At 43.8% G+C, this 69,541-nt stretch overlaps 1 protein-coding gene across 2 annotated transcripts; it reads left to right on the forward strand.

Moving 5' to 3' along the window:
* Window positions 1-3,682: 3,682 nt before the first annotated feature.
* Window positions 3,683-46,428, forward strand: LOC123999927 (NEDD4-like E3 ubiquitin-protein ligase WWP2). Of its 2 annotated transcripts, XM_046305970.1 has the most exons (24): window positions 3,683-3,782; window positions 10,670-10,751; window positions 11,515-11,668; window positions 11,901-12,022; window positions 12,350-12,487; window positions 21,496-21,577; window positions 22,675-22,820; window positions 22,942-23,179; window positions 23,580-23,669; window positions 26,470-26,644; window positions 32,530-32,587; window positions 37,904-37,985; window positions 38,835-38,963; window positions 40,023-40,101; window positions 40,251-40,322; window positions 40,520-40,608; window positions 43,319-43,478; window positions 44,253-44,386; window positions 44,525-44,665; window positions 44,843-44,963; window positions 45,131-45,235; window positions 45,345-45,441; window positions 45,528-45,600; window positions 45,761-46,428. In XM_046305970.1, the coding sequence occupies exons 2-24, from the start codon at window positions 10,682-10,684 to the stop codon at window positions 45,858-45,860; spliced, it is 2,655 nt and encodes an 884-aa protein (XP_046161926.1). In that variant the 5' UTR covers window positions 3,683-3,782; window positions 10,670-10,681; the 3' UTR covers window positions 45,861-46,428. The 2 variants fall into 2 exon arrangements, with proteins under 2 accessions (XP_046161926.1, XP_046161935.1); XM_046305979.1 differs by lacking the exon at window positions 38,835-38,963.
* The last annotated feature ends 23,113 nt before the right edge of the window (window positions 46,429-69,541 follow it).

Genomic DNA, 69,541 nt, shown 5'->3' on the forward strand with positions numbered 1-69,541 from the left:
AGGAAGGAGCAGAAGGAGCACTCACCCAACCACATCAACATGGCCGCAGTGGAGAAGGTGAAAATCTTCAAGTTCCTCTGGGTACACATCACTGACAATCTGAAATGGTCCACACAGATAGTGTAGTGAAGAAGGCGCAACAGCGCCTCTTCAACCTCAGGAGGCTGAGGAAATTCAGCTTGGCCCCTAAGACCCTCACAAACTTTTACAGATGCACCATGAAGAGCATCCTGTCAGGCAGTATCACTGCCTGATACGGCAACTGCTCCACCCAGAGGACTCTCCAGAGGGCTCTCCAGAGGATGGTGTCGTCTGCCCAACGCATCACCAGGGGCACACTGCCTGCTCTCCAGGACATCAACAGCATCCGATATCACAGGAAGGACAAAAAGATCATCAAGGATATCAACCAGCCGAGGCACGGCCTGTTCACCCCGCTATCATCCAGAAGGTGAGGTCAGTACAGGTGCATCAAAGCTGGGACCAAGAGACTGAAAAACAGCTTCTATCTCAAGGCCATCAGACTGTTAAATAGTAATCACTAGCCAGCCTCCACCCAGTACCCTGCCCTGAACTTAGACACGGTCACTAGCCGGCTACCACCTGGTTACTCAAACCTGCAACTTGAGGCTGCTGCCCTATGTACATAGACATAGAATCACTGGTCACTTTAATAATGGAACACTGGTCAGTGGTCACTAATAATGTTTACATATTGTTTTACTCATTTCATATGTATACTGTATTCAAGTCAATGTCATCCCTATTTAACTATTGCTGTATATACTATACTATCCTATGTATTCTACAGATATACTATATATTCTATCCACGTACTGTCCATAATGTCTTTAATGTCTATAAATTCCAGCATATATTTATATATTATACATTTTGTTTGTTTTGTTGTGCCAGTATCTCATTGCTCTGCCCTTGTACAACTGTCATCTAGGGATCTTCATCATGATGCTCTTTGAGGTGAGTTACACTGAACTACCATACAGTATAGGTCTATATGTGTTCATGCAGTGTGTGTTTGAACATGAACGTTAACGCCCCCTTCTCTTTCCCTGCCCCAGCTCCTGGTAGCTGTTTACCTTGGACACTATTTCAGGGGTAACTATGGCAGTGGGCTGGTGTGGCTGTGCTTGCTACTGGGTCCTTCTCTGGCTGTGATGATCTATTTCCATGACCACGACACGAGTCACCATGGCCAACGTCCTCCTGGACTGTCCGCTACTCACTGTTTGTCATGATCACTCACTTATGCTGACTTTGGATAGGCTTCAGCACTTTTTGATATCTTTGAAAGACTACTGTCCAGTTTAGGATTCGTCCATTTTTTGGGAGTTATCACAGCCTTAATATCTATTTTTATTTTTGTTGAAAGACCAACAAAATATACACCACAGCTATTCATAATTATTTTGAATTTGAATCTTTGGAGCCTGTGTCCTGTCATTATGTGACTCAATCACACATGAAAGATAGGGCTGCTTATTCACTGTTCACAAGTCACCCAACGTTTACTGTAGGTTTATGGATCATAGCCAACTTTTTTCAGACTACTGGTAACTAACTGCCTGGTGAAAACTATTGGGAAACCACACCATGTTGAGTTCAAGCACAAAATGAATTATACAGTATAGCTTCCAATTGAATTGTGCTGTTAATTCTTTACTGGCCAACCACACCATGTTGAATTCACACACAGTGTGAACGGAGTGAAATACAGTATATAGCTGAATTGTACTTGATACTTTGGCAAGCTTATAAAGCTATAAGAAATGTGATAGTTGTGATGTGCTTGCCCTCTTACTGAGATTTCATAAACTGTCAGAACATTCGAGGAAGATAATTTCTATTGTATTTACAGTGCCTTGCGAAAGTATTCGGCCCCCTTGAACTTTGCGACCTTTTGCCACATTTCAGGCTTCAAACATAAAGATATAAAACTGTATTTTTTTGTGAAGAATCAACAAGTGGGACACAATCATGAAGTGGAACGACATTTATTGGATATTTCAAACTTTTTTAACAAATCAAAAACTGAAAAATTGGGCGTGCAAAATTATTCAGCCCCTTTACTTTCAGTGCAGCAAACTCTCTCCAGAAGTTCAGTGAGGATCTCTGAATGATCCAATGTTGACCTAAATGACTAATGATGATAAATACAATCCACCTGTGTGTAATCAAGTCTCCGTATAAATGCACCTGCACTGTGATAGTCTCAGAGGTCCGTTAAAAGCGCAGAGAGCATCATGAAGAACAAGGAACACACCAGGCAGGTCTGAGATACTGGTGTGAAGAAGTTTAAAGCCGGATTTGGATACAAAAAGATTTTCCAAGCTTTAAACATCCCAAGGAGCACTGTGCAAGCGATAATATTGAAATGGGAGGAGTATCAGACCACTGCAAATCTACCAAGACCTGGCCGTCCCTCTAAACTTTCAGCTCATACAAGAAGAATGATCAGAGATGCAGCCAAGAGGACCATGATCACTCTGGATGAACTGCAGAGATCTACAGCTGAGGTGGAAGACTCTGTCCATAGGACAACAATCAGTCGTATATTGCACAAATCTGGCCTTTATGGAAGAGTGGCAAGAAGAAAGCCATTTCTTAAAGATATCCATAAAAAGTGTTGTTTAAAGTTTGCCACAAGCCACCTGGGAGACACTCCAATCATGTGGAAGAAGGTGCTCTGGTCAGATGAAACCAAAATTGAACTTTTTGGCAACAATGCAAAACGTTATGTTTGGCGTAAAAGCAACACAGCTCATCACCCTGAACACACCATCCCCACTGTCAAACATGGTAGTGGCAGCATCTTGTTTTGGGCCTGCTTTCCTTCAGCAGGGACAGGGAGGATGGTTAAAATTGATGGGAAGATGGATGGAGCCAAATACAGGACCATTCTGGAAGAAAACCTGATGGAGTCTGCAAAAGACCTGCGACTGGGACGGAGATTTGTCTTCCAACAAGACAATGATCCAAAACATAAAGCAAAATCTACAATGGAATGGTTCAAAAATAAACATATCCAGGTGTTAGAATGGCCAAGTCAAAGTCCAGACCTGAATCCAATCGAGAATCTGTGGAAAGAACTGAAAACTGCTGTTCACAAATGCTCTCCATCCAACCTCACTGAGCTCGAGCTGTTTTGCAAGGAGGAATGGGAAAAAAATTCAGTCTCTCGATGTGCAAAACTGATAGAGACATACCCCAAGCGACTTACAGCTGTAATCGCAGCAAAAGGTGGCGCTACAAAGTATTAACTTAAGGGGGCTGAATAATTTTGCACGCCCAATTTTTCAGTTTTTGATTTGCTAAAAAAGTTTGAAATATCCAATAAATGTCCACTTCATGATTGTGTCCCACTTGTTGTTGATTCTTCACAAAAAAATGCAGTTTTTTATCTTTATGTTTGAAGCCTGAAATGTGGCAAAAGGTCGCAAAGTTCAAGGGGGCCGAATACCTTCGCAAGGCACTGTATATATTGTTTTGATTTTATTTCAGATAGTTTGTGTATTTGTGATTATTTTTCCAGTACGTGTTCTCCTTTTTGTCACATAAAAAGGGGTGCAAATGTACTTTTAAATAAACATGCATTGTTATCTTTGGTTTATTAAAGCGGTCAAATTACTGTACCTGTATCTGCATGTTGTGAACCACAATTCATTGCGCTAGCCTTTTACTGTGAATCACGTGACCCCGTCATTGAGGTAGGCGGAAATGAAAGTTAACCAGCTAGCGGTACCAGAGGACCACAGCTGAAAAAGGTATTTATGAGAAAATAAACGAAATACGTTGCCAGGAATGTCAAGTAAATCAGGATTGTAGAAAACATTTCTTCAATAGTACACATTTATCTAACTACGTTTACGAGAAAAGGTGGCTGTCATGTCCTTATGCCCACACAAAGCTGTTGGCTAGCTAGGAGCTATAACGTTAGCTCACCATCTTCCGTGTTTTGTTTTTGTGGGCAGGGTATTTAAATATGGAGGCAATGAGCCACTTTGAGTTTTTGATGTGTACAGTTAATCGATGTACATTAAGCTAGTAGTTATCAGCAAATGCGATGTCTCACCCTGTGCATCTTACACGCAGTAAATGTTTAGGTTCCCTTTTGTTGGGATCACACCAAAGATGGTGGATAAATGAAGATCGTTACTCCGTTCGTTTACCATTAAAAAAAAATTGTCAACTAAATTTTCATTGGTCACATACACGTGTTTAGCAGATGTTATTGTGGGCTACGAAATGCTTGTGTTTCTAGCTCCAACAGTGCAGTAATACCTAACAACAATACACACAAATCTAAAGTAATGGAATTAAGAATATCTAAATATTTGGATGAGCAATGTTGGAGCGGCATAGACTAAAATACAGTAGAATACACTATATACATATGAGATTAGTTATGCAAACATTATTAAAGTGGCCAGTTTCAAGTCTATGTATATAGGGCAGCAGCCTCTAAGGTGCTAGTGATGGCTATTTAACAGTCTGGTGACCTTGAGATAGAAGCTGTTTTTGGGTCTCTCGGTCCCAGCTTTGATGCACCTTTTCTGACCTCGCCTTCTGGATGATAGCTGGGTGAACAGGCAGTGGCTCGGGTAATTGTTATCCTTTGATCTTTTTGGCCTTTGTGTGACATTGGGTGCTGTAGATGTCCTGTAGGGCAGGTAGTTTGCCGCCACCATCTGGAGCGCCCTGCGGTTGCGGGCGGTGCAGTTACCGTACCAGGTGGTGATACCCGACAGGATGCTCTTAATTGTGCATCTGTAAAAGTTTGTGAGTGTTTTAGGTGCCAAGCCAAATTTCTTCAGGCTGCTTCACCACACTGTCTGTGGGTGGACCATTTCAGTTTGTCAGTGATGTGTACGCGGAGGAGCAAGTGGGTCGGATCTGATGTCTAGTTAACGGTTTGTTTTTGGGGTAACATTTATGCTGGATCGAAAAGGTGTATTGTAGGACGTGATAACACCCAGATATGACTAAACTATTCAAGCTACGACTGTCTCCTATGACTATCTCATAGTGAAGGGGTTTCCTAACATTTTCACTCATGCCTCACGTGTGTTCATGACACAAACAGTTCACACCCCTCTTGTTGGCAGAGAGAAAATGTTTAAAGGTTTAAAGCCTGTTTCCTGCAATTCTGCACATTTTGTCATTGGGTGCAGAGCAAATGTTGCTGTTTCAAAGCTAATTTTATTGCAATTCATTAAATTTGCCATGTCTAATGTGTATTCATGTGATATTTAAGTGACTCAAACTTTACTACAAAATCTATGGGCTAATAAATCTAGTTAAAAACATCTGACACGGGCTAATTGATCTGGGCATTTCTGACAAGTTATAAATATCTCTCTAAAGTATGCAATGACTGACATGATGGGGAAAACTGATGACACACTACCCAATTTCGAAATTGCACCTTGTGCATTTTACTATTACTCAACAAAGTCAGACTGATAAGTGTTCAATTGGGTTGGGAGCTGGTGACTGAGACGGCCATGGCATATGTTTGACATAGTTTTCATGCTCATCAAACCATTCAGTGACCACTCGTGCCCTGTGGATGGAAACATTGTCATTCTATGGGGGCAAAGCCATGGTAGTAAACATGAAAAATGTTTATACATGACCCTAAGCATGATGGGATGTTAATTGCTTAATTAACTCTGGAGCCAAACCTGTGTGAAAGCACCCAGTTCAATGTAACATTGCTAGGTTTAGGCTACTACATGTAGAATGGCTCCCGAGAGGGTGGCTGACGTTTTACGTGCTCCTAACAAAATGTGTTATTTGTTTTGTTTTTTTGCATTGTTTGTAACTTATTTTAGAACTTATTTTGTACATAGAGTTGCTGCTACCATCTCTTATAACCGAAAATAACTTCTGGACATCAGAACAGCGATTACTCACCACAAACTGGTAGAAGCCTTTTCCTTTAAAGAGTCCAACGTGAAGGACATATTGCTTTCCCGGGAACAGGCCCAAATCCCTGTTATTTGTGTGAAGAGAAGATGGAGAAAAAGGAGGTGGAGGTCAGGCTGCCTTCTGAGAATCCATAGACGAGCGAGAACCCCCACTGCCATCTGTTCTTTTGGCAAACATGCAATCATTGGAAAATAAAATCAATGACCTACGAGCAAGATTAAACTACTAACAGGACATTAAAAACCGTAATATCTTAAGTTTCACCGAGTCGTGGCTGAACGACAACATGAACAACATACCGCTGGCGGGTTTTTACACTGTATTGGCAGGACAGAACAGCAGCCTCTGCTAAGACGAGGGGTAGCAGTCTATGTATATTTGTAAACAACAGCTGAAAGATATCTAAGGAAGTCTCAAGATTTTGCTCGCCTGAGGTAGAGTATCTCATGATAAGCTGTAGACCACACTAATCTACCTAGAGAGTTGTCATCTGTATTTTTCGTAGCTGTCTACATACCACCACAGACCAATGCTGGCACTAAGACCACACTCAATGAGCTGAATACGGCCATAAGCAAACAGGAAAACGCTCATCCAGAGGCGGTGCTCCTAGTAGCTGAGGACTTTAATGCAGGGAAACTTAAATCCATTTTGCCACATTTCCACCAGCATGTTAAATGTACAACCAAAGGGGGAAAAAACTCTAGACCACCTTTACTCCACACACAAAGATGCGTATAAAGCTCTCTTTCCATTTGGAAAATCCGACCATAATTCTATCCTCCTGATTCCTGCTTACAAGCTCAAATGAAATCAGGAAGCAACAGTGACTCGGTCAATGAAACAGTGATCAGATGAAGCAGATGCTAAATTGCAGAACTGTTTTGCTAGCACAGGCTGGAATATGTTCCGTGATTCTTCCGATGGCATTGAGGTGTACACCACCGGTCACTGGCATCATCAATCAGTGCATCGATGACGTCGTCCCCACAGTGACTGTAAGAACATACCCCAACCAGAAGTCATGGATTACAGGCAACATCTGCACTGAGCTAAAGGGTAGAGCTGCCTCTTTCAAGGAGCGGGACCTTATTAGAAATCCCGCTATGCACCAGCTGTTCCCGACAATAGTGTGATCACGCACTCCGCAGCCGATGTAAGACCTATAAACAGGTCAACATTCACAAGGCCGCAGGGCCAGACGGATTACCAGGACGTGTACTGCGAGCATGCGCTGACCAACTGGAAAGTGTCTTCACTGACATTTTCAACCTCCCCCTGCCCGAGTCTGAAATACCAACATGTTTTAAGAAGACCACCATAGTGCCTGTGCCCAAGAACGCTAAGATAACCTGCCTAAATGACTACCGACCCGTAGCACACCATGAAATGCTTTGAAAGGCTGGTCATGCCTCACATCAACACTATTATCACAGAAACCCTATACCCACTCCAATTTGCATACTGCCCTAAGAGATCCACAGATGATGCAATCTCTATTGCACTCCATACTGCCCTTTCCCACCTGGACAAAAGGAACACCTATGTGAGAATGATATTCATTGACTACATCTCAGCGTTCAACACCATAGTGCCCTCAAAGCTCATCACTAAGCTAAGGACCCTGGAACTAAACACCCCCCTCTGCAAATGGATCCTGAACTTCTTGACGGGCCGCCCCAGGTGGTAAGGGTAGGTAACAACACATCTGCCACGCTGCTCCTCAACACAGAAAGTTAACCTCGTTGGGCTAGAGGGCAGTATTTTCACGTCCGGATGAAAAACGTGCCCAGAGTAAACTACCTGCTACTCAGGCCCAGAAGCTAGGATATGCATATTATTAGTAGATTTGCATAGAAAACACTCTGACGTTTCTAAAACGGTTTGAATGATGTCTGTGAGTATAACATAACTCATATGGCAGGCAAAAACCTGAGAAAAATCCAACCATGAAGTGGGAAATCTGAGATTTGTATTTTTTTCCAAGTGATTGCCTTTCCATTATCTAGTGTAAATGGGGTCAGATTGCACTTCCCAAGGCTGCCACTAGATGTCAACAGTCTTTAGAAATTTGTTTCAGGCTTCTATTGTGAAAGGGGAAAGAATAAGACCACTCAAAGCAGGTGGCTCAGCTGAAAGCCATGAGTTGTTTATGGCGCGTGGCTGTGAGCTCCGTTCCCTTTCCTTTCTAATGACAACGGAATTGTCCGGTTGGAATATTATTTACGATTTATGATAAAAAACATCCTATAGATTGATTATATACATCGTTTGACATGTTTCTATGAACTTTTTAATTAATTAAAAAAAAACTTTCGTCTGGACTTAGTGCACACGCTTTGTGCATTTGGATTAATGAACTAAACGTGCGAACAAAAAGGAGGTATTTGGACATAAAGATTAACTTTATCAAACAAAACAAACATTTATTGTGGAACTGGGATTCCTGGGAGTGCATTCCGATGAAGATCATCAAAGGTAAGTGAATATTTATAAAGCTATTTCTGACTTTTGTTGACTCCACAACATGGCCGGTATCTGTATGGCTTGTTTTGGTGGCTGAGCGCTGTACTCAGATTATCGCATGGTGTTTCTTTCACCGTAAAGCTTTTTTGAAATCAGACACAGCGGTTGCATTAAGGAGAAGGTTATCTTTAAGCCGTTTTGCCACAACTTTGGAAGTATGCTTTGGGGTCATTGTCCATTTGGAAGACCCATTTGCGACCAAGCTTTAAGGACAACAAAGGCAAGGTATTGGAATGGCCGTCACAAAGCCCTGACCTCAATCCCATTGAAAATTTGTGGGCAGAACTGAAAAAGCGTGTGCGAGCAAGGAAACCTACAAACCTGACTCAGTTACACCAGCTCTGTCAGGTGGAATGGGCCAAAATTCACCCAACTTATTGTGGGAAGCTTGTGGAAGGCTACCAGAAACGTTTGACCCAAGTTAAACAATTTTAAGACAATGCTACGAAATACTAATGAGTATATGTAAACTTCTGACCCACTGTGAATGTTATGAAATGAATAAAAACTGAAATAAAGCACTCTCTCTACTATTATTCTGACATTTCACATTCTTCAAATAAAGTGGTGATTCTAACTGACCTAAGACAGGGAATTTTCACTAGGATTTAAATGTCAGGAATTGTGAAAAACTGAGTTTAAATGTAGTTGGCTAAGGTGTATGTAAATCATAAGTAGACATAGTTGCAAATGATTAAATCCTTCCAATAGAAATGTAAAAAACTATATAGTTACAAATTGAACTTTGTTTGGCCGGGGTAGGCCATCATTGTAAAATAAGAATTTGTTCTTAATGAACTGACTTGCCTAGTTAAATACATGCATTCAATACCACCGTGCACACTCTTGCCTGCATCTAGCTGATATAGGGTGTAATCATTAGTCCAACATTTGCAAACGAGACAAATTCAGGTATTTTTTTATTCCTGCTTTGTTCGCTTCCGTTTGAGATTTTTTTTCCAACAGAATCAGTGGAATGAATACACCCCTGATCACGCATAAACACAGTTCACTTTCATAGAAGCCACGTTGTATTCCTTCTCGCCTCTATGCACTCTACTCCTCTCACCTATTCCCTTCGTTTGTGGACTTCAATGAACAACACATCAGCTGTATGTGACCTAGCGAAAAAACCTTTCCAAGCCAAACCATGTCATAACTGCTACACACAGCCTACGTCGTTGTCCCCATATTAGCTAAAGTAACGTTGTAGTCAATATAGCTAATAGAACTAATGCGTTAGTAAACTTGTTACAATCATGCAGTAACATTACAGTGTATAGTCATTAAGCAGTTACACCGGTGGCAATACATTTGTTAAACCTAAAGCTTACCTATTACTTGGAAGAGTTCCAGTGTTGTGTTGGATAGTCATAGCCAGCTAGCTAACATAGCATCCCTCTGTTTGAGCCAGGTGTTTGAGTAACTAAACTGGCCAGCCGCATTTTGCTAGCTAAGTAAGAGAAACTGAAAGTGAAAGAAAATGACTATCTCTTGCTTCCCCTTAATTTTTGAATAAGCGAATTTGTTGAAAACTGTTCAACTATTGTCTTAATCTCTTGGAGTCAACTACTCACCACATTTTATGCACTGCACTCCTAGCTAGCTGTAGCTTATGCTTTCAGTGCAGAATTCATTCTCTGATCCTTTGATCAGGTGGACAACATGTCAGTTCATGCTGCAAGAGCTCTAATATGTTGGAGGACATCCTCTGGAAGTTGTCATAATTACTGTGTAAGTCAATTGAAGGCGGTAAGAACCAAGAGCCTCCTAGGTTTTGTATTGAAGCCAATATACCAAGAGGAGGGCGGAAGCTTGTTGTCCTCCAGCTACACCATGGTGCTACCCTACAGAGTGTTGCTGAGGCTACTGTAGACCTTCATTACAGAACAATGTGTTTTAATCAATTATTTGGTGATGTGAATATATTTAGTCAATCTTTATCTAAAAAGGATAACTTTTTCAATGTTATCAATACAATTTTTATTTTTTGAAATTCACAGAAGGATAGTCCTCCCCTTCCTCTGAGGAGCCTCCACTGTTATTTTGTGGTCCACTGTGTATGTTGGAAAGGAGGTTACACGGGAAATAGATAGATAGTGATTTTTATGTATTGCAGTGAGTGATTCACTTCAGAGTTTGCTGTGTCATGTCAGTTATGTGTGTTCTTAGATTGTGCCTGTGTCTTTCTCAGGGCTGTGATGTCATGGCAGCAGCCAGTGTGACAAGACCCGGCAATGTCCAGACCACAGAGAAATCACAGTTGATCTTGAAAGGTATAAGCAGCTTTTAATTCCTCTCATCTATCACCTGCTCTTGTAACCTACTCTAATACTCTCACCCTCTTCCCTGTGTCTGTGTGCATTTGTCTTAAACTCATGACAACCTGAACCACCCCAAGCTATTATTGTCCCACTTTCATTTTCATCCTCCATTGTTATTCCACTTTTCCATTTGTTCTCCCTGCACTTTATTACTCCCTTTCCTCTCTCTTTTCCTCAGTTAATATTGCATGCACTACTATGCTGTCACCCATCACTCACTCCCCCACTCGTATAAGATCAAATGAAACAAGTTTAATTCACCTTGACTGTTTTAAATAATTGGAACATTTCAGGTCTGTCCTCCCTGTTGAAAAGATTCAGCAGTATCCTAACAGTTATTCGGCCCACGTTTTCCTGAGCGGATATGTAATTCAGTTCAATGTTAATTTTGACATGAATAGCCACGGTAGCCAGAAAGGTTTGACATTTCGCTGGCCAAGTGAGCATCACATTAATATGGAGCAATCAACAACACATTTATGAACAGAAGTACACTGTGCCTAAACTACCACCCTGTTTGCCTGTGACAGCTAGAGGGCGGCATTTGCATTTTAGTGTTTGCTTGTCATACAGTTACAAATCCAGAGTAGCTGTAATAAGTATTTGTATTACAAACTGTAGGTTAGGGATTGGCTGGAGTTGGTGTACCACAGTAGTCTTTTTTGTATTTTGCTATATGTTCAACAATTGTTTTGTTTTTTTCTTCTTCACCAAGTGGTCTCAGCAAAGCCTCAGTCACCTAAGCTGCCCACCCGCTCCAGACTCAGCTCTTTTGTGGAGGTGACTGCAGATGGCCTGACTAGTGAAACCAAGAAAACGGGCAAACGAACTGGACACCTTGAGTTACAGTGGAATGAGGACCTCACCCTGTGAGCCCACCTAATCTCAACCTCACTTACTCTGTTGTTGATGTGTGTGTGTGTGTGTGTGTGTGTGTGTGTGTGTGTGTGTGTGTGTGTGTGTGTGTGTGTGTGTGTGTGTGTGTGTGTGTGTGTGTGTGTGTGTGTGTGTGTGTGTGTGTGTGTGTGTGTGTGTGTGTGTGTGTGTGTGTGTGTGTAATGTAGGCCTATTTGACTGTGTATCTGATTATGACTTGTGTAGGAATGTGACGCCTCAGAGCCGGTTAGATCTTAAGCTGTGGAGCTGCCACACTTTGAGGAAGGAGTTACTAGGGACTGCCACCATTGACCTGCTTGACACTCTGCGTACACATGATGGCAAGAGTAAGACAATAAATGTTTATTTTTATGTAGGCCATTGTCCATGGATAGTTAGCAGGACTCCCAGTCATGCTACTGTAGTATTCTATCTACTTTAAAATATTTGCGGTTACCTTCTACCGAACTGCAAGATCAAGTTTAAAATTGTGGAAGTCTTTTTTTTTCTCCAAACATGTCAGAGAAAGAACTTTGGTTTTCTATACGCAGTTTATAGGTTATTGAAGAGCAGTGACCTATCTCTTATCATCTATCTTACTTTTCCCAAATCCTTAATTTTCTTTCTATTTCGTTTTCCTTCCCTCCATCCCACACTTCCCCCTAACCCTCCAGTGGAGAATCTGCAGCTCAGTCTGGTCTTGCAGACCGAGAACAAAGGCTCACTTGTAGCTGGAGGCGAGCTGAACGTCTGTCTGGACGGCCTGGTTGTTGATCTGGGATCTTTGCCCAATGGCAGCACAGCAACAGACAGTGAGTCCCGCCTTGCAACACACACACACATTAACACTTACAAAAGAGTGCACACTCTTTTTTTAATGCAAACAAAATCTTCCCACACACTTTCTTTCTCGTATTCTCTATCTTGCTCTCTTGTATATATTCACTCACTTTACAGTTAGTGACTTATGCTTTTCAGACTCCACCCAAGCAAGAAGTGCAGGGCTCATTTGGAGAATGGCAAAGAGTGTACTTTGTGATGTTGCGGTGGAGTTTTTAATGTAACGTAATGTGATAGAATAGTGATATTTTGAGCCATCATGTTACTAGTGTGCAAGTTTGCACACAGTCTTCCACATGTTGAGAAGAATACCAAAGAGTTTTATGTGGCTATTTGACAATTACAACTTTCCAAATTTGCACGTAGGCCTAGTTGATACTATTGCTAAATATCCACTATAACTTGTGAACACAGAAACATAATTAGCTGGTAACTCTTTAGTCTCACCATGATGCCGGCGCGTTTTGGACTTGTAACCCCTTTGAAACATTGAGTTTGAGCTACAGACTTCTGGGTTGTACTATTGAATTCGTCTAGACCAACAATTAGTCTGTGTGATTAATGAGGGCTTAGCTAGAGCGTTGTTTGTGAGACAAGGGCGGATCCTGAAGGGATCTTTTTATAAAAACCTCTGTAAAGTCCAAATGGTTTGAGCTGCAAACTATTAAAAGAGGTCTCAAAGCTGAGATCTCTCACAAACACACACATGTAACATGTTTTACTCTAAAGCAACACAAGAGTCATTAGAAGGTAAGGGGTTCTTCTACATAGAAGATCATAGGAAATCCCAGGACGTAGTGTCTGTAATACTGTAATAAGATCACATTGTTTCTGTCACAAACACGACACAGTTGTCAAGAACTCGTTGGGTATGAATTTCCCACTGAGCGAACCATTTCTTTACTTTCAGCATTCATATAAAGTCATTTTTATCACGTTTTTGCTTTGTCTGACCTTTATTTTTATTATTGTGACTGTTTATGTAAAATTAATTTGTTCATACTTGTCCTGAAAAGAAAATGGCCAAACACTTCATTGTGAGGCTAAATGTAAGGACTGGACATGTATATAAATGAAAGTCTGATTTTGAAGCAGATTTTTGCTGTGTTTTTGGGACAGATAGGGTTAACGACAGTGACAGGTCTTTTTATGTTGTCAACACTTCACTGCATGTATACAAATGAGTGGTAAAAAAGCCCACCCAAACAGTGCAGCAGCATTTTCTGTTTACAAACAGCAGACAAATATACTTTTGTGAGACAAAGATTGGACTTGCCTCTTGAGTTTGTTAAACGTGGTGTTTTTAATGAATAACAACACATTAAACTGACTTATAGAGATGGCTTGAATTTCTCAGTTCATGCATCTCTCATCTGTGTATGAAATAACACACAAGCCTTTTCATTCCGAATCACAGAGCCAGAGTGTTTCCTAGTGAATGAACACAGCACAAGTCAGGGTTGGGTTTCTGAGCGTATGGTTCATAAATGTGTATCTTTGTGTGTTTACACAGTACCAGTCAAAGTTTGGACACACCTACTCATTCAAGGGTTTTTCTTTATTTTTGCTATTTTCTAGTGAAGACACCAAAACTATAAAATAACACACATGGAATCATGTAGTAACCAAATAAGTGTTAAACAAATCAAAATGCGTTTTATATTTGAGATTCTTCAAAGTAGCCACCCTTTGCCTTGATGACAGCTTTGCACACTCTTGGCATTCTCTCAACCAGCTTCATGAGGAAGTCACGTGGAATTCATTTCAATTAACAGGTGTGCCTTGTTAATATGTGGAATTTCTTTCCTTCTTCATGCGTTTGAGCCAATCAGTTGTGTTGTGACAAGGTAGGGGTGGTATACAGAAGATGGCCCTATTTGGTAAAAGACCAAGTCCATATTATGGCAAGAACAACTCAAATAAGCAAAGAGAAACGATAGTCCATCATTACTTGAAGAAATTAAGGTCAGTCAATGCGGAACATTTCAAGAACTTTTAAAGTTTCTTCAAGTGCAGTTGCAAAACCATCAAGCGCTATGATGAACCTGGCTCTCATGAGGACCGCCACAGGAAAGGAAGACCAACAGTTACCTCTGCTGTAGAGGAAAAGTTCATTATAGTTACCAGCCTCAGAAAATGCAGCCCAAATAAATGCTTCATAGAGTTCATGTAACAGACACAATTTCAACATCAACTGTTCAGAGGAGACTGCAGGAATCAGGCCTTCATGGTCAATTTTTTGCAAAGAAACCACTACTAAAGGACACCAATAAGAAGAAGAGACTTGCTTGGGCCAAGAAACACGAGCAATGGACATTAGACCAGTAAAAATAATCTGTCCTTTGGTCTGATGAGTCCAAATTTGAGATTTTTTGTTCTAGCCGTCGTGTCTTTGTGAGACGCAGAGTAGGTGAACGGATGATCTCTGCATGTTTGGTTCCCATCGTGAAGCATGGAGGAAGAGGTGTGGGGGTGCTTTGCTGGTGACACTCTTGAGTGTCACTGTCATTTAGAATTCAAGGCATATTAATCAGCATGGCTACCACAGCATTCTGCAGCGATAAGCCATCCCGTTTGGTTTGTACTTAGTCGCACTATAATTTTTTTTTCAACAGGACAATGACCCAACACACCTACAGGCTGTGTAAGGGCTATTTAAACAAGAAGGAGAATGTTGGAGGCCTTCATCAGATGATCTGGCCTCCACAAGTGTGCAAAGCTGTCATCAAGGCAAAGGGTGGTTACTTTGAAGAATCTCAAATATAAAATATATTTGAATTTGTTGAACACCTTTTTTGGTCACTAAATTATTCCATGTGCGTGATTTCATATTTTTCATGTCTTCACTATTATTCTTCAATGTAGAAAATAGTCAAAATAAAGAAAACCCCTTGAATGAATAGGTGTGTCCAAACTTTTGACTGGTACAGTATATTGTGTGTGTTTATGCCTGTGCATGAAGGTTAATATTGTTCTTAAATCGATGAATAGGCTTTACAACCCCTGTTCCATTCAGATTTGTTACTTTGGTGTTCCCCAAGCGCTCTTTCACACCTGCTTGGGAGTGCTTATGTGGAATTTGTTTCTCAAAATTGCGTAATTGACTCTGGTTTCTGTGAGTTGTGCAGGACAATCGGCTCCTGTGATCCGGGGGTTTCTCTCTGCCTGGCTGGGTAGGGGCTCACTGTGGGACATGGGGAAGGGAGGGGGAAGAAGTCTATTAAGGGAATGAATATGTGCTTGCTGAATGAAGTCTTAGTGTGTGTGTGTGTTGCAGGGGGAGTGTTAGTGAATAGTGGTCTGGAGTGTGTGCTCTTGAGGGCAGGTTTTAAGGGGCTATGTGTATGAAGGTCTGGAGTGTGTGCTCTTGAGGGCAGGTTTTAAGGGGCTATGTGTATGAAGGTCTGGAGTGTGTGCTCTTGAGGGCAGGTTTTAAGGGGCTATGTGTATGAAGGTCTGGAGTGTGTGCTCTTGAGGGCAGGTTTTAAGGGGCTATGTGTATGAAGGTCTGGAGTGTGTGCTCTTGAGGGCAGGTTTTAAGGGGCTATGTGTATGAAGGTCTTGAGTGTGTGCTCTTGAGGGCAGGTTTTAAGGGGCTATGTGTATGAAGGTCTGGAGTGTGTGCCTTCTGGCGGGGGGGGGTGTATAAAGGTTCAAGTGTGCGCCGTGTTGCAGGGGGAAGGTGTGTTAAGGCCCTCTGTGTTCTTTCTGAAGGCAGCTCTGTTAGTTTAGTGTTTTCCCTCATTTCCCCTGGCAGTTTTTCTGACACGCTAACACACACTGCTACCATAAACAGACCTTTGTGCTGCAGCCAGTGAAAAACACATCCAGACCAGACAGAACTCACCTTTACGTATATATACAGGCCTAAACGGACAAACACATACACTCTTATACATGCAGGCACATCATATAAAGCAACAGACATATAAACTCTGAAAAAAAATAAACGTCCTCTCACTGTCAACTGCATTTATTTTCAGCAAACTTAACATGTGTAAATATTTGTATGAGCATAACAGGATTCAACAACTGAGACATAAACTGAACAAGTTCCACAGACATGTGGCTAACAGAAATGGAATGATGTGTCCCTAAACAAAGGGGGGGGGTCCAAAATCAAAAGTAACAGTCAGTGTCTGGTGTGGCCACCAGCTGCATTAAGTACTGCAGTGCATCTCCTCCTCATGGACTGCTCCAGATTTGCCAGTTCTTGCTGTGAGATGTTACCCCACTCTTCCACCAAGGCACCTGCAAGTTCCCGGACATTTCTGGAGGGAATGGTCCTAACCCTCACCCTCCAATCCAACATGTCCCAGACTTGCTCAATGGGATTGAGATCCGGGCTCTTCCCTGGCCATGGCAGAGCATTGACAATTCCTGTCTTGCAGGAAACCACGCACAGAACGAGCAGTATGGCTGGTGGTATTGTCATGCTGGAGGGTCATGTCAGTATGAGCCTGCAGCAAGGGTACCACATGAGGGAGGAGTATGTCTTCCCTGTAACACACAGCGTTGAGAACAAGCTCAGTCCGATGACTCTATGACACACCGCCCCAGACCATGACGGACCCTCAACCTCCAAATCGATCCCGCTCCAGAGTACAGGCCTCGGTGTAACGCTCATTCCTTTGATGATAAACGCGAATCCGACCATCACCCCTGGTGAGACAAAACCGTGACTCGTCAGGAAGGGGCACTTTTTGCCAGTCCTGTCTGGTCCAGTGACAGTGGGTTTGTGCCCATAGGCGACATTGTTTCAGGTGATGTCTGGTGAGGACTTACCTTACAACAGGTCTACAAGCCCTCAGTCCAGCCTCTCTAAGCCTATTGCGGACAGTCTGAGCACTAATGGAGGGATTGTGCGTTCCTGGTGTAACTCGGGCAGTTGTTGTTGCCATCCTGTACCTGTCCCGCAGGTGTGATGTTCGAATGTACCGATCCTGTGCAGGTGTTGTAACACGTGGTTTGCCACTGTGAGGATGATCAGCTGTCCGTCCTGTCTCCCTGTAGCACTGTCTTAAGCGTCTCACAGTATGGACATTGCAATGTATTGCCCTGGCCACATCTGCAGTCCTCATGCCTCTTTGCAGCGTGCCTAAGGCACGTTCACGCACTTGAGCAAGGACCTCGGATCTTTCTTTGTGTTTTTCAGAGTCAGTAGAAAGGCCTCTTTAGTGTCATAAGTTTTCATAACTGACCTTAATTGAAATCAAAGGTATTTATAAAGCCCTTTTTACATCAGCTGATATATCAAAGTGCTGTACATGAACTCAGCCTAAAACCCCAAACGGCATGCAATGCAGGTGTAGAAGCACGTTGGCTAGGAAAAACTCGCTAGAAAGGCTAAAACCTAGGAAGAAACCTAGAGAGGAACCAGGCTATGAGGGGTGCCCAGACCTCTTCTGGCTGTGCCGGGTGGAGATTATAACAGAACATGACCAAGATGTTCAAATGTTCATAGATGACCAGCAGGGTCAAATAATAATCATCACAGTGATTGTCGATGGTGCAACAGGTCAGCACCTCAGGAATAAATGTCAGTTGGCTCTTCATAGCCGATCATTCAAATCAAATCAAATCAAATTTATTTATATAGCCCTTCGTACATCAGCTGATATCTCAAAGTGCTGTACAGAAACCCAGCCTAAAACCCCAAACAGCTAACAATGCAGGTGTAAAAGCACGGTGGCTAGGAAAAACTCCCTAGAAAGGCCAAAACCTAGGAAGAAACCTAGAGAGGAACCGGGCTATGTGGGGTGGCCAGTCCTCTTCTGGCTGTGCCGGGTAGAGATTATAACAGAACATGACCAAGATGTTCAAATGTTCATAAATGACCAGCATGGTCAAATAATAATAAGGCAGAACAGTTGAAACTGGAGCAGCAGCACAGTCAGGTGGACTGGGGACAGCAAGGAGCCATCATGTCAGGTAGTCCTGGGGCACGGTCCTAGGGCTCAGGTCCTCCGAGAGAGAGAAAGAAAGAGAGAATTAGAGAGAGCATATGTGGGGTGGCCAGTCCTCTTCTGGCTGTGCCGGGTGGAGATTATAACAGAACGTGGCCAAGATGTTCAAATGTTCATAAATGACCAGCATGGTTGAATAATAGTAAGGCAGAACAGTTGAAACTGGAGCAGGAGCATGGCCAGGTGGACTGGGGACAGCAAGGAGTCCTCATGTCAGGTAGTCCTGGGACATGGTCCTAGGGCCCAGGCCAGTTGAAACTGGAGCAGCAGCATGGCCAGGTGGACTGGGGACAGCAAGGAGTCATCATGTCAGGTAGTCCTGGGGCATGGTCCTAGGGCTCAGGTCCTCCGAGAGAGAGAAAGAAAGAGAGAAGGAGAGAATTAGAGAACGCACACTTAGATTCACACAGGACACCGAATAGGACAGGAGAAGTACTCCAGATAAACAAACTGACCCTAGCCCCCCGACACAAAAACTACTGCAGCATAAATACTGGAGGCTGAGACAGGAGGGGTCAGGAGACACTGTGGCCCCATCCGAGGACACCCCCGGACAGGGCCAAACAGGAAGGATATAACCCCACCCACTTTGCCAAAGCACAGCCCCCACACCACTAGAGGGAAATCTACAACCACCAACTTACCATCCTGAGACAAGGCCGAGTATAGCCCACAAAGATCTCCGACACGGTACAACCCAAGGGGGGACCCAGACAGGCCGACCACAACAGTGAATCAACCCACCCAGGTGACGCACCCCCCAGGGACGGCACGAGAGAGCCCCAGCAAGCCAGTGACTCAGCCCCGTAACAGGGTTAGAGGCAGAGAATCCCAGTGGAAAGAGGGGAACCGGCCAGGCAGAGACAGCAAGGGCGGTTCGTTGCTCCAGAGCCTTTCCGTTCACCTTCCCACTCCTGGGCCAGACTACACTCAATCATATGACCCACTGAAGAGATGAGTCTTCAGTAAAGACTTAAAGGTTGAGACCGAGTTTGCGTCTCTGACATGGGTAGGCAGACCGTTCCATAAAAATGGAGCTCTATAGGAGAAAGCCCTGCCTCCAGCTGTTTGCTTAGAAATTCTAGGGACAATTAGGAGGCCTGCGTCTTGTGACCGTAGCGTACGTGTAGGTATGTACGGCAGGACCAAATCAGAGAGGTAGGTAGGAGCAAGCCCATGTAATGCTTTGTAGGTTAGCAGTAAAACCTTGAAATCAGCCCTTGCTTTGACAGGAAGCCAGTGTAGAGAGGCTAGCACTGGAGTAATATGATCAAATTTTTTGGTTCTAGTCAGGATTCTAGCATTCAGAGTATCTCTTTCTCTAATTGCCTACCGCCTGTAAACTGTTAGTGTCTTAACGACCGTTCCAAAGGTGCATGTTCATTAATTGTTTATACAAGCATGGGAAACAGTGTTTGAACCCTTCCAATAAAGATCTGTGAAGTTATTTGGATTTTTACGAATTGTCTTTGAAAGACAGGGTCCTGAATATGTATATATATATTTTATATATATATTTTTATTTTATATATATATATTTTATATATATATATTTTATATAAATATTTTTATTTTATATATATATATATTTTATATATATATATATTTTATATATATATATTTTTATTTTATATATATATATTTTATATATATTTATATATATATATTTTATATATATATATATATTTTTATATATATTTATTTTATATATATATATATTTTATATATTTTTATATCATTTACATTTACATTGTCTTTGAAAGACAGACATATTTTATATATATATTTTATATATATATTTTATATATATATATATTCAGGACCCTGTCTTTCTTATATATATAAACACACACAGTATGTTCAGAATAATTGTGAAACTGTTGTTAAACCATATGTAAATATTGCTAATAACAAAAGGCAAATCAAATCTACTTTCTTGGGGGGATGGAGTTGGTGAGGAGGCTAGCTGCTGATGTAGGATTGGCATCTTCAGTTAGATGGATTTTAGGGGAAAACATGGAATCCAATCCGCTTTGGCTCAACTCGTTGAAACATTAGCTTTTGGGTGGATTTCAAGTAGCAGTGTGCCACCAGCAGATGGTTTCCCCCTTTAACCACTTTCCGACTTACTGTTCCTCCATCTCCGGAAAGTTTAGCTAAGGCAACACAAACAAACAGATCTGTCTCATGTCTCTCAGGGGGTGTATGAGGGCAACCGCTAGACTTAGCTATGTCATTGGATGATGCATTCAGGGCAGTATGAGACAGTGGTTTCTCCTCAACTAGACCGTTTATGTTAAGTGTCCAATGGAGTCTCACAAGAGGCCCTTTCATACGGGTGAAACAGGCACACAGGCTTGTTTTTCTCAGTCACTACCTGTTTACCTGAGGCAGGATCTGAGTGATCTATTAACACATTAAAGCTGCAATATGTGACTTTTTGGCCGATCCGACCAAATTCACATAGAAATGTTAGTTATAGATCTGTCGTTCGCATCGATAGCAAGTCTAAGAAGTGGTAGATCTGTTTTATGTGTGCGGTTTTTATGCTTCCCGTCCTTCAGTTTTTTTAAATTGTATTTATTTTTTTGCGTCTCTTTTTTTGTACACCAGCTGAAAATACGATATTAGGGGTTATGTAAAGTATAGTTTACAGCGTTTTAGATGGTACAGTGATTCTCTACACACTATACTTTCTTGTTTTGTCACATATACTGATTTCTTGGTGGTTAGTTACTGCAGTTCGTGGCCCACTCCTATTATGTGTCCCTGTTTTATAATGAAAGGCATGTTATTGGGCTGTGGTTTCAGTCAGGGCAGGGAATGAACACACTCATTCAGTCCACGACCACATTCTATAGCAGTGAAAATTGGTCTCTTGAAACCGTAACCATCAAGTGTTCTGTGATTTTTGTTATTCTCTATAGACATTGGATGGTATATATTATTTTCTTACTAATGGTTATAATGAAGTTTGGTGTATTGATGGTGTGTCCTTTGTCCTGTTTGTACAGAGATACTGCAGTCGGACAGATCAAACCTACGCAGGACCCAGAGTGAGGAAACCTCCAGTACAGCCTGCAGTCCCCGCGGCAGGTGAGAACGAACAAACATACAAATACTTGAGCTATTTGTACTCGATTCATACCCCTATAGAATACAGGTTGTATGAACAAACTATTTGACACAAATAGATTCACTCATTTCACAGTTTGGATGTATAGAGATTTACTATACGTTTCTCTAGTCCCTTGTACACACACGGCCTCTCCGAAGTCTTATTTAAAACACAAATATACTCCTTTGAGGGAAATGGTCAATGCAGTGATCCAACACAGAGATGCCTTATTCAGACCAATGATAAGTTCCAGATAATGAGCATGCCAAGTGTGAGACACTGCTATACTGCAACACACAGATGTATGGTATTTCCCTGAAAACATTAGAGGGCATTGCTGTGGACCTTTTTGTTTGGAACACCATTCAATGGCTCCATCCACCTGTCCCTAAAGAGAGGAGTAGAAAGGGAGGTGTAGAGAGAAGTGCAGAGTTCTATGCTACGTTTTTTGGTGCTTCTGTATTCTCCCATGATGAGAAGCATGTACCCCCCCCCCTTTCCCAATGGGGAAAAAGCCAAAATGTTTATATGTTCTCCTGTCCTTTTCCAAATTACTGTTCTTCTGTCCCACTTTTAGTATAGGTAGTTGGTGGGGGGAAAAACTCACTGTGAATAGACAACTTTTCAGAACCTTACTCAAGTTTCCATTGATAATGATACAACTTTGTACTCAGCATTCTGATGTCTGGGGGGTAAAAACCAACATGTTTTCATTGTATAAAAGCACTTGTAGGAAATAACCTATATTTAGCTTTAGGAAAATATGAGTATATTTGGAGAGGGAAAGTTCTCACACTGACTCTTCTTTGTTCGTGTGTATGAATGCCCTGCCGCCTGTGTGTGAGATGTGTTGAGCTGCTTTTTCAACATTTTCAAGTCAAAGTATCAAACATTTTCTTTATTCTACTCCAAAGTTTCAGCTGCAAACATATTTTATATTAACATTTACATCAATAGCTTAGCTTTACATCGCAAATCTACATTCTGTCCATTTTAGGAGATGAAGAGAATTTAATTTTATGTGGTGTGATTGATCCTGACCCCTCCCCTGTGTCTGTGTACGTGTTCTGGTCAGGACTCACAGACACTCTGCAGAGGATTCGCAAGGGGGTTCCCCGGGGGTCGCTCTGGCTAATGGAGAGCCAAGTGAGGAGCAGAGTCCTGGGGCTTCTGGTCGCAACTACTCGGCCAAGAACTCTCACAGCAGCCCTGGGAGTGCAGGTACTATAACCTTGGGGACATGAAACTATTTTTCTGTCACTCTCCATTCACTTGACACTAGAATTGATACATTTTTTCCCAGTGTGGGTCAATCAACTCCTTTACCTGCCCTACCCCAAAGGTAAAGTTGAGCTGACTGCCAATGGGCTGGAGAATGGCCGTAGCAGCCTGACTCGTCATACACCCCCACCATCCTCCCCGCCGGCCCGGTCCCCAGCCCCCAGCAGCAGCAGCCCCTGTCCTGGGCTAGACGGCACAATCCTCCCTCCTCCTACAGAGGCACCCCCTGCTGGAGCTAACCCAGACACCGCCAACCCAACCACTGCCACAGAGCCGGTTCCAGAGTTACTACCCACTGGGTAAGAGTTTGCGTGTCGGTGCTTGTGCGTGTCTGATTGGCATCTCCTCACATGTAACTTCACTGACCTAACATGCCTCTCTCTCTCTCTCTGCCTTTCTCTCTCTCTCTCTCTGCCTCTCTCTCTCTCTCTCTCTCTGCCTTTCTCTCTCTCTCTCTGCCTCTCTCTCTCTGCCTCTCTCTCTCTCTCTCTCTCTCTCTGCCTCTCTCTCTCTCTCTGCCTCTCTCTCTCTCTCTCTCTCTCTCTCTCTCTCTCTCTCTCTGCTTCTCTCTCTCTCTCTCTCTCTCTGCTCTCTCTCTCTCTCTCTCTCTCTCTGCCTCTCTCTCTCTCTCTCTCTGCCTCTCTCTCTCTCTCTCTCTGCCTCTCTCTCTCGCTCTCTCGCTCTCTCTCTGCCTCTCAGCTGGGAGCAACGAGTTCTGCCCCATGGCAGGGTGTACTATGTGGACCACAACACAAAGACCACCACCTGGGAAAGACCACTTCCACCTGGGTCAGTCAGCCTACATACTTTGACTTCTTCCCCCTCTTCCTCTCTTTATCTCACACTTCCTACCATCAAAGGAGGGTGCTGACAGTTAACCAGCCCAGTGCATGATGGGAATATATATTTCAATTCAAGGGCTTTGTTGTCATGGGAACATGTTCACATTACCAATTTCCAGTATCTCTCTCTGTGAAGGGGAGATCGTGTCCACTCGTGAACATTCCCTGCATGTTTCTCCTTAACTCAGACTGCTGCCTATATAAACATACAGAGCTGGAGGATCCTAGCAGGGTGGTGTTGGGGTGTGAAGTGGACCCACAGTCAGGGAGTGGCAGACTCATTCACAGCACAGTAACATTCCTGGGGGTCTGACTCTGGACAGTCAAATGAACTGAGACTAGTCTTATTTTTTCTGGCTGGAAGAAGCTGACTCCATTAAATATGATAAATTACTGAATAATTGGTTTGTGCCACTCCCCACCCCAACTTAGACTATCCTATCCATTTAGAGGAGTCATTTTCTTACAATAGTAGTGTGTCAGGTCTGTTAGTGTGTGTTTTATGTGTTTGGCCATTTGGTCTCTCATCTCTTTAACAGGCTATGAATCACCAGCACTGATTGTTTGAGTCTCTGTTGATTTCCAGTGGTGTTTCTCACTGTGTGCTGCGGAACCCAGCTCTCTCTTGTGGCGGTACCAGAGCCTTTTATTGCCATTTTATTTCAGTGAATATTTATTGATTTTCATTTGCGCTGTGTGAGAAGCCTGTTTGAGGTAAAGCTCACTCCTGCCCCGTCTCACTTTTTCCACAGAAGGGAACGGTCTGGAGAACAAAAGTCCTTTCTTAGAAAGAGCACATGTATGCAGCGCTATTCTGGACCCATATGAGGCTCAATTAGCGTCTCGCCTCTCGGAGGCTGGGCTGGTTCTGACTACAGCTGCTGGGTTTAGTGCTTAGTGCTTGGTACACGTACCTGGTCTGAGTTAGCATGGCGCTGCCACACACCCAACCTCCAACCTTAGTGCAGCTCAGATGAAAGGCGTGCTGTGGGCCTGCATTAATGGGTTTTGAGCTGAGCTCTTTTTCTAGCAGCGTAGGGGTTTAACTGCTCTCATGTTCCTGACAGTATGGGAGCCACAGTACTGCTCTGTAGGATATAGGAGCCATAGTTCTGCTCTGTAGGATATAGGAGCCATAGTTCTGCTCTGTAGGATATAGGAGCCACAGTACTGCTCTGTAGGATATAGGAGCCACAGTACTGCTCTGTGGGACATAGGAGCCACAGTACTGCTCTGTGGGATATAGGAGCCACGGTACTGCTCTGTGGGATATAGGAGCCACAGTACTGCTCTGTGGGATATAGGAGCCACAGTACTGCTCTGTGGGATATAGGAGCCACAGTACTGCTCTGTGGGATATAGGAGCCACAGTACTGCTCTGTGGGATATAGGAGCCACAGTACTGCTCTGTGGGATATAGGAGCCACGTACTGCTCTGTGGGATATAGGAGTCACCGTACTGCTCTGTGAGATATAGGAGCCACAGTACTGCTCTGTAGGATATAGGAGCCACAGTACTGCTCTGTAGGATATAGGAGCCACAGTACTGCTCTGTAGGATATAGGAGCCACAGTACTGTTCTGTAGGATATAGGAGCCACAGTACTGTTCTGTAGGATATAGGAGCCACAGTACTGTTCTGTAGGACATAGGAGCCACAGTACTGTTCTATAGGACATAGGAGCCACAGTACTGTTCTGTAGGATATAGGAGCCACAGTACTGTTCTGTAGGTTATAGGAGCCACTGTACTGTTCTGTAGGATATAGGAGCCACAGTACTGTTCTGTAGGATATAGGAGCCACAGTACTGTTCTGTAGGATATAGGAGCCACAGTACTGTTCTGTAGGATATAGGAGCCACAGTACTGTTCTGTAGGATATAGGAGCCACAGTACTGCTCTATAGGATATAGGAGCCACAGTCCTGCTCTATAGGATATAGGAGCCACAGTACTGCTCTATAGGATATAGGAGCCACAGTACTGTTCTGTAGGATATAGGAGCCACAGTACTGCTCTGTAGGATATAGGAGCCACAGTACTGCTCTATAGGATATAGGAGCCACAGTACTGCTCTATAGGATATAGGAGCCACAGTACTGTTCTGTAGGATATAGGAGCCACAGTCCTGCTCTATAGGATATAGGAGCCACAGTCCTGCTCTATAGGCTATAGGAGCCACAGTCCTGCTCTATAGGATATAGGAGCCACAGTACTGTTCTGTAGGATATAGGAGCCACAGTACTGCTCTATAGGACATAGGAGCCACAGTACTGTTATCATAGGAGGGTCCCTGTAGCATATAGGAGCCACAGTACTGCTCTGGGAAACAGCAGCTATAGGATATAGGAGCCACAGTACTCCCAGGAAACAGCAGCACAGGGAACAGGGTCCCAGGGAAACAGCAGGAGGGATGTTATATTGCGTCTCTCAAAGTTCCTTTTTGAGGAATTTCAGAGCTGTGTGTGTGTTAGCATACAGAAGTATTTGCTGTTTTGTCTTCCAAATACTGTTCTGGTTTAGTCAGAGATATGAGAGCAGCAGCCTGCACACATAATAAAACACAACTGTACTGAACTGGGAATGTGCTTGTGTTGATTTACATGTGTTTCTGTGGGATAATGCATATCTTAATCTTGTGTTTGCATATCCTAGCTTGTCTATGTCCATAATTATATATGGCTGTGTGTGTATGTCCGTTTGTACATTTGAATGAGTCTCACTTCTCTCTCTCTCTGTCCCTGTACAGTTGGGAGAAGCGTGTGGACCAGCGAGGCAGGTTCTACTATGTGGACCACAACACCAGAACCACCACGTGGCAGCGGCCCACAGAAGAATCAGTCCGGAACTATGAGCAGTGGCAGTCCCAGCGCAACCAGCTCCAAGGGGCAATGCACCAGTTCAGCCAGAGGTTCCTCTACCAGGTAACTCAACATAGAACTACTGTACTGTCTGTACTACTTATTTAGCCCCTTTAGGTGTGGCCCTCTAAAAGCTTCCCCTCAGCATAGAATTATGGGTAAAACACAAGGGTACAGAAGGGCATTTGTTGAGGTAAAAATAATAAAGCATTCTGAATCTGAAATGGGCGTTCCATGGTACATCAAATTACTGAAATGAGCTGAAACTCTCATTGGTTTCTATTAAAACCTCCCAGCTCCCACACACCCAGTCTGCTCGACAAGCTAATTCTGAACCTCTTTTCAAAATAACATCCACCTCATTGATCATGAGTAACCATGAGTCCCTGAGAACTAGCTGGCAGGTCTGCTGCTGCTGATAGGCGGATTCCGTTTTGGAATTCCGGGGGGGGGGGGGTGATCAGCTGGCTGCTTGGGACTCTGACGTCACTCACCCCCCTCCATGGCCAGATAAGAGCACGTTTAGTCTATACTATACTTTTAGCTTTGCTCGTCATTTGAGAGAGATCATTCACTTGCATTCTGTTACTTTGTATCAAATGTTACCAGGTTCGAGAATGTTGCATATATGTGCTGGTGCGTTTGTGAGCTGAGCCCATTATAATGTCATGGTCGATTTAAAGTAGACTGGCCCCTGACCCTGCTCATTGTCACGTGCTAAGGCAGAAATATCAAACCTGACTCCGAACATTACAGCTCTGAGAGCACACATGCTTGCTCGCTCATCGCTCACACACACACACACACACACACACACACACACACACACACACACACACACACACACACACACACACACACACACACACACACACACACACACACACACACACACACACACACACACACACACACACACACACACACACACACACACACACACGAACAACTATGTGACACAGTACACACCAAGGCATAGATTAAGTACATAACACACAGTACATAACACAAAGAGCAGTCAGTCATTGACTGCTGTTTCTGCCTCCAAAATTCCCCCTTTTCTACCTCCTGCTTCTTATTCGCTCTGTCCATTCTCACTGAGAGGGGCTCATGCAGCAACACCACTGGAACTGGTCCATTGTCTCAGTACTCAACTACCTACTTAAAGGCCCAAAGCAGTCAAAATGTGATTTTTCCTGTTTTATATGTAATAATTGATTGTATTTATATAGTGCATTTCTGCTAACTGAGGTATTCAAAGCACTTTACAGAGTAGGGGGGAAACTCACCTCATCCACCACGGTGATGCACGGCAATCATTTTTGTGCCAGAACACTTACCAGCTGTCAGGTGGAGAGTGATATATGCCCAATAGGAGTGATTAGGTGGCCATGGTGGAATGGGACCAGGGTGGGCATGAAGCCATTACACCAGGGTTAACATCCCCATTGGAACAAGAATCTCTAGTGGCACAGTTAGCATTGCCTTAGACCACTGGATTGGAACCAGAATCTCTGGTGGCACAGTTAGCACTGCCTTAGACCACTGGATTGGAACCAGAATCTCTGGTGGCACAGTTAGCACTGCCTTAGACCACTGGATTGGAACCAGAATCTCTAGTGGCACAGTTAGCACTGCCTTAGACCACTGGATTGGAACCAGAATCTCTAGTGGCACAGTTAGCACTGCCTTAGACAACTGGATTGGAACCAGAATCTCTAGTGGCACAGTTAGCACTGCCTTAGACAACTGGATTGGAACCAGAATCTCTAGTGGCACAGTTAGCACTGCCTTAGACCACTGGATTGGAACCAGAATCTCTAGTGGCACAGTTAGCACTGCCTTAGACCACTGGATTGGAACCAGAATCTCTGGTGGCACAGTTAGCACTGCCTTAGACCACTGGATTGGAACCAGAATCTCTGGTGGCACAGTTAGCACTGCCTTAGACCACTGGATTGGAACCAGAATCTCTGGTGGCACAGTTAGCACTGCCTTAGACCACTGGATTGGAACCAGAATCTCTGGTGGCACAGTTAGCACTGCCTTAGACCACTGGATTGGAACCAGAATCTCTGGTGGCACAGTTAGCACTGCCTTAGACCACTGGATTGGAACCAGAATCTCTAGTGGCACAGTTAGCACTGCCTTAGACCACTGGATTGGAACCAGAATCTCTAGTGGCACAGTTAGCACTGCCTTAAAACATTGTGCCACTCAAGAGGCCTACAATATGTTCTATGGGATATTTAATTACCACATAGAGTCAGGAAACCCGTTTAACGTCCCATCTGAAGGTCTACACCCTATGCAGGGCATTGTCCCCTTCACTGGGGCATTGGGATCTCCTTAGACTACAGGGAAAAGTGAACTCTACTGGCCCTCCAACACTTCCAGCAGAATCTGTTCTCCCATCCAGGATGGACCCGCTTAGCTTCTGAAGCAAGCTAGCAGTGGGATACAGGGTGGTATGTTGCTGATATATGAAGTTTCTTTCCAAAACACTATATATCCATTTGGAGAAATGTTGGTAAATGAGCGTTTATTGTTTAAAGGACTTATGAAAGAGATGTGGTGTTTTTTCACTTTCTAATCATGGCATGGGGTTTTTCCATGTCAGACATGTATTTGTTTGAAATCTATCGTTTTAGAGAGACAAGTAATCATGTTGTTTTGCAAAACGCTATATATCTGGCTCACTCTCAGAGAATGAAGTAGTACTGCTAGGTGTTACACAGTCAAATGTAAAATAAATACAAATAACTAAACATTTTTATAAATAACTGTACAAATAATACATTTGTGACATCAATATTGTTATTTAAAAAAAATTATACAGTAATATGAGATCTGTGTGTAAAACATTTACATTTGACATTTAGCTGATGCTTTTATCCAGAGCGACTTACACTTAGTGCATTCATCTTAAATTAGCTAGGTGAGACACCCACGTAGCACAGTCAAATATACGCTATACAAAGATTCCATTCCAGCTAAATAATGGATATACAGTGCCTTTGGAAAGTATTCAGACCCCTTGACTTTTTTCACATTTCGTTGCGTTACAGCCTTATTCTAAAATGGATTAACTGAAATAAATCAATCTATACACAATACCCCGTAATGACAAAACGAAAAGTGTTTTTTAGACATTTTTAGCAAAAACAAAAAACAGAAATACTTAATTTACGTAAGTATTCAGACCCTTTGCTATGAGACTCGAAATTGAGCTCAGGTGCATCCTGTTTCCATCTTGCATCCTGTTTCCAAAAAATGCCTGCAGCATTGAAGGTCCCCAAGAACACAGTAGCCTCCATCATTATTAAATGGAAGAAGTTTGAACAACCAAGACTTCCTAGAGCTGGCTGCCTGGCCAAACTGAGCAATTGGAGGAGAAGGGCTTTGGTCATGGAGGTGACCAACAGCCCGATGGTCACTCTGACAGAGCTCTAGAGTTGTGTTGTGTGACAAAACTGCACATTTTAGAGTGGCCTTTTATTGTTCCTAGCACATGGTGCACCTGTGTAATGATCATGCCACACCAGTCAGGTGGATGGATTATCATGGCAAAGGAGAAATGCTCCCTAACAGATTTGTGCTCACTATTTAAGAGAAATATCACTTTTTGAGGAACATTTCTGGGATCTTTTATTTCAGGTCATGAAACATGGGACCAACACTTTACATGTTGCGTTTATTTTTCTGTTCAGTATAGTTAATAGACCAATAAGAAAGAGTTCCAAACCTCTCTGCGAATAACAGCTAATGTTCAGTTTTCCCCTCCCCACTCAGAACACTCACAGACAGTCCTTGAAATGTTTTTGCCTGAGAAATTGCCCATTGCTAAGAAGCTATTTTGGTTTCCTTTTGACCATTTTAATTGAAAGCTATCACATTTAAGATACTTAATTGGTATTATTACCCAGCCATTATTTGATATTGAGATTAACACGACTGCATTGGACCTTCTATACACCTTTCTAAAATACCACATTGTAATACAACCTGGTTTAAGCTAGTTTGAGTATTTTAGTCACTGTTGAGCATTTTATCAGGGGTCCTACTTCCACCACTACCATTGTTTTGCCCCTTTGGGTGAACTTCTTTTAAGACTTTTTTTCCAGCGCTAACATTAGAGGAATTAAATTAGTGTGCAATGTAGGTCTATGTGACTTTTCCCACTCATAGTGCCGGTCATTCATATGGTTCTGGCAAGGTTTTCAGTGTTTAGAGACTAACTGGCCTTTTTGTTGTAATTCTCAGCATCCTGAAGCGAGATAGGAGTCTGTTGCAATTCAAATACTTTTATCAAGAATAATATCTCAACTCACATCACCCACTTACCACTCAATCACCATATATAGTATCTTAGTAAGGAGAAAGATGTGCTATCGCGCTTTTTACCACCCCCTCTGCTTGCTTTTAATTTTTCACTCTTGTTTTCCCTGTCTTTTCCTCCTCCTCTAACTCTCTTTCACATCCTCTGGCGAGGAACTGAATGGTCAGGGCATAGCAGATGATGTCATGTCTTTATTTCCTTCTTTTTTTAACCTTTTTTAGTCACAGAAACACAGAAGGGTGGGTCTCATACATGGATTGGCTGTAGATCGAGTGACACACGACCTTTAACCCCACATGCATCGTCCTCCTCCTTTCACTCTTTACTATATTATTCCTTCCGTTCTTCTCAAAGTTTCCATGATGAATTCTCATAAAGGGGCACCGTATGATTATTCTGGGGAAATGCTGAGTGAAGTTGTGTGGCGTTACCTTCAGTGACACATGGACTGCTTGGAGGGCAGTTTTGCAGACCTGAGGCGAGGAGAATGAATGCATAAATTAGATTTTCATCCAAAGGTACAGCTTTCATACTCAGTCATGGAACCAACAGTCTGTGCACTAACTCCTCACAAACATCTTTCCACTCAGTGGCAAATGCACACACACACACACACACACACACACACACACACACACACACACACACACACACACACACACACACACACACACACACACACACACACACACACACACACACACACACACACACACACACACACACACACACACACACACACACACACACACACACACACACACACACACACACACACACACACACACAGAATCAAATGCAATCTCTTACACATTCAATCAGTATTTGTTATATACACATTTTCCGTACAGTGGCACACTCTTTCTTTCTCTCTGTATGCACAGGCTGAGTAAACCACACTGGTTCCAGTGCAGGGTGAATAAAGGTGCTTTTGTCAGAGGGGGTGGGCAGTCTGGAACAAGGATGAATGTTCCCTCAGTTCGCTCAGACATCACGCCTCCCTGCTTACTTTCACAGCATATCTAGAAGAGGAGGACCTCTGCAGATTGGTGGGGTAGGGAGGGGGTGGTGGGGGGGGTAGAGAGGGGTGCAGGGGGGGGGGTAGAAGCCGGGGTGGGTCTTAAGGCCAGCCAGTGAGCTCATTGGAACAGTTTGTTTTTTCTCTCCTCCTGAGCGTGTAGTTTTTGGAAGGCATACGAGCTGCGTCTGAGGCTCTCTGTCAGTCTCCTGTTCCAGCTGCATGGGAGAGGTCACCTCAGCCTTCTGGGGTACGCCTTATCACCCCTCAAAAAAGACTGGACTTCCCTGTGACACTCCACTCTGTTCGCTCCTGCTCCTCTAGACTTGAGGTGTTAAACACTTGAGGTTTCTGTGGCGTTTTGAGGCATTTGCTGCATTTATTATTTATTTTTTTCCTGTATGTTTGGTTTTCTGAGTTTTTTTTCTACCTCACACCAGTCTGAGAACTTGGTTGAGAGCTTTGTGTACGGACAGAAGAATTTCACACAGAGCCGCTGCAGTGAAGAGCGTGAGAGAAGAAGACTGAAAGGTGGAAGAAGGAGAGGAAAGATTCCTAACTGGAAACGTATTCTCTCTCTTTATCCATCAGTCGTCTGGTGCTCCTGCTGTGGAAAATGACCCTCTCGGTGCGCTCCCTTCAGGATGGGGTAAGTACACCTTCATCTACACCTCTCACCATACTCATACTAGGCCCTGTAGTCAGTGGCCCTCGGTAAGGCTGTGACGATACCAGTATCGCAACGTTTTTTCCATGGCAAAAATTTCAACACCAAGTAGACCAAACTCTTTGGTAAAACCTGCTGTAAAATATAGTGTGCTATAGCTTGGGAAATAAATAAATGTTACTCTGGATGAGAACATAATGTTTGTTTCCAACATCAGGGCTGTTTTCCTAAAGAAGTGAAATCCGCTTCTCGTTTTATTTCCTCACCACAATACTAACGAGTATCTCAATACTGGTATCGTCCCGGCTCTAGCCGTCAGTGGTCCCCGGTGGTCCCAGGACCTGAAACCAGTGAGATGCAGGAGAGGTATTGGCTACATCGACACCTGCACTACTTGTTATGAGAGTGGGTTCTGATGCCTTGAATGCCTTTCATGGGCACAATACTTTGTTTTTGTGTTGAAGGGGGAGAGTTGGTTTGTTTGTCTTTCTCACAAACACACACACACAGACTTACAGATACACGCCGCTGTAGGCCCAGATGTAATGTTCACTATCTTGTATACACTGTGATATACAACCTTGTCCTTCATCATAGAAGCTCATGCTGAAGATCCCTTTATTTTTCCATTCAGCATAACTCTCCTTACAGTTAGTTATTGGTCAACAACATATGATTTGATTGAAATGTGGTAGATTTCAGTTTTTCCCCTGCTATTATTGATTAGTTGTTGTATCAAGTGTAATCTCAAGGAATTGGTTGTAATATGCTCTGCTTATATATTCCTATAGCTCTCTACTCTCATACATTCCAATATATTCTCACGCAAATATAATACAATGTATACACAAAACACTCAAAAGTAATGGTCATTGGCATTTTTCTCTCCATCTCCCATTTTAACATACTTATCACTTACATACACACTCACTCTTATTTTCTAACCATGATTAGTTTTCAACATGTTGCGGCATCGCAGGCAAAAGCCTCAATTATACCTTGGACTTACATTTTTATGGATTTCCTGTAATGTATTTCTGTATGTCATCTGAGGGGCGTAGAAGAGGGGGTCGATTGAAAGAAACTCTTAACATGAGAAAGGAAAAGGAGAGAATGACTTGACGGAGCGCGGGAACTGTAAAATAAAGGAGATGAATTCAGGAGGGAAGTGAATTCAGGAGGGAAGTGAAGGAGAGGGGGAAATGAACAGGCTCGTAAAAGTTGCAACATGAGGGCTACTGTTCCTGCGCGCTCCACACACGTCTGCTAATGAGATCAAGATGTCAGAGAGTGGGATTGGAGAGAGGGTAGTGGGAGTGGAGCGAGGCGAGTGGGGGTGGAGAGTGAGGCGAGCGGGGTGGAGAGCGAGGGGAGTGAAGAGGGAGAGCGAGGGGAGTGAAGAGGGAGAGAGCGGAGGGAGTGGAGAGAGAGCGTGGGGGGAGTGGAGAGAGAGCGAGGGGGAGTGGAGAGAGAGAGCGGGGGAGGGAGAGAGAGAGCGGGGGGAGTTGAGAGAGAGAGCGGGGGAGTTGAGAGAGAGAGCGGGGGGAGGAGAGAGAGAGCGGGGGAGTGGAGAGAGAGAGCGGGGGGAGTGGAGAGAGAGAGCGGGGGGAGTGGAGAGAGAGAGCGGGGGGAGTGGGAGAGAGAGAGCGGGGGAGTGGAGAGAGAGAGCGGGGGGAGTGGAGAGAGAGAGCGGGGGGAGTTGAGAGAGAGAGCGGGGGGAGTGGAGAGAGAGAGCGGGGGAGTGGAGAGAGAGAGCGGGGGGGAGTGGAGAGATAGAGCGGGGGGAGTGGAGAGAGAGAGCGGGGGGAGTGGAGAGAGAGAGCGGGGGGGGAGTGGAGAGAGAGAGCGAGCGGGGGGAGTGGAGAGAGAGAGCGAGCGTGGGGAGAGCGAGCGGCGGGGGAGTGGAGAGAGAGAGCGAGCGGGGGAGTGGAGAGAGAGAGCGAGCGAGGGGGGGAGTGGAGAGAGCGAGGGGGGAGAGCGAGAGGGGGGGAGTGGAGAGAGAGAGCGAGCGGGGGAGGGGGGGAGTGGAGAGAGAGAGCGAGCGGGGGAGGGAGAGAGAGAGCGAGCGGGGGGAGTGGGAGGAGAGATTGGGGGGGAGAGAGAGAGAGCTGGGGGGAGTGGAGCGGGGGAGTGGAGAGAGAGCGAGCGGGGGGAGCGGGAGAGAGAGAGCGAGCGGGGGGGAGTGGAGAGAGAGAGCGGGGGAGCGGGGGAGTGGGAGAGAGAGCGAGCGGGGGGAGTGGAGAGAGAGGGAGCGGGGGTGGAGAGAGAGAGCGAGCGGGGGGCGGAGCGGGGGGGAGGAGAGCGAGAGTGGGGGAGTGGAGAGAGAGAGCGGGGAGCGGGGGAGCGGGGGAGTGGAGAGAGAGAGCGGGGGGAGCGGAGAGAGAGAGCGAGGGGGAGTGGAGAGAGAGAGCGAGCGGGGGAGTGGAGAGAGAGAGCGAGCGGGGGGAGGGGGAGAGAGAGAGCGAGCGGGGGAGTGGGAGAGAGAGAGCGAGCGGGGGGAGTGGAGAGAGAGAGCGAGCGGGGGAGTGGAGAGAGAGAGCGAGCGGGGGAGTGGGAGGGGAGCGAGCGGGGGGAGAGAGAGCGAGCGGGGGGGGAGAGAGAGAGGGAGCGGGGGAGCGGAGAGAGAGAGCGAGGGGAGTGGGGAGAGAGCGGGGGGGAGCGGAGAGAGAGAGCGAGCGTGGGGGGAGCGGAGAGAGAGAGAGAGCGGGGGAGGGTGGGAGAGAGAGAGCGAGCGGGGGAGTGGAGAGAGAGAGAGCGGGGGAGTGGAGAGAGAGAGCGAGCGGGGGGGAGGAGAGAGAGAGCGAGGGGGGGGAGAGAGAGAGAGAGCGGGGGGAGGGGGAGAGAGCGAGCGGGGGGAGTGGAGAGAGAGAGCGAGCGGGGGGAGTGGGAGAGAGAGAGGGGGGGAGCGGGAGAGGAGCGGGGGGAGCGGAGAGAGAGAGCGAGCGGGGGGGAGGAGGGGAGCGGGAGAGAGAGGAGAGCGGGGGAGAGAGAGAGAGCGAGCGGGGGGAGGGAGAGAGAGAGCGAGCGGGGGGGAGCGGAGAGAGAGAGCGAGCGGGGGAGTGGAGAGAGAGAGAGCGGGGGGAGGGAGAGAGAGAGCGAGCGGGGGGGAGGGAGAGAGAGAGCGGGGAGGGGGGGGAGAGCGGGGGAGGAGAGAGAGAGCGAGCGGGGGGGGAGGGAGAGAGAGAGAGAGCGGGGGAGGGAGAGAGAGAGAGCGGGGGGAGGAGCGAGAGAGAGCGGGGGGAGGGGCGAGAGAGAGAGGGGGGAGTGGAGAGAGAGAGGGGGGAGTGGAGAGAGAGAGAGAGCGGGGGGGAGGGGAGAGAGAGAGCGGGGGAGGGAGAGAGAGCGAGCGGGGGAGTGGAGAGAGAGAGCGAGCGGGGGAGGAGAGAGAGAGAGCGGGGGGGAGCGGGGAGAGAGAGAGAGAGCGGGGGGAGTGGAGAGAGAGAGAGCGAGCGGGGGGAGTGGAGAGAGAGAGCGAGCGGGGGGAGTGGAGAGAGAGAGCGAGCGGGGGAGTGAGAGAGAGAGAGAGAGCGGGGGGAGTGGAGAGAGAGAGAGAGCGGGGGGAGTGGAGAGAGAGAGAGAGCGGGGGAGGGAGTGAAGAGAGAGAGAGCGGGGGGGGAGAGAGAGAGAGCGAGCGGGGAGAGAGAGAGAGCGGGGGGAGAGAGAGAGAGAGCGGGGGGAGTGGGAGAGAGAGAGAGAGCGGGGGGGGGGAGTGGGAGCGAGAGAGAGAGAGCGGGGGGAGTGGAAGCGAGAGAGAGAGCGGGGGGAGTGGGAGCGAGAGAGAGAGCGGGGGAGGGAGAGAGAGAGAAGCGAGAGAGAGAGCGGGGGAGGGGAGAGAGAGAGCGAAGAGAGAGAGCGGGGGGAGTGAAGCGAGAGAGAGAGCGGGGGAGTGGAGCGAGAGAGAGAGCGGGGGAGTGGGGCGAGAGAGGAGCGGGGGGTGGAGAGAGAGAGCGGGGGGAGAAGAGAGAGAGGGGAGAGAGAGAGAGAGAGAGAGCGGGGGAGTGGAGAGAGAGAGCGGGGGGAGTGGAGCGAGAGAGAGAGGGAGAGAGAGAGAGCGAGAGAGAGAGCGGGGGGAGAGAGAGAGAGAGAGAGAGAGAGAGAGAGAGAGAGAGAGAGAGAGAGAGAGAGAGAGAGAGGAGAGAGAGAGAGGGGGAGTGAAGAGAGAGGGGAGTGAAGAGAGGGGGAGTGAAGAGAGGGGGAGTGAAGAGAGCGGGGGGGAGGAAGAAGAGGGGGGAGTGAGAGAGAGAGATGGAGAGGGGAGTGAAGAGAGAGAGAGCGAGATGGAGAGGGGAGTGAAGAGAGAGAGAGCGAGATGGAGAGGGGAGTGAGAGAGAGAGAGCGAGATGGAGAGGGGAGTGAAGAGAGAGAGAGAGGGGAGTGAAGAGAGAGAGTGGGGAGTGAAGAGAGAGAGTGGGGAGTGAAGAGAGAGAGTGGGGAGTGAAGAGAGAGAGTGGGGAGTGAAGAGAGAGAGTGGGGAGTGAAGAGAGAGAGTGGGGAGTGAAGAGAGAGAGCGAGAGAGAGGGGGGGGTGGTGGAGGGGGCACCAACTATGGTCAGGAAACTAAAGCAACACAGAGATGTACAAACGTTAACATATTAACTCACACACCACACTCTACACACATTCTTGGTTGAGGAAGTTGACATGGTTACCATGTTGTTATCTTCCATGTTGTCATTAAAAGAGGCGAGTGGGGGTGGAGAGATATATATATATTTCTACTAGTCTAGCTCCTCGACTGCTAGAAATATAAATTTAATCAGCAAATTGTTTCTCTCCTCTTCTGTTTTGTCCTATACTTTTTGATTTCATTTATTTTCAATCCCAGCCCCCGTCCCCGCAGGAGGCCTTTTGCTTTTTGGTAGGCAGTCAATGTAAATAAGAATTTGTTCTTAACTGACTTGCCTAGTTAAATATTTTTTTAAATAAAATAATACTTCTACTTTCCCTCACAGTTTAGCTCTTGCCCTTTACACCTCTGCAACATTCTCCCTGAGCCCCATGGCCCGTCTTTCTCCAACACTGTCTCCACCAGAGCCAAGTCAGAAAGGCTGAGGTGGATTGTAGAAAGGTATTTTGGAACAAGCTTGAGAGAAATGCCACTCAGATGCACCAGTTTGCAATCAGCTTTGCGAAATTCAGCCACCCTTTTTTTCTCTTTCCTCCTCTTCTCTCTGATTCTCACTCACTATTCACACGTCCCAAGTCCCCACTCAGTACAGCCTCTCTGTCAGGTAACAAAAGAATACACTGATGATCCATCCTGTTTTTAACTGTAGCCACTTCTCTTGGTCCCTGTAGAGAAACGGCAGGACAATGGGAGGGTGTATTTTGTCAACCACAACACACGGACCACACAGTGGGAGGACCCAAGAACCCAAGGGTAAGCCAATCTGTCTGCTCCACTGTGAAAGTGTGAGGGATCATGCTTGAGTGTGTGTTTGTTCTGTATCATCGTGTGTGTGCGTGTTCATGTTTGTACACACAGGTGTCTCAGAGAAATGTCACCATACATTGCGACCATATTTTCACTGATATTACATGAACTAGTGTAAGATAGGGACTGCAAGCTCGAGGGCCCAACACTATGCAGCACAACCATGTTATCATAATCATAGACGTAATTTACAGATCCTTCATATTTTGCAATAATTGGTGAATAGGACAGTGTCCTGTATCAACCTCATAGTAGGCCATGTCACCTCACTAGGGCTGCCCTCTAAGCTGTGTGGGAGGGGTTTAGATTAGTATTGTAAGCTAATTGGTCAAAGAGAGGCCTCGGGCATCTCTAACCCTGAACTAGTGTGGATGGCATTGCTGTCCCCTCACATCAAATTGAACAACAAAACTACAGTAATGGTAGATGGTCGCTTTATCTTAATTGTATTAGGGATTTTTTAGATAAGTTTACAAAGTCATAACATTTTATTCATTCATCATTTAGTTAATTCACTCCCCCATCCACCCCCTCAGTGAACTCGTATTTATATTTTCATGTTGTATAACATCCGTGTGGTCTTATTATCATCACCACTGAGCTCCGAGGTTCTGAGTCGTGGGCAGGGAGAGCTTCGAGTGGGACGGGGAAAGGGCCGGGGCCAGAGCCGGGGCCAGACCGGGGCCAGAGCCGGGGCCAGACCAGGGCCAGAGCCGGGGCCGGGGGGGGGACAGGTGTGCCTAGTTTGGGGAGCCTCCCGTTTAGGCTCTGCTCACTGCCCTCTCCCTGTTACAGGATGATCCAGGAACCCCCCCTGCCCCCTGGCTGGGAAATGAAGTACACCGCAGAGGGAGTCCGATATTTTGTGGATCACAACTCTCGCACCACCAGCTTTAAAGACCCTCGTCCCGGGTTTGAGTCAGGGTAAATATTAATCTGCAGATAAGGGCAGTTACATTTCCTTATAAAAGCTCCTGACAAAAGCACTGTACGACTCCTTTCTGTCAGGGATGATGCATGTAGGGTTCTCTTAGCCTGCTTTTGTCATCTTTTTTTTTGTTTGAACCTAAACGAATTTAAGTTTACTATCTTTAGGGCATAGATAGCTAGCCTAGATACAAGAAAGGGGATTTATATATATATATATATATATATACGTACACGCATATGCAAGCAAGCACACACTAATATAAACACATGTGTTTTGCCTTGATGCATGGCCCTAATTTTGACATCTTCCAAAAAAGACAGTAGGGAAAATGAACAGATGTGGGCCAACAAATCAAATCCAAAGCAGACTGCTCTGCTGTCTGACTCTGTCTGTGTGTACATATGGATGTGTGTGATTGAGAGAGAGCAAGTGTTCATGCTGACATTGAAACATATGAAGGTCTTGGTGTTATATTTTTAGATGAGAGGCCATAGAGGGTTCTTAAAATGTTTTACATTTGATACTGCTGCAGTCCATATCTGTAGCCAAAGGGTTGCCTCTGTGGTCTGAAACTTCCTAACCAAAACCAAGTTGGGCCTGGCAGCGTTCAACAAAGCGAATCAGCGAGTATTAGAGGCCTCACTCTCTCTCTTTCGTTCAACCTCCGTATTTCCCCTTCCTTGCTCGGTCTCTCGCCCTCAGTTTTTGCTCTGCTGACGAGGCACTTATCCAGAATGTCTGTAGTGAAGTGGTGTAGCTTGTACTAACACAGCTGCACACCAAGGCATACCTCCATCTCTGGGCTTAACCCAGCTCCTGCTGCACATCAGATCTGACCACCTCCTTAGAATAGTGCCAAAAGTCCTCACTGTGCAGCTCCACAGCTGGGCCTATTTTCCTGTCTCTAAAGCATTTGTGCACAGGACAGCCATGACAGGCCTGTCTTTGCCCAGTACAGCTCCAATATCCCTCCCCTGACATGCACACATTTGAAGTCTGGCTTTAGTTCTTGCTGGTACAGCAAAAAAGACTCTCCTTTTGTTTCTCTGTAGGTCGAGAACTGGTAGTTCTCCCGGGGCCTATGATCGCAGCTTCAGGTGGAAGTATCACCAGTTCCGCTTCCTGTGCCATGTAAGTGCTGACAGTCGTTTCTCAGACCTCTGTTATGAGAACAAGGTCTTATCTCAAGCCAAGTTATTTTCTACTGTGCCGACTCGATCTCTTTGCCTAATGTCTAGCATTGAGGAAATAGATTTTTACACTTCTCTCTGCCTCTCCAGTCCAATGCCTTACCCAGCCATGTGAAAATCTCAGTGTCCAGACAGACTCTATTTGAGGACTCATTTCAGCAGGTAAGGATGACGTGGAGTCGGTTTCCCTGCTGAGGAATTTCTATTTTAAATGTTATGTAATTAAACATGCATGAGGGTTGCTGTTGTTTATCTATTCATTTGTACCACTATTTGTATTTTAACAACTAATATAGGATCGTAGGGTGGCAGTTTCTTTGTTGTGATGTATGTGCTTGTGTTTTGTCCTCTTTCCTCAGATCATGAATGTGAAACCATATGACTTGCGTAGAAGACTCTACATCATCATGAGGGGAGAGGAAGGTCTTGATTATGGAGGCATTGCTAGGTAAGATGGCCATCTACTGCCTGCATGCCTGGCCTTCTGCCTCTTACAACAGTTGTCTTTCTTTCTCCTACCTCAGCTATAAGTATTCCTTGTCTACTCTGTGTTCCTCACTTAATTATTCATCATCCATCATTTATCAACTCCCTGTCTCTTGCACTGTCATCTGTTGTCTGTATGTGTTTTGGTGTTTGTGGACTTGTGACAGTGTTTCCACCACTGGTTGGTGTCAGCGGTGGGATCCCGGGCTTTGTTCCTCCTGCTCCTCCTCCTGCTCCTCCTCCTGCTCCTCCACGTGGTCTGTGTTTGCGTGTGTCTCTGTCTCCGGTGTCGCGCCAGTGGTTTTACCCTATGGTAGGTTACGTCATGCTGTTCTACCACAGGGTAGAACCACGGACGGGATGTTTGGATGTGTCTGCACAGCCCCGGTACGACCCCCGGGACTGGCTGGCCGGCCGTGGGGGCAAAGGTCAGGGGCTTGGTGGTGGCCGGGGCTTCATTCTCTACATGCATTCATATTCTACATTATACTGCTTGTCTTCGTGGTGCTTTATGGTGTTGTGTGTGTTAGTATGTATATTTGTATGTCCATGTGCTGACTGTGTAAAGGTAAAGATTTTGAATAATCTTTCAGTCATGTCTCTGTGTTGGTTGCAGGGTTATCATTAGCCAGTAATAGCTGGCTTTTGGCCGATAAAAATCTATAAATATTGAAAATAGTGCTAAATACGGCTGCTAGAATCCTGACTAGAACCAAAAAAATGTGATCATATTACTCCAGTGCTAGCCTCCCTACACGGGCTTCCTGTCAAAGCAAGGGCTGATTTCAAGGTTTTACTGCTAACCTACCCAATTTGTAAGTCGCTCTGGATAAGAGTGTCTGCTAAATGACTTAAATGTAAATGTAAATGTAAAATCCAATCAATAAAATTGCCTGGGAGAAGATGAAAAAATCCCATTGAGGAAAAAATGTTTTTTAGCCTATTCATTGATGGAAATACATTTGACTGGTCATGCTTATCAGTCCATAGGTTCATTTGCAATTTTCTTGGAATGACATTGCCTCGTGTACAGTGTATACGTTAGTTATCACACGCGTACAGCATACAGAGCCTTTGAGCTGAACATCTGTCAGACAGTTGGAGAGCTGCTGCTGTAGCATCTCAAATGGCAACGGAAGGCAGGCTTCATCAGTGCATCACACACCACTTTGCAATGAGTTGGAGGCAGTATGCATTTTGAAAACATTTATTTCATTGTTTTAAACGTGAATGTTTTAATACATATTATGAGTCTTACCTTGCTTCAAATGAGCCTATTAGATCTCTCTTTCAGCATTTCTAATGGATGTTTTGGTGTTTTCCTGCTAATTGTATTATGGAAGGAACATTCACGGGTAGCTTACTGCCTTGTGTGCATTACTGCGCTTATAATGTGAAAAAATAATAGTTTATCAACATTTTAAGCTAAATGTTCTGATCTGTTGCATCACTCATTGCTTTAAAAAATATATATTATGTAGCCTAGGCCAACTGGTTGTATGAATTTGGGATTTATCGTTCCCACAACTGTCCCAGAGTCTGTTTGAAATAGGTTATTTCTCCCTTGACAAGCTGACCAATAGAATAGGTCAACTTTTGTACTATGGAGGATAGTAGATTGACATAGGCTAGTGATTTAGCTGTTTGTTACTCATCTTGTTGGCTGAGGAAAAGTACATGTGGACAGTTATTCTAACATCTTCAAAATACACATCAGAATTCGGTAAGAAGGACTGCACATACCTAGGATAGGATAAGTATTCCCTCTCACCCCCCCCTTTAAGATTTAGATGCACTATTGTAAAGTGACTGTTCCACTGGATGTCATAAGGTGAATGCACCAATTTGTAAGTCGCTCTGGATAAGAGCGTCTGCTAAATGACTTAAATGTAAATGTAATGCACATCTTTCCATCCTCGACTTGCATGTTCTGTTTTTATGAATTACCATAATCAAAATGTGATTTGTCATTCTGAGCACCATGGGTGGATGACCTAATCATATTACACACCCAATGCATATGGGTCCGGTAAATGTAAATGTTGCCGGTCAAATGTCCAGAAACCCTGGTTGGTTGGACCATTCCTCATTGTGGCAGTTTCTCTTTCATATTTTGCAGATAGAAACGGGAAATTTGGAAGCCATTTTGGAGTTTGGTTATAGAGGTGACATTTTAAAATGTTAGCATAAATTACAGCACTTACTATGGTGATAAATGGAAAAGTCATTACCACAATAAATCATTACAAATATCTAAAATGACATATTTTTGTTGAAACTGCCATACAGCTAATGTCCTCCATGTTATGATTTTGGTAAACATATTGAATTATTTGTGAATTTGACATTGTGCTTTTATTCATTAGTTTATTAGTTACTTTTGAGTTACATTAGTTTATTAATGAGCAAGTGTATGCAGAAACTGGACCCAATTCTGATTATTTAGAAATTATAGCCACTGTGATGCTTTTTTGTGCTGTCAGAATGTCTCATATTGTTGTTGTCAAATGTGTGATTTTGTAATGTATGAGATGTATTTAATGCTGTACTACTCTGTAGACAATACAAAAAAGCAGTGTCAAAAGTGACAATCTGTACCCCTCACACATAGGTAGATTTCCTGTCCCTCTGATAGATATAGATGTGTACTGCCCTGTCTCTCCTCCATACAGAGAGTGGTTCTTCCTGCTGTCCCATGAGGTGCTGAACCCCATGTACTGTCTGTTTGAGTACGCTGGGAAGAACAACTACTGCCTGCAGATCAACCCCGCCTCCTCCATCAACCCTGACCACCTCACATACTTCCGTTTCATAGGGCGATTCATCGCCATGGTGAGCGATGCTTAATTGGCAAATTTGGTGCAGATTTGCAACAACAAAAGTAAACTACAGCAATAGTTATGGTTAGAGTTTAACATATGATGAGGATGTGTTGCACAGAAGGATTTTTAGGAACAGGAGAGGAGAGCACAGTGTATGATGGTCTGTGTGTGTGTTCATTAATCTCTAAATCGTTTTAAAGCCGTGTTCCTAAACCAAGTATAGAACCCTCCCCACCCCCACCGCCCATCTTTCCAAACCCAACTCTCTCTGTGGCAATATCCAGAAAAGACAGGCCCCTAAAGCAACAGCCATCTTTCCAAACCCAACTCTCTCTGTGGCAATATCCAGAAAAGACAGGCCCCTAAAGCAACAGCCATCTTTCCAAACCCAACTCTCTCTGTGGCAATATTCAGAAAAGACAGGCCCCTAAAGCAACAGCCATCTTTCCAAACCCAACTCTCTCTGTGGCAATATCCAGAAAAGACAGGCCCCTAAACCAACAGCCCCTCCCCCCATGACCTCACTGCCGGACACAGACCACACCTCTTATCCACCTTTTCACTACTAACTGAATCAATCTTCTCCACACACAGACAGACTTGTATGTGTCTTCTGTGAGTGCGTTCTGTTAGTATTGAAACGGTGCGTGTGTGTGTGATCACTTTACTGTGGTTAGGCTAAATGTGTCTTCATCTATGTGTATCAGCACAGGAGAGAGATTAAATTTATGACATGTTTTGGTGTAGTACTTATTGCATCCACTCTCCTACCCTCTCCCTCTAGGCCCTGTACCATGGCAAGTTCATCGATACTGGCTTCACTCTGCCGTTCTACAAGCGTATGCTCAACAAGAAACCCACTCTGAAAGACTTGGAGTCTATTGACCCTGAGTTTTACAACTCCATCATGTGGGTGAAGTAAGTACTCCGCCCCTTCATTATGTCTGTGTGATTGTGTGAATCTGAAAAGTATGTGAAGAGTGATGGAAGCATTTGACATACTTGTGCAGCTTAAAGCTTCAATAAGTTTACGATGCATCTGTGATCTGTCTACAGAGATAACAGTCTGGAGGAGGGTGGGGTGGAGCTGTACTTTGCTCAGGATATGGAGATTCTGGGGAAGGTGTCCACCCACCAGCTGAAGGATGACGGAGAGGACGAGCTGGTCACCACGGAGAACAAGGAGGAGTACATCAGGTCAGCCATCTCCATCAGTACTTTGTCCCTCTTGTCTGTCTCTGTCAGTCACTGTGCTATCCGTCACTGGTGTGCCACATACTAGCATTCATCTTGTTTCATCTTGACACTTACGTCAATTAATATCCTTCCTTGTTGCCTAGAAAATGCTATTTTATCATCCCTGTCTCTCTACAGTCTGCTGACAGACTGGCGGTTCACACGTGGAGTGGAGGAGCAGACCAAAGCCTTCTTGGATGGCTTCAATGAAGTCGTGCCTCTTGAGTGGCTTCGCTACTTTGACGAGAAAGAGCTGGAGGTACGTAATGAGGCTGGAAGAAAATGCAGGAAGTGTGCTCGGTTAGATAGGCGGAGTTATAGGTTATGGAGATTTCACAATGACTTAAGTTGGTAGAGGGGACTATTTGTTGCAGATTTTCTTTCTGTGACTGTGGGTTAATGGTATGTTCTCATTCCTCCCTCCAGCTGATGCTATGTGGGATGCAAGAGATAGACCTCAGTGACTGGCAGAAGAACACCATCTATCGGCACTACACCAAGAACAGCAAGCAGATACATTGGTTCTGGCAGGTACAGTACAGTGGCCTCCCTTTACTGCTGTGTGTGTCTCTGTGTGACTGTCTGTCTCCCTATGTGTACGTATTGCCCATGTCATGACTCTTACCTGTGTATTATGTAGGTGGTAAAGGAAATGGACAATGAGAAGCGGATCCGCCTGCTCCAGTTTGTCACAGGAACATGCCGTCTGCCAGTCGGAGGCTTTGCTGAACTCATAGGTGCAGTTCAGCCACCATTCAGTAACCACCTTTTTCACTGTCAAATGTCTTTTGCCTAAGAATCTAACAGTCTCTTTTTCCCTTAGGGAGTAATGGGCCTCAAAAATTCTGTATAGACAAGGTGGGGAAGGAGACTTGGCTTCCAAGAAGCCACACCTGGTGAGACTGATGTTTTCCTGAATTCCTTTGCCATAGTTGATTTATTGTTTGTTATCGGTCCTATGATAACATCAATTCGTTTTGTGTCTATGTGTGTACCCCTACTGAACACAAACTGATCCCTCACTCTCTTTTCTCTCCATCTCAATCACTCACACAGCTTCAATCGCCTGGACTTGCCACCCTACAAGAGTCTGGAGCAACTGCGAGAGAAACTTCTGTTTGCCATTGAGGAGACCGAAGGATTCGGGCAGGAATAAGGGAAAAATAATCACATAATGAGTGAGGGAAGGTGGATAGAGAAGGAAGAGTCATTCATTCAAGTAGTTTTGTTGTTAATCACAGGAATATGAACTCTCTGATCATCTAGCCCCACTTCCAGGACTGTGGGAGCCCACCTGTACCTATCCTCACACTAGGTTGTGGGTACAAGGGAACCAGGATCAGAGTAGGGAACAGGTGTGTGAGCTGAGGGATGGTCCAGAAAGATTAGTGTTATGATATGACCCTAAACCCTCTGTCCTGCCTGAAGACGCCAGCCACGAGATCTAGAGCACACCAGAAGCATAAAACAGGATAATGTCTTCGAAATAATTGTATCAACTGCAAATCGCAACAACAGCACAGCTACAGCCAGTATATCATATCTATCTAAGAGAAATTAACATTTAAAAATGAGAGCGTGTGTGTTTGAATGGGAGAGAGAGAGTGGTTATAATTAGTGACTTCTGTTAAGAGGAAAGATTGGTGAGATGTGATTTTTCTTTTCTGTTCATTGTGAAATTCATTGTTACCTGTACATAGCTCAAATAAATGACTCAAATCTTGGTGGGTTGATTGTGATGGTACAAGGAATCAATTTTCTTAATGACTTGGTTAGAAATGTTGAATATGGTTTTGGTTAGAATGTCATATTGCTAGAACACTGATTTGGTTATCCAGCCAGCCATATTAGTCTGCTAACAGTATGTCTGTGAAACACTGTCGATGACCTCCCATTTCAAACATAAACTTCGACTGCAGATACTGACAGGAGACAATGACAATGTAAGCAATAATAATACATAGTTAGACATTTTGGGCACATCAAGCATTTCATGATAAAATAAGACTTGTGCTGCTGAAATATGTCGACATTCAATTTTGACACTAATATTTACATTGATTAATGCATCTCAAAATGTATGCACCGTAGTGCAACAATGATAAGACATCAATGAAGGTCCAAAACATTGTAATGCTTGTGTCTATGCTGAGATCGAGCTGCCTTGGGCAATGTCTGGAAGCACACAGCCAGGGATGGGCAAAAAGTACAAAATACTATTACAAAATACCATAAAAATCTAAATAAACTACACAATACTTGTATTTTCAAATACAGAAATACATTTGCAAATAGTCTGCCTGAACATCAACATTCTCAGTAACTGTTACAGAAATGTTTTACTTGCTATGATTGTGATATGTGTTGTTTATCTACCTTAGTTGAACGCAATGACTAAATCACTCTGGATAAGAGTGCTAAATGACCAAAATGTTACATTTCTATGTGAAAATGAACATACCAGAATGAACTGCAAAGCAAATGACAGCAATATTTCCACATATAACTCACCATTCCTATTATATTTCATGGACCTTGAAATAAGCCTAGGCCAAAGTACCAGAGTAGACCTACAGCTACGTAAACTTGTGTAGAGTAGGCCTACAGCTACGTAAACTTGTGTAGAGTAGGCCTACAGCTACGTAAACTTGAGTGTAGAATAGGCCTACATTGATGCAGAGTGATGATTTTCCATACAATTTTGACAAATGGTGTGCTCGTTTTCATAAATCCTTGTCAGTTTAGTGTGACAATAGAAAAATGTCTAATCAGCCCTGAACTTTTCATTTATCAATGGGCATTTGAGGAGCATGAACAGACACAATTTAGAGGCAATACAGAACTTTTGCCTCTGGGGGTGCTCTTTAGCCAAAAGGAGTCAAAAATTGTCTGAAATATTGCACAATAATTTCTGGATTAGACATAATGGTTTGTTATATCAAATCAGGGGTGAAACTTACACTGGGAACGGGGGGGGGGATTCTGAAATTCCATTTTTGTCCACCCCAGTCTTATCATTGGAAAGGATGCCAAACGAGGCAACGGTGTGTTTTAGGACCATGCGGACACCTCCGAGCGGTCAGGTTAGCTGTTTGGAGTGATTATCCGACCGGATTTTTAAAATTAAATGTCCTCCCACTTCTAAAACCAAAGTTACACTCCTGTATCAAATCATATGTGAATAATGAACAGTACAGGCTACACTCAAAACAAAATGTGAGGCAAACAATTGGCAAATAAACCTCTGTACCTCTTTGTGGTTCCATCATTTCCAGAAACATTGTACCATGTTGTTGTTTGACTAGTACTTGATTGATGTATTTTAGAGACCTTCAAACTAAATACTTTCTGGAAGATAAAGTTTATTATGTAGTGTGTATGAATACTAGAATAACCTCATCCATTCATGTCTTGCATAGGTTAAAGGAATAATCCACTCAAAAACTTTTGGTATTTTTTCATTATTCCACTGTTGACACAGTCCCACATTTTTCCCATGTCAGTAATCAACTTTTCAAGATATAGGACTTTAAAAAATCTAATTGTTACTTGCCACATCATCATGAAGATGCAAAATGCATCATATGATGCAAAAACATCCTCATGATGATGTGGCAAGTGCCATTTTGCTTTCAGGGCATAAATGCCCCATGAGCACATTGCGATCAATGCAGCGGCAGCCACAGGACACCTTGATGAGGTTATTATTGTGCAGGGTAGCCTAGTGGTTAGAGCATTGGACTAGTAACCGGAAGGTTGCAAGTTCAAATCCTGAGCTAACAAGGTACAAATCTGTCGTTCTGCAATTAAACTGTTCCTAGGCCGTCATTGAAAATAAGAATTTGTTCTTAACTGACTTGCCTAGTTAAATAAAAAGATTTTAAAAATGGTGCTTCTAAACAAATTAATGGGTGATGTATGGTACTTTTGATTTAATATCTCGACAAAAACACATTTTTTATGTTGTGATCATGAGATAAATAAGTTGTGATCTTGACATAACAATGGATCTATTTTTTCTTCTTTCATATATCCTCTGCTCTTATATAAATACTAGAGACAGAAGAGGAATGAAAAATGTGCAATGCATTGAATGTATCAGTGAGATACAACAATAATAAAAGAGCATAGTTTTTTATTCAATTAACTAACCACCACAGCAGGGGGCTCCTGCCACCATAGTTAGCTAGTTGGTTTAAAACTCACTGCTATTGCTTCAGTATGTGGGCTACTGATGAGATTTCCCAGCTGTGCTACGAGTGCTTCAGCGAGTTGCCCAGAAGAGGAAAGCCCGAGCCAGGCAGAGAGTGGATGCTGTTGGCCGCGGTAGCAAAAGTTTGCGTCCCTGAATCAAGAGAAAGGTCAAATATAAATGCATCTCGTTGACTTTGTTTCTTCCCCTTCAGTTCATAATACAAATATCAGAGAAATAACTATATATGTAGGCAACACAAGCAAACTGTACTTGATTTTCTATGAGTGAATGAGTGAGTGCAATAAGGACTTTGTTTTATCTCCACTGTTGAAGTGGTGTCTTTGGGAGCTGGCACAAGTGTATTTGGCACTTAGCCATGAGCTCAAAGGGTTGGTATACCTGCACAGCTCACACTTGCACATACACACACACTTTTTCTTACACACATGCTCTCATCCTCTCACACAAAAAAACACACACACGAAGCATAGATACGTAGTGGCTCACTCACCTTCTCGTCCCATCCGGAGATGTGCTTAATGACCACCATGCAGAAGTCATTGCTAGGAGGGGCTGCATTAGGTGAGAGCATGTCCAACCTGGTCTCATAGACTAGACATAACTTAGTAATTGTCAATCCGGGACACTCAAATTAGTACGATATGTTACGTTTGGTATGGTTACATAAGACAGATGGCAAAAACAGAAGTAGGACGGTTGGTTGGTTGAGGTGGATGGGTGGGCATATAATGTGAACGTTTAGCAGCCCAAAGGACGCAATTTCAAATCTCATCACGGACAACTTCAGGGAATTAGCAACTTTTCAACTACAGCTAACAGGTTACACACTGCATCGGCAGGATAGAACAGCAGCTGGTGCACGATATCTAAGGAAGTCTTGAGATTTTGCTCGCCTGAGGTAGAGTATCTCATAATAAGCTTTTAGACCACACTATCTACTTAGTGAGTTTTGATCTGAATTTTTCATAGCTGTCTACACACTCAATGAGCTGTATACCGCCATAAGCAACAGGAAAACGCTCATCCAGAGGCGGCGCTCCTAGTTTTATCTCATTTCTATCAGCATGTTAAATGTGCAACCAGAGGGGGAAAAAAACTCTAGACCACCTTTACTCCACACACAGAGACACATACAAAGCTCTGCCTCGCCCTCCATTTGGCAAATCTGACCATAATTCTATTCTCCTGTCCTGCTTACAAGTACAATATTAAAGCAGGAAGCACCAGTGACTCGGTCAATAAAAGAGTGAAGCAGATGCTAAGCTACTGGACTGTTTTGCTAGAAAAGACTGGAATATATTCCGGGATTCTTCCGATGGCATTGATGAGTACACCACACCAGTTACTGGCTTCATCAATATGTACATTGATGACGTCATCCCCATAGTGACTGTACGTACATATCCCAACCAGAAACCATGGATTACAGGCATCATCTGCACTGAGCTAAAGGGTAGAACTGCCCGCTTTCTAACCTGGAAGCTTATAAGAAATCCCGCTATGCCCTCTGACGAACCATCAAACAGGCAAAGCATCAATACAGGACTAAGATTGAATTATACTACACCGGCTCCGATCCTCGTTGGATGTAGCAGGACTTGCAAATTGTTACAGACTACAAAGGGAAGCACAGCCGAGAGCTACCTAGTGACACGAGCCTACCAGACGAGCTAAATTACTTCTATGCTCGCTTCGAGGCAAGTCAGGTGCCTTGCGAAAGTATTCGGCCCCCTTGAACTTTGCGACCTTTTGCCACATTTCAGGCTTCAAACATTAAGATATAAAACTGTATTTTTTGTGAAGAATCAACAACAAGTGGGACACAATCATGAAGTGGAACGACATTTATTGGATATTTCAAACTTTTTTAACAAATCAAAAACTGAAAAATTGGGCGTGCAAAATTATTCAGCACCCTTAAGTTAATACTTTGTAGCGCCACCTTTTGCTGCGATTACAGCTGTAAGTCACTTGGGGTATGTCTCTATCAGTTTTGCACATCGAGAGACTGAAATTTCTTCCCATTCCTCCTTGCAAAACAGCTCGAGCTCAGTGAGGTTGGATGGAGAGCATTTGTGAACAGCAGTTTTCAGTTCTTTCCACAGATTCTCGATTGGATTCAGGTCTGGACTTTGACTTGGCCATTCTAACACCTGGATATGTTTATTTTTGAACCATTCCATTGTAGATTTTGCTTTATGTTTTGGATCATTGTCTTGTTGGAAGACAAATCTCTGTCCCAGTCTCAGGTCTTTTGCAGACTCCATCAGGTCTTCTTCCAGAATGGTCCTGTATTTGGCTCCATCCATCTTCCCATCAATTTTAACCATCTTCCCTGTCCCTGCTGAAGAAAAGCAGGCCCAAACCATGATGCTGCCACCACCATGTTTGACAGTGGGGATGGTGTGTTCAGGGTGATGAGCTGTGTTGCTTTTACGCCAAACATAACGTTTTGCATTGTTGCCAAAAAGTTCAATTTTGGTTTCATCTGACCAGAGCACCTTCTTCCACATGTTTGGTGTGTCTCCCAGGTGGCTTGTGGCAAACTTTAAACAACACTTTTTATGGATATCTTTAAGAAATGGCTTTCTTCTTGCCACTCTTCCATAAAGGCCAGATTTGTGCAATATACGACTGATTGTTGTCCTATGGACAGAGTGTCCCACCTCAGCTGTAGATCTCTGCAGTTCATCCAGAGTGATCATGGGCCTCTTGGCTGCATATCTGATCAGTCTTCTCCTTGTATGAGCTGAAAGTTTAGAGGGACCACCAGGTCTTGGTAGATTTGCAGTGGTCTGATACTCCTTCCATTTCAATATTATCGCTTGCACAGTGCTCCTTGGGATGTTTAAAGCTTGGGAAATCCTTTTGTATCCAAATCCGGCTTTAAACTTCTTCACAACAGTATCTCAGACCTGCCTGGTGTGTTCCTTGTTCTTCATGATGCTCTCTGCTTTTAACGGACCTCTGAGACTATCACAGTGCAGGTGCATTTATATGGAGACTTGATTACACACAGGTGGATTGTATTCATCATCATTAGTCATTTAGGTCAACATTGGATCATTCAGAGATCCTCACTGAACTTCTGGAGAGAGTTTGCTGCACTGAAAGTAAAGGGGCTGAATAATTTTGCACGCCAATTTTTCAGTTTTTGATTTGTTAAAAAAAGTTTGAAATATCCAATAAATGACGTTCCACTTCATGATTGTGTCTCACTTGTTGTTGATTCTTCACAAAAAAATACAGTTTTATATCTTTATGTTTGAAACCTGAAATGTGGCAAAAGGTCACAAAGTTCAAGGGGGCCGAATACTTTCGCAAGGCACTGTAACACTGAAACATGCAAGCACAAGCTGTTCCGTACGACTGTGTGATCACGCTCTCCACAGCCGATGTGAGTAAGACCTTTAAACAGGTCAACATTCACAAGGCCGCAGGGCTAGGCGGATTACCAGGACGTGTACTCCGAGCATGCGCTGGCCAACTGGCAAGTGTCTTCACTGACATTTTCAACTGCTCCCTGTCTGTAATACCAACATGTTTCAAGCAGACGACCACAGTCCTTGTGCCCAAGATCACTAAGGTAGCCTGCCTAAATGACTACCGACCCATAGCAATCATGGCTATAGCCAATTTCTATTGCACTCCACACTGCCCTTTCACACCTGGACAAAGGAACACCTACGTGAGAATGCTATTCATTGACTACAGCGCAGCGTTCAACACCATAGTGCACTAAAGCTCATCACTAAGCTAAGGACCCTGGAACTAAACACCCCCCTCTGCAACTGGATCCTGGACTTCCTGACGGGCCACGCCCAGATGGTAGGGGTAGGTAACAACACATCCACCACGTTGAGCCTTAACATGGGGGGCCCTCAGGGGTGCATGCTCAGTCCCCTCCTGTACTCTCTGATTCAACAGGAAAAGGAGGACAGAACACGCCTCCATTCTCATCAATGGGGCTGTAGTGAAGCAGGTTGAGAGCTTCAAGTTCCTTGGTCTCCACATCACCAACAAACTATCATGGTCAAAGCACACCAAGACAGTCGTGAAGAGGGCACAACAAAACCTATTCCCCTTCAGGAGACTGAAAAGATTTGGCACGGGTCCTCAAATCCTCAACAGGTTCTACAGCTGCACCATCGAGAGCATCCTGACGGGTCATTGCCTGGTGTGGCAACTGCTTGGCCTTCGACCTCAAGGCACTACAGAGGGTAGTGTATACGGCCCAGTACATCACTGGGGCTAAGCTTCCTGCCATCCAGGACCTCTATACCAGGCGGTGACAGAGGAAGGCCCTAAAAATTGCCAAAGACTCCAGCCACCCTAGTTATAGACTGTTCTCTCTATTCCCACACGGCAAGCGGTTCCCGGAGCGCCAAGTCAAGGTCCAAGAGGCTTCTAAACAGCTTCTACCCCCAAGCCATACGACTCCTGAACATCTAATCAAATGGATACCCAGATTTCTTGCATTCCCCCCCTTTACACTACTTCTACTCTCTGTTATTTTCTATGTATAAGTCACTTTAATAACTCTACCCACATGTATATATTACCTCAACTACCTTGACTAACCGGTGCCCCCGCATATTGACTCTGTACTGGTACCCCCTGTATATAGACCCGCTATTGTTATTTACTGCTGCTCTTTAACTATTTGTTACTTTATTTCTTATTTTGGGGGATATTATTCTTAAAACTCCATTGTTGGTTAAGGGGTTGTAAGTAAGCATTTCACTGTAAGGTAACCTATTGTATTCAGTGCATGTGACAAAAAAAATTGATTTGATTTTGACCTGCAGGGGTCAGTCTACTTCTGTGCAATAGTGGTGGGGAGATATCCATACAGCCATCAGGCCATATAGCGCACTCTGATCACCAGGTGAGCTACTACATATGGGAAAAGTGGAGCGACTGGAAGGGTTTGGAGGGAGGTAGAAGAAAGGAAAGTTCAAGGCTCGGCCTCTCAGCTTGCATGTGATGTTTGTGTGAACCGCCAGCTCTGTGGTTTTAGTTGACGACCATCTGGTGGCTTATCATGCATTATGGCTGCTCACAATCCTACTGTACAGTATGCCCAGGTGAACTATGATAGAGCAGAGCCCATAGCCTGTTAGTCAGGTCTGGGCTCTGTCCTTTTGGGGGCCCCCCAACCAAATCTTGCAGAAAAACATTTTAGTGGCCCCTCTCTTGACAATGGAGAGAAACATTTATGTTTTTAACATTTCTAGAGCAGCATTCAACATTCTGCTGAAAAGGCAGCATGCAAAATTCATTTTTTTAAATATGTAACTTTCACACATTAACAAGTCCAATACAGCAAATGAAAGATAAACATCTTGTTAATCTACCCATCATGTCCGATTTCAAAAATGCTTTACAGCTAAAGCACAACATATGATTATGTTAGATCACCGCCAAGTCGAAAAAAACACAGCCATTTTTCCTGCCAAAGAGTCACAAAAATCAGAAATATAGATAAAACGAATCACTAACCTTTGATGATCTTCATCAGATGACACTCATAGGACATCATGTTACACAATACATGTATGTTTTGTTCGATAGTGTGCATATTTATGTCCAAAAATCTCAGTTTACATTGGCGCCTTACGTGCAGTATTGTTTTGATTCCAAAACATCTGGTGATTTTGCAGAAATACTCATAATAAACATTGATAAAAGGTACTAGTGTTATTCACAGACTTCTCCTTAATGCAACCGCTGTGTCCGATTTTTAAAAAACTTTACGGAAAAAGCATAATCTGAGAACGGCGCTCAGAGCCCAAAACAGCCAGAGGAATATCCACCATTTTGGAGTCAACAAAGTTAGAAGCAACACCATAAATATTAACTTACCTTTGATGATCATCATCAGAAGGCACTCCCAGGAATCCCAGTTTGACAATAAATGACTTATTTGTTCCATAAAGTTCTATCATTAATGTCCAAATATCCACTTGTTGTTAGCGTGTTCAGCCCAGTAATCCATCTTCATGAGGCGCGAGCATTTCATCCAGACAAAAACTTCCGTTACAGTCCTTTAGAAACATGTTAAACGATGTATGGAATCAATCGTTAGGATGTTTTTAACATAAAACATCAATAATGTTCCAACTGGAGAATTCCTTTGTCTTCAGAGAAGCACTGGAACGAGAGGTAACTGTCGGGAGCACCCGTCATGAGACCAAGGCTCTCTGTCAGACCAGCGACTCAAAGATGTCTCATGAGCCCCTCCTTTATAGTAGAATCCTCATTCAAGTTTCAAAAGACGGTTGACATCTAGTGGAAGCCCTAGGAAGTGCAACCTCATCCATATCTCAATGTGTATTCGGTAGGCCAAGCTTTGAAAAACTACAAACCTCAGATGTCCTACTTCTTGGTTGGATTTTTCTCAGGTTTTCGCCTGCCATATGAGTTCTGTTATACTCACAGACATCATTCAAACAGTTTTAGAAACTTCGGAGTGTTTTCTATCCAATACTAATAATAATATGCAAATATTAGCATCTGGGACAGAGTAGGAGGCAGTTCACTCTGGGCACGCTATTCATCCAAAAGTGAAAATGCTGCCCCCTATCCCAAAAAGGTTCAAATATATTCCTACAATTCTACTCATTTTGTCATGGGGAAGAGAGAAAACATTTGCAGTTTTACAGCTTATTTCCTGCAATTTGACCCATTTTGCCATGGAGTCAAGATAACTTTTTGCAGTTTTAAACACCCACAAGAATGGAAATTCACTTTTTTCAGCAAAAAAAACAATGCCCATAGCTTACCCATGATGTTACAAAATGATTTCTAGTCAATAAGACAATTTTAGTCAAAGTATGATATACTTTGGGGTTGAAGGGGGAAATCCGAAGAGGTAACTTTTGATATTTTCCATGCCAATGCGTTGTGGTTGCCCTATGATATTATGTGCTAATACTTTTCAGTCTACGTTTCTTTTCAGGGCTGGGTTTAAGTTGAATGTTACCACCCACCAGCTTATTATTCAGAAACAGTGTGCTGGGTTGGGACAGGGTAAACCTGTCTGGAGGGGAATCCAAGGGAGTGGTGGTGTGGGGAGTCCAGAACAGGGTAGCAGGGTGGAGAGATGTGGAACAGGAGACAGAGTCAGGGCGGCAAAACTGCAGTGAGAGGATAAACAGCGTCAAGCAGGGAAACAGGTACAGCAGGGTAATAGGATCTAGAATAATAATAATGACTAGAAGCATAAACTGACTGAGCAGAGATCATGATCTGGCAGAGTGGAAGTGACAGAACTGAGTATTTGTAGAGGTCTTGATAATGGAACGAGTTGTAGCTGGTAGGGATCGGCTCTGACTCCAGCACACAATCACACACACCAACAGAAAGGGAGAGAGAGAGCGAGAGAACTAGGTGAATGGCTGCAGGTCAAGCAGACACCGGATGACCACTAGGGGTGGTAGCAGGAGCAGATGTGAAATAGTCTGTATAAATGTATTTTTATAAATGGTAAAATTGTGTGTAATATGATTGCATTTTGCAACCCCGGTTTTTCTTTTTCGTGTCCAATATACTCAGGGTATTGTTTCATATAATTTACGGAGTGCCCCATGAGCAAAGTCATTGTAGCCTTTCATTTCACTTCCCTTAGCTGTGACAACCATGGCATGAGCACGGGCTGACTTGGCATTGCTGTAGCGCAGCCTGCCAGAAGCCTACCAAAGGTTGCATTGTGTCCATTACAATGTAGAATCTAGTCCAAACTGTTCGATGGTTAGGTTATTGTAACAATGTGCGCTGAGAGTCGGGAAGCAAGGAGTGAGTGTTTTAATAAATAAACCTAACATAATACAAAACAAGACAACATGAACAACGCACAGATATGTCACAGAAACAGAAACAATGATGCCTGGGGAAGGAACCAAAGGGAGTGACATATATAGGGAAGGTAATCAGGGAAGTGATAGAGTCCAGATGAGCGTATCGATGGTGACAGGTGTGCACCGTAACAAGCAGCCCGGTGACCTAGAGGCCGGAGAGGGAGCACATGTGACAGTGCTCCCTCCCTGTCGCGTGGCTCCAGCCACAGGACGCAGACCAAAATTACGATCCCAGGGATCAGGAGCAGACCGGTCACCTCTGCTAAGGCACGGGAAACCTGTCAGTCCAGCTGAGATGCGGGAGCATGGTGACCTAGAGCGCCGGAGAGACAACATTCATGACAGTACCCCCTCCCTGGCGCATTCAGCTCCAGCCGTAGGACACCAACCAATGGGACAATCCCGGGGATCAGGAGCAGGCCGGTCACCCCTGCTGATGCACGGGAGCCTGGCGTTCCGGCTGAGGCATGAGAGCATGGCGAGCCGGAGGAAGCAGGGGAGCCTGGCGATCTGGTGAAGGCATGAAAGACGGATGAGCCGGCTGTAGCAGGGGAACCTGGCGATCCGGCTGAGGCATGAAAGCCCGACCTAAGGAAAGCATCAGGGAGTGTTTTTTGTGTCAGTGTAAATGACGTCGGGTCCAGGAATCGCTACAGGTTCTCATGCCTCTGCCGGATGGTCAGGCTCTCGTGCCTCAGCCGGATCACCAGGCTCCCCCACCACAGCCGGCTCGTTGGGTTTTCATGCCTCAGCCAGATCGCCAGGCTCCCCTGCTTCCTTCGGCTCCTCAGGCTCACGTGCCTCAGCTGGTTCATCAGATTTCCTGTGCCTCTGCAGAGGTGACCGGTCCTCCCCTGATCCCCGGGATCGTCTTTTGGTCAGCGTCCTGCGGCTGGAGCCACGCGTCGGGGAGGGGGTACTGTCACGTGTGCTCCCTCTCCAGCCTCTGGGTCACCAGGCTGCTCGTTATGTCACACACTTGTCACCATCGTTACGTGCATAATAACACTCATCTGGACTCCATCACCTCCTTGATTACCTGCCCTTTATAGGTCACTCCCTTTGGTTCCTTCCCCAGTCGTCATTGTTACTGTTCCTGTTTCATGTCGGTGCGCTGTTTGTGTTTCTTGTTTTGTTCATTTATTAATTAAATGCATTCACTCCCTGAACTTGCTTCCCGACTCTCAGCGTACATCGCTACAGCTATTCATATTACCGGAGTTTCATCTTATTCTTATTATCTCTATGGCGGATTCGTGGCCATTATTTATGGAACATGCCACAACTTTGGAGATAACAATAGATGGCAAAGTCAAAGATACTGGTTTCCCCTATCCATCTGTGGAACAGTTAAAGATACTGGTTTCCCCTATCCATCTGTGGCAAAGTCAAAGATACTGGTTTCCCCTATCCATCTGTGGAACAGTTAAAGATACTGGTTCCCCCCTATCCATCTGTGGAACAGTTAAAGATACTGGTTTCCCCTATCCATCTGTGGCAAAGTCAAAGATACTGGTTTCCCCTATCCATCTGTGGCAAAGTCAAAGATACTGGTTTCCCCTATCCATCTGTGGCAAAGTCAAAGATACTGGTTTCCCCTATCCATCTGTGGAACAGTTAAAGATACTGGTTTCCCCTATCCATCTGTGGAACAGTTAAAGATACTGGTTTCCCCTATCCATCTGTGGCAAAGTTAAAGATACTGGTGTCCCCTTTCCATCTGTGGCAAAGTCAAAGATACTGGTTTCCCCTATCCATCTGTGGCAAAGTTAAAGATACTGGTTTCCCCTATCCATCTGTGGCAAAGGTAAAGATACTGGTTTCCCCTATCCATCTGTGGCAAAGTTTTCCCAAATACTTATGACAAATAGAACTCCAGAATTACCCATACAGTAGCCTAGTCAGCTGGCTAATCTTTGAATACAGTGTAGAAACAACATATAACATCAGCTAGTTACATAAGGTTAGCATGCTAGCTAGCCACACTGACAGAGGTCAGTGCCCTACTTGTTGTTATTTCTGCACTCCACGTGGAAATCACCACAATGTTTCCTCCCCCAATTCATGAATATGTTTAAGCAGCCTGCATCATTCTTCGGAGGTGGAACCTTAATGAGAAATTCTGCTATTGGACAGGAATTACATCGAAATCAGGGCCATTGCCCTCTGGTTAGGGACTTTAAAGTTAAATTCCTACATTTCAACACATTTTGCCATGACTTATGCCATGTTAATAGGATATCTGAGAGTGACTAACAAAATCAATGTGGGCCCCCTGGAGGTCAGGGCCCCTGGGCATGTGCTCTGCATGGCTGGTCAGTATTCGGACATGATTACTACACGTTTAGATAGTTGGCTAGACTAACTACCAATGAAAAAACATAACATGGCTAGTTATCAGCTAATTGAGTGGCTGACATAACAAAAGTGAAATTGCACCTGGTGTATTTTACTATTCTTACTCTCAGTTGTAAGTTGAGACCCCGACGGAAAGTCCCTCCCCCACACCCACACCCACACAAACATTTTTGTGGGGTTGGGGGCCTCTTAGCGATCTGGTACCATAAGCGAATGCTTATGTTGCTTATGCATGGAGCCAGCCCCACTGTTAATGATATAGCGTGGCCTTTGTATGTCCCGTTGTTGTGTTGTTATTGTTACACGCCTTGGACTGAGACATGATCAGCAGATAATAAACCTGAATTAACAGGGTAAAATTATGAGACAGAGAGACGTTAGTAGGATTCAGTAGTTGGCATTCTCCAAGATTTAATATATTGTTCTCTTTTGGTAATCTTTTTTTGTTGTCAACATCAATTATCCATTACAATTCTATTGTAGTATTAAATCTTCACATTTCATATTCCAGTATAAAAAAAATAAAAGTTTTCAGGTTCAAAAATTATCACCACACATTCACATTATATAACTCACTGGACTATCAGTGTCAATTTCGAAAAAGCTATAAATGACTGGAGGCCTGTGCTAACCAATGCTTCAACCATTACATTATAAACCAATTAACGTGTAAGCTAACACTGACTGAAACCATCTACTCTAGAGCTAGCTAGCACTTAGCCAAGCGACATTTGGTTAGCATCAAGCTAGCGAACTGTTAAACACTCTTTTCGTACAAATATTAAGACTTTAACACATTTTATAGTGACATCACATATTTACATATATTACCTGAACTAAGCGGAGCCTTTGTTCATAGAAAATAAAACAAATAGTTTAAAAAATGTTGTTGAAAAAAAGTACAAAACGTTCAGGACACCATAAGAATGGGTTCTTAACTGACTTGCCTAGTTAAATAAAGGTCAAATAAAAAAATATTTAATCCCTTCTCTTACATGTAAACCGTTAGAACCTAGCCAACCTCCATTACTTACAATGGGAAAAACACCAACTAGTTTTTCACTCGGTTAAAACTCCTTTCAATTGTCTTCAAACATGACCAAACTCATGGACTATGTAGTTAACCATGTTGCCTCAATATTTTGAGAGTCATATTGCATTTTTACCCATTACATACCTGAATTAACAGGGTAAATGATGAGATAGAGAAATGTTAGTAGCGTTAAGTAGTAGGCTTTCTCAAAGAAAACTCCAAGACCTCACGATCTCCCCATTGATGCCACAGCTTCCCCTATCGGCAGTAATCATATCCATTACTTTAAATGCAAATAGTCCTAGAAAATGATACAAGGGATGGCTCTATAAAATGGCAAGCGAAACAAAACATAAGAAATATGACCATACATATTTGTGTTTGCGTTTCTGTTTGATCATGTGTGAGAGACAGAGTAGGGAAACAGAACGTGATTACTGACCTCCACAGTCTAAACAAATTTGAGTACAACTAGAATTGATTGGTTCCTCTGTGTTTCTCCAGGTGTTCTGTCATGACAGCCATGCCTGCTGGTTTCACAGTGCAGGCTCCAGAGCTCCTGCAGTCTAGCCTGGAGTTTTCTCACAGCCAGGCACAGATGGAGCACGGTCAACAGCCAAGCCAGGGCAGAGTCTCACCCTGTGGAACAAGTGGGAATACTGTTGTTTTTACCCCCTCAGTCACCGTCTCGTTACGCAACACTTGTCCTTCACTCTTCACCCTATTTGTCATGTGTCATCCCATTTCACCTCATGTGCCCTTTCTAACTGCCCTAATCTTTTCTCAGCCTAAGGGTATTGTCTGGCACACAGCACATGACATCTGTTTACATGTACCTGCATCAGTGTTGGGGAAGCTACTATGAAAATATAGTTTACCAAGCTACCAATTACTTCACACTGGAAGATGTTAAGCTACACTAAAGCTACCCTTAAGAAAAATCTAGTTTACTTAACTAAAGTTATTTTGAAAAAGTAGTTTACTACATCCAGACAGCTTTGTGATAAATTATCATATCTAATTCTAAAATGTCATAGATTACAAATGACAAGTACAGATCACTCTGAAGTCAGATGTCAAACAGAATGTGTAATTTAGCCTATTAAACACAAAACTATGTTTTAAGCACCTTAATTGGGGAGAACGGGCTTATGGTAAGGACTGGAGCGGAATCAGTGGAATGATATAAATACCCTACCGGTCGTAAGTTTTAGAACACCTACTCATTCAAGAGTTTTTCTTTATTTGTACTATTTTCTACATTGTAGAATAATAGTTAAGACATTAAAACTATGAAATAACACATATGGAATACGTAGTACAGGCAAAATGGCACCGACAGAGAGGGTCGCCTCGCTTCTAGTCCTTAGGAAACTGGGCAGTATTTTTTTTTAAATATATTATTTCTTACATTGCTAGCCCAGAAAATCTTAAGTGTTATTACATACAGCCAGGAAGAACTATTGGATATCAGAGTGACGTCAACATACCAGCACTATGACCAGGAATACGATTTTCCCAAAGCAGATACTATGTTCGAACCACCCAAGGTATTCAAACTGGTTCCAGAGGCTGACCCAAAACAAACAACGTCGGCGCAGGAGAGGTAGAAGGAGCGGCCTACTGGTCGGACTTGGAGGTGCGCACACCACCCACTGCTTCCGAGTATTTTACTCACTAAACTCAAACAGGATATACCTGTGACAAGGACCATTCAACACTGGTCTGACCAATCGGAATCCACGCTTCAAGATTGTTTTGATGACGTAGAGTGGGACATGTTCCGGATAGTCTCAGAGAATAATATAGATTTATACGCTGATAAGGAAGTGCATAGGAGATGTTGTACTCACTGTGACTATTAAAACCTACCCTAACTGGAAACCGTGGATAGATGGTAGCATTTGTGCAAAACTGAAAGCGCAAACCTCCGCATTTAACCTTGGAAAGAAGACCGGGATTATGGCCGAATACAGACAGTGTCATTTTCCCTCCACAAGACAATCTAACAAGCAAAATGTCAGTATAGGGACAAAGTGGAGTCGCAGCCCAGCCCAGACGGCATCCCTAGACACGTCCTCAGAACATGCGCAGACCAGCTGGCTGGTGTGTTTACAGGCATACTCAATCTCTCCCTATCCTAGTTTGCTGTTCCCACATGCTTCAAGATGGCCACCATTGTTCCTGTACTCAAGAAGGCAAAGGTAACTGAAATGTATGACTATCGCCCCGTAGCACTCACTTCAGTCATCATGAAGTGCTTTGAGAGACTAGTCAAGGATCATATCACCTCCACCTTACCTGACACCCTAGACCCACTGCAATTTGCATGCCGCCCCAATAGGTCCACAGACGATGCAATCGCCATCACACTGCACACACTGCACACACTGCACACAGCATTCTTACATAGGAATACCTATGTAAGAATGCTGATCATTGACTACAGCTTAGCATTTAACACCATAGTACCCTTCAAGCGCATCAACACTGTCCTGTGCAATTGGGTCCTGGACTTCCTGATGGGCCGCCCCCAGGTGGTGAAGGTAGGAAACAATGTCTCCACTTTGCTGATCCTCAACACTGGGGCCCCACAAGGGTCTGTGCTCAGCCCCCTCCTGTACAGCCTGTTTACCCATGACTGCATGGCCATGCATGCCTCCAACTTGATCATCAAGTTTGCAGACAACACAACCGTAGTAGGCTTGATCACCAACAACGACGAGAGGGCACTCGGAGTGTGGTGTCAGGAAAACAATCTCTCACTCAACGTCAACAAAACAAAGGAGATGATCGTGGACTTCAGGAAAGGGACAGCAGTGGAGAAGGAGGAAAGTTTTAAGTTCCTCGGCGTACACATCACGGACAAACTGAAACGGTCCACTCACACAGACAGTGTGGTTCCTCGCCGTACACATCACGGACAAACTGAAATGGTCCACCCACACAGACAGTATGGTGAAGAAGGCGCAATAGCACCTCTTCAACCTCAGGAGGCTGAAGAAATTTGGCTTGTCACCTAAAACCCTCACAAACTTTTACAGATGCACAATTGAGAGCATCCACGGCCTGTATCGCTGCCCGGTATGGCAACTGCACCGCCCACATCCGCAGGGCTCTCCAAAGGGTTGTGCTGTCTGCACAATGCATCACCAGGGGCAAACTACCTGCCCTCCAAGACACCTACAGCACCCGATGTCACAGAAAGGCTAAAAAGATAATCAAGGACAACAACCACCCGAGCCACTGCCTGTTCACCCCGCTACCATCCAGAAGGCGAGGTCAGTGCAGGTGCATCAAAGCTGGGACCGAGAGGCTGGAAAATAGCTTCTATCTCAAGGCTATCAGACTGTTAAACAACCATCACTAACACAGAGAGGCTGCTGCCTACATACATACTTGAAATCATTGGCCATTCTAACAAACGGATCACTAGACACTTTATTAATGCCACTTTAATAATGATGTTTACATATATTGAATTACTCATCCCATATGTATATACTGTATTTTATACCAGCTATTGCATCTTCCCTATGCCGTTTGGTCATTGCTCATCCATATATTTATATGTACATATTCTTATTCCATCCCTTTACTTAGATGTGTGTGTATTAGGTAGTTGTTGTGGAATTGTTAGATTACCTGTTAGATATTGTGGCACTGTCAGAACTAGAAGCAAGTATTTCACTACATTCTCAATAACATCTGCTAACCATGTGTATGTGACCAATAAAATTTGATTTGATTTGAGTAACCAAAAAAGTATTAAACAAATCTAAATATATTTGATATTTGAGATTCTTCAAATAGCCACCCTTCGCCTTGATGACAGCTTTGCACACTCTTGGCATTCTCTCAACCAGCTTCACCTGGAAAGCTTTTAAAATCTATTGAATCTATTTATTATTATTATTATTATATATTATTATTATATATTATTATTATTATTAAAACAGTTTTGAAGGAGTTCCCACATATGCTGAGTACTTTTTGGCTGCTTTTCCTTCACTCTGCGGTCCAACTCATCCCAAACCATCTAATTTGGGTTGAGGGTGATTGTGGAGGCCAGGTCATCTGATGCAGCACACCATCAGTCTCCTTGGTCAAAAGCCCTTACACAGCCTGGAGGTGTGTTTTGTCATTGTCCACGGCGGTTGGAACTAAAAATCTCAAGTTTGTACTCATCAGACCAAAGGACAGATTTTCACCAGTCTAATGTCCATAGCTCGTGTTTCCAAGCAAGTCTCTTCTTAGTAGTGGTGTCCTTTAGTAGTTGTTTCTTTGTAGTTGTTTGACCTGAATTGACTTGCCTAATTAAATATAGGTCAAACAAAAAATAAAATAAAAATTAAAAATGAAGGCCTGATTCACACCATCTCCTCTGAACAATTGATGTTGAGATGTGTCTGTTACTTCAATTCTGTTAAGCATTTATTTGGGCTGAAATTTATGAGGCTGGTACAGTAACTCTAATGGACAAATCCTCTGCAGCAGAGGAAACTCTGGGTCTTCCATTCCTATGGCGGTCCTCGTGAGAGCCAGTTTCATCATAGCTCGTGATGGTTTTTGCGATTACACTTGTGTGTTCCATATTGACTGACCTTCATGTCTGTAATGTTGGACTATAATTTATCTTTGCTTATTTGAGCTGTTCTTGCCATAATATGGACTTTTACCAAATAGGACTGTCTTCTGTATAACCTCTACCTTGTCACAACACAACTGATTGGCTCAAACGCATTAAGAAGGAAAGATATTCCACAAATTAACTTTTAAGATTTCACATCTGTTAATTGAAATGCATTCCAGGTGACTACCTAATGAAGCTGGTTGAGAGAATGCCAAGAGTGTGCAAAGCTGTCATCAAGGCAAAGGATGGCTATTTGAAGAATCTCAAATATAAAATCTATTTTGATTTGTTTAACACTTTTTTGGTTATTACATGATTCCTTATGTGTTGTTTCATAGTTTTGATGTCTTCACTATTATTCTGCAATGTAGATGTTATAAAACTTTTGACCGGTAGTGTACATCAAACACATGGTTTCCAGGTGTTTGATGCCATTCCATTTGCTCCGTTCCGGCCATTATTATGAGCCGTTCTCCCCTCAGTAGCCTCCACTGGTTTCAAGTGAGAATTAGGCAGGTCTGATACTGAAAAAGAAAGGAAAGTATTACCTACTTCACCCAAGTATTCGTTTAAAAAAAAAGTTTAGTTCCAGTAGTTGGCTACACTGCCAAATGGCAAAAAAGTAATCAACTACTGAAAACACTACCAAGATTTGATTTTAGTTCAACTAGTACCAAGCTACTGCAAAATGTAGTTAAATTACAAGTTCAACTGCTTGTAGTTCACATCTCCCCAACACTGAGGCATGAATGTCAACTATCTCATGTTTCAGCTGTCAGCTGGTATACTGTGTCAGATCAGCCACTAGATGTCACTGCTTATAGCTACAAACATGGAGTGACCAAAAAAGCTCAGGACACATCAAAAGCATGGTAACAGAGGCAGGACTTTAAAAAATAGAAATATGCATGTTGTTTAGGCACAAGTTAGAAGAATTAAATCTGGCCAGTTCCTTTGTCATGTGAAAATCTGACAATATGCAAAACTTCTGTGGCCCCTATGTCAATCCGTTGAGGCTGCGGATAGGCTGCCCCTCATCACATTGGTATATCTATTGTGTTAAATCCCCAGAACTTGAGATTGATGGATGAATATATCTTTTTAGGTCTCTTATTAAGGTAATTGTCTCCCTGATAGGGAAGAACAGACTGTCAGCATGATATTACAATTTCATAATATTCTGTTTTTGACCATTCATTCTGTTTGATTTGTAGATAGCGTGGTGTACATAGTCTGTGTAAAGTGTCAAACATATTCTATAAATATATTTAAGAGGGGTTTCAATTTACTGCACATGATTTGATAACATACTGAACAAAAATATAAAGACAACATGCAATAATTGCAGCAATTTTACAGTTCATATATGGAAATCAGGATATTTAAATAAATCAATTAGACCGTAATCTATGCACAGGGTAGGACAGCTCATAATAATGGCTGGAATGGAGTAAATGTAATGGTATCAGACACATGGAAACCATGTGTTTGATGAGTTTAATACCATTCCATTAACTCCATTACAGACATTACTATGAGCCTGTCCTACCCAATTAAGGTGACACCAACCTCCTGTGAATCTATGGATTTCACAGGACTGGGCAGGGGCACAGCCGTGTGTGGGCCTGGGAGGGAATAGGCCCACCCATTTGGGAGCCAGGCCCAGCCAATCATGATGAGTTTTTCCCCACAAAATGGCGTTATTACAGACAGAAATACTCCTCAGATTCATCAGTTGTCTGGGTGGCTGGTCTCAGACTATCCAACAGGTGAAGATGTCGGATGTGGAGGTTCTGGCTGGCGTGGTTACACATGGTCTGCGGTTGTGAGGTCGGTTGGACGTACTGCCAAATTCTCTAAATGAGAATTGTCCACCAGAGCTGGAATGTCCACCAGAGCTGTTGCCAGAGAATTGAATGTTAATTTCTCTACCATAAGCCGCCTTCAATATCGTTTTAGAGGATTTGGCAGTACGTCCAATTTACCTCACAACCGCAGACCATGTGTAACCATGCCAGCCAGGACCTCCACATCCCTCAAAGCTTGAGACATCTGTGGCATTGTGTTGTGTGACAAACTGCACATTTTAGAGTCATCTTTAATTGCCCCTAGCACAAGGTGCACCTGCGTAATTATCATTCTGTTTAATCAGCTTCTTGATATGTCACACCTGTCAGGTGAATGGATTATCTTGGCAAAGGAGACATGCTCAATAATAGGGATATAAACAAATTTGTACACAAAATTTGAGAGAAATACGCTTTTGTGCATCTGGAAAATTTCTGGAATCTTTTATTTCAGCTCATGAAACATGGGACCAACATTTTACATGTTGTATTTATATTTCTGTTCATTATAGATTAACGGTGTGTGTGTGTGTGGCTGAGACTTCACTCCCAACGGAACAGGCACCCTCTGTTCTTCAGCTCTCCACCTGATAACCTGAACCTACCTCACCCCTCCCCCTTGCCAACCCCTCCTTTGCTTTTCAGCTTCTGTGCCCTCTGAAATAATGAAAGGGATTATACAACAAGAAGCCTGTTGGAAGAACACAACATTTATTATCAAATTTACAGGCAAATCATTACGGAATCCTAGTCTCCCAGACTGTATCTTTGGTGCTAACATTAGCAATGCTAGCTAGCTACCCAGCTAACAACAAACATTCCCACAACTTGAGAGAACATTCCTTAAGAGTCTAATTTGGTCGTTAACTAATGTTTTCATAGGAATGTTCCCGTTATGTGGAAGGAATGTTTCCAAGAGACCATCTCCTTAATGTCAAATTGAACAATAGACAATAACAATTTTTTAGATGCTCAGCTATATAGAAATGGGTCATTCTCAGTCCCTCTAACTTTTATATATTATATTATTGAGTCACCAAAATAAAATGTTAAAAGATTTTGTATATAAATATAAATTGTCCAGTATAATAAATTGAAATAAATATAGCATTCATTTAAACTTTATTATTAAAAAATCACACTAACAATTGTGTCATGTCCCCCAGGCATTTCACTTAATTTTTACTTGGGAAATGAATATTAAATTATGCGCCTAATTAATATATTTTGCTATTAATGCAAAGATATATTTGTGTTATTTTGCTGAGAAAGTATTTTTATCAAATAAAGGCATGTATCAGGAATCAAGGTAAGACCCAGATGCAGATGGTAGATACCTGGAGGAAGGTGGAGATAAGCACAAGGACAGGTGAAACAGATCAGGCCGTGACAGCATGATTATTAATTAAAATCACAAAATTTAGCTCTGTCCTTCAGTCAACCCCGTTACGCCAACCAAACTCCGCCAATAAAAATGGTCAGTCCACCCTTCTGCCATCATTAACAGGAAGTGACATCATTCAACAATTTTAAACTGCATGCTACAGAAACAGGCAAGTAATCACATTATTTTATATCTGTATTTTTATGTATCTTTTAAGTCGGATGGGGACCATCTCAACCCTGTTACATGAAATAAAGATGGAAAACTAGTACTCATCAAAATTATGCTTCAATCCATAAAAAACAATCTATTAATTTCATGCACACCATGTAGTCTCCTGTCCTTCGCCACATGAGGAGCAGAGGCCATTTTGAGGCAAAAAAACTTCATTGTAATGGGGTTGTAAACCTGTGACAGGGTTGAGTTATTTACTTAATTTATGAATATTTAATCTAAACAAATTAATTATTCAATATATTATACATTATATATTGTTTTATATTCACTTATGAAACATGCTGTAATGTGGAATTTAAATGTATTTTTATTTAGGTTTCATGTAATGGACATACACAAAATGGTCCAAATTGGTGAAGTGAAATGGAAAATATGACTTGTTTAAAAAAACGTTTGTTTTTACAAAAACGGGAAATGGTGCGGGCATATGTATTCACCCCCTTTGCTACGAAACTCTTAAATAGATCTGGTGCAACCAATTACCTTCAGAAGTCACATAATTAGTTAAATAAAGTTCACCTGTGTGCAATCTAAGTGTCACATGATCTGTCACATGATCTCAGTAAATAAACACCTGTTCTGAAAGGCCCCAGAGTCTACAACACCACTAAGCAGTGGGCACCACCAAGCAAGCAGCACCATGAAGAGCATGGAGGTGGACCGTGCCCCAGGACTACCTGACATGATGACTCCTTGCTGTCCCCAGTCCACCTGACTGTACTGATGCTCCAGTTTCAGTTTCAACTGTTCTGCCTTACTATTATTCGACCATGCTGGTCATTTATGAACATTTGAACATCTTGGCCATGTTCTGTTATAATCTCCACCCGGCACAGCCAGAAGAGGACTGGCCACCCCACATAGCCTGGTTCCTCTCTAGGTTTCTTCCTAGGTTTTGGCCTTTCTAGGGAGTTTTTCCTAGCCACCGTGCTTCTACACCTGCATTGCTTGCTGTTTGGGGTTTTAGGCTGGGTTTCTGTACAGCACTTTGAGATATCAGCTGATGTACGAAGGGCTATATAAATACATTTGATTTGAAATGCTTTTATGGCAAAATATTTATATAATAACCATAATATCGAAGTGACGTGATGGCATGTGTGGTCCTTCCACTGCGACTCGGGTCCGTGAAATCACGTAGTTTATTAGGCTACAGATGAAATAAATGATGATGAACTTCAAAGGATGGTGAAAGTGCAAGGTGATGATCTTGATGCTCCTATCCAATAAATATTGAGGGTCATGATGATCAATAATTGGCTGTCATTTG

Source organism: Oncorhynchus gorbuscha, linkage group LG02, assembly GCF_021184085.1.
Source record: "Oncorhynchus gorbuscha isolate QuinsamMale2020 ecotype Even-year linkage group LG02, OgorEven_v1.0, whole genome shotgun sequence".
NCBI lineage: Eukaryota > Metazoa > Chordata > Actinopteri > Salmoniformes > Salmonidae > Oncorhynchus > Oncorhynchus gorbuscha.

What these genes read in the sequence shown, in the direction of transcription:
- LOC123999927 (XM_046305970.1), top strand. Translation starts at nt 10,682, where the DNA reads ATGGCAGCAGCCAGTGTGACAAGACCCGGCAATGTCCAGACCACAGAG. An exon ending in GATTATGGAGGCATTGCTAG is followed by an intron (nt 40,609 to 43,318) that starts GTAAGATGGCCA and finishes TCCTCCATACAG; the next exon opens with AGAGTGGTTCTTCCTGCTGT. An exon ending in AGGCTTTGCTGAACTCATAG is followed by an intron (nt 45,442 to 45,527) that starts GTGCAGTTCAGC and finishes TTTTTCCCTTAG; the next exon opens with GGAGTAATGGGCCTCAAAAA.